General features: G+C 40.8%; 9 protein-coding genes and 1 long non-coding RNA gene across 12 annotated transcripts; 5 read left to right on the top strand and 5 right to left on the bottom strand.

Moving 5' to 3' along the window:
• The first annotated feature begins 15,129 nt into the window (after positions 1-15,129).
• LOC310927642 lies at positions 15,130-15,769 on the top strand. The gene is made up of 3 exons (XR_014592827.1): positions 15,130-15,226; positions 15,436-15,541; positions 15,635-15,769. It is a non-coding gene; the product is annotated as an uncharacterized lncRNA (long non-coding RNA).
• A 1,058-nt stretch (positions 15,770-16,827) lies between these two features.
• On the top strand, positions 16,828-17,202 carry LOC310927778 (histone H2B-like; the record flags this gene model as incomplete). Its single annotated transcript, XM_083890167.1, has 1 exon — positions 16,828-17,202. One exon carries the CDS (start codon positions 16,828-16,830, stop codon positions 17,200-17,202), a length of 375 nt encoding a protein of 124 aa, XP_083746293.1.
• A 3,612-nt stretch (positions 17,203-20,814) lies between these two features.
• On the top strand, positions 20,815-26,920 carry LOC310926902 (uncharacterized protein; the record flags this gene model as incomplete). Its single annotated transcript, XM_083889110.1, has 2 exons — positions 20,815-21,434; positions 26,608-26,920. The coding sequence occupies 2 exons, from the start codon at positions 20,815-20,817 to the stop codon at positions 26,918-26,920; spliced, it is 933 nt and encodes a 310-aa protein (XP_083745236.1).
• Positions 23,354-23,740, bottom strand: LOC310927529 (histone H2A; the record flags this gene model as incomplete). Its single annotated transcript, XM_083889835.1, has 1 exon — positions 23,354-23,740. The coding sequence occupies one exon, from the start codon at positions 23,738-23,740 to the stop codon at positions 23,354-23,356; it is 387 nt and encodes a 128-aa protein (XP_083745961.1).
• Positions 24,091-24,501, top strand: LOC310926831 (histone H3.2; the record flags this gene model as incomplete). The annotated part of the gene is made up of 1 exon (XM_083889027.1): positions 24,091-24,501. The coding sequence occupies one exon, from the start codon at positions 24,091-24,093 to the stop codon at positions 24,499-24,501; it is 411 nt and encodes a 136-aa protein (XP_083745153.1).
• Positions 26,921-33,756: 6,836 nt separating the features above from the next.
• On the bottom strand, positions 33,757-34,068 carry LOC310927696 (histone H4; the record flags this gene model as incomplete). Its single annotated transcript, XM_083890067.1, has 1 exon — positions 33,757-34,068. The coding sequence occupies one exon, from the start codon at positions 34,066-34,068 to the stop codon at positions 33,757-33,759; it is 312 nt and encodes a 103-aa protein (XP_083746193.1).
• Positions 34,069-35,345: 1,277 nt separating this feature from the next.
• LOC310926893 (histone H3.2) lies at positions 35,346-35,756 on the bottom strand (the record flags this gene model as incomplete). Its single annotated transcript, XM_083889100.1, has 1 exon — positions 35,346-35,756. The coding sequence occupies one exon, from the start codon at positions 35,754-35,756 to the stop codon at positions 35,346-35,348; it is 411 nt and encodes a 136-aa protein (XP_083745226.1).
• A 350-nt stretch (positions 35,757-36,106) lies between these two features.
• Positions 36,107-36,493, top strand: LOC310927790 (histone H2A; the record flags this gene model as incomplete). Its single annotated transcript, XM_083890183.1, has 1 exon — positions 36,107-36,493. One exon carries the CDS (start codon positions 36,107-36,109, stop codon positions 36,491-36,493), a length of 387 nt encoding a protein of 128 aa, XP_083746309.1.
• Positions 36,494-37,687: 1,194 nt separating this feature from the next.
• On the bottom strand, positions 37,688-49,115 carry LOC310926819 (major facilitator superfamily domain-containing protein 12-like; the record flags this gene model as incomplete). The annotated part of the gene is made up of 11 exons (XM_083889014.1): positions 37,688-38,182; positions 39,053-39,183; positions 41,315-41,409; positions 43,209-43,379; positions 43,474-43,566; positions 43,656-43,748; positions 44,519-44,734; positions 45,930-46,044; positions 46,136-46,346; positions 47,751-47,870; positions 48,968-49,115. The coding sequence occupies 11 exons, from the start codon at positions 49,113-49,115 to the stop codon at positions 38,136-38,138; spliced, it is 1,440 nt and encodes a 479-aa protein (XP_083745140.1). The 3' UTR covers positions 37,688-38,135.
• Positions 49,116-50,643: 1,528 nt separating this feature from the next.
• LOC310926800 (casein kinase I-like) lies at positions 50,644-64,313 on the bottom strand (the record flags this gene model as incomplete). 3 transcript variants are annotated; one of them, XM_083888991.1, is made up of 11 exons in its annotated part: positions 50,644-51,542; positions 52,614-52,720; positions 55,690-55,791; positions 57,258-57,338; positions 57,948-58,096; positions 58,280-58,364; positions 58,574-58,659; positions 62,692-62,926; positions 63,019-63,167; positions 63,854-63,923; positions 64,005-64,313. In XM_083888991.1, 11 exons carry the CDS (start codon positions 64,311-64,313, stop codon positions 51,488-51,490), a joined length of 1,428 nt encoding a protein of 475 aa, XP_083745117.1. In that variant the 3' UTR covers positions 50,644-51,487. The 3 variants fall into 3 exon arrangements, with proteins under 3 accessions (XP_083745117.1, XP_083745119.1, XP_083745118.1); XM_083888993.1 differs by having other exon boundaries at positions 57,948-58,093; positions 64,005-64,189; XM_083888992.1 differs by lacking the exon at positions 55,690-55,791.
• Between the last annotated feature and the right edge of the window lie 745 nt (positions 64,314-65,058).

Genomic DNA, 65,058 nt, shown 5'->3' with positions numbered 1-65,058 from the left:
ACGCCTCTCTTCCGCTTCCGGTATCACCGTTGTGATATTGATCATTAGGAAACGAAAAACAAAAAAAGGAATTTGCAAAAACCGAAATGGGGGCGTTTATTTGAATTTGGTTTTCTCGTTTTTCGTTTTTGAACCAAAAAACGGCGAAAAAAAACGTAGCGCGGTACATGGTCCACGACACCAGTAATATCACGATACAGCGATTCTGTGATCATCAATACATTGCAAGACGGTGATATAGCGGTACATCACGATATATGTGTGTTAAAGAGTTAAAAGTGCATCATTTCTCTATTTAGTGCCTTAATTTATTGATTAAAATATCGATGTTTGCTCTTGCATATCGATTATCACATTGCACCAGAAAGGACGACGATATATTACAATTGTCACAATTCTCCAAATCCTGGATTCAATGTCATTTTCGATCCCCCTCCTCTCTTTTAGCACAGATGGGTCTGCCGTGTTTAGACCCGTCTACTTTAGACGAGGGTCGTTGGTGTTACGTCGTCAAGTGTCTTCGTTCTTGTACGACGATGAAGTTTAAAAGAGAAGAACAAATAGAAGTCAAGGATGTGGGCAGAATAATATTATTTCTGATGATCCTCAGGCTGTTGTATCATCGTTCAGGCGCCAAAGTCAACGTGTCACTGTCACTGTCAGGTATCTGCACTGGAAGCTGAACGAGTTATTATTCAATGAAGTCTGCTCGTCTTTGGACTGTGGAGAAAACACACACGCAATGTTGCATCATTTGTATTATGGATACAAATGTAACTGCATCCATTATAAATGTTGTTGTTTTTAACTTTAGAAGGCGGCAAAATCACACAAGTGTGTGAAGTACATGTGAGGAAGAGGAGGACGACGAGAGAACAAATGATCTTATTGCTCCATGTGATACTTGGTGTAAAAAAGTTTTCGCTTATAGAGTAAATATGGTATAATATGAGCCCTTAAGTGTGTCAGTGAACTGCGGCGGTGTTAGAATACCAGATAGGATGTTGACGTCAACGGGCACAGGGAGTTGTTTGTCTGACGATGAGGCTCCAAAACATCCAGATGTTGGCGTTGGGGTTGGGTTCGGGGTTGGCGTTGGGGTTAGGGTTGGGGTTAGGGTTAGGAGTTTAGAAAGTAAAACTTCTGTAGCACAGGCCTACTGATCCGGTTTGTGGTAATGGTGATCCAGTCCAGGTCCAGCAGACAGGACCAGGCAGAACTCTGGGCAGGAAAGAAGGGGCTCACTGTGAAATTAAGGTAAATTAATAATCCAATTTTGTTATTTGCTGGAATTCTGGAGTTGAAGCCGGGTCGCCTGGCGGGAGGGAGGGAGTGTGCCTGTTTGTAAGTTGAAAAATTCAAATGAAAGAATCAGCTGACAGAGAACGAGCAGCACAATGTACAATATAGAAATTACAATATAGAAATTTCTATAAACCTGTTTGCAAGTTGAAAAATTAACTGAGTATGTGAATGCATATTATTGAAAACTTTTAACTTGCATAAATAAAGAGCACCAGCAGGGGTCACCATCACGATACAGTGATGAAGTTCAAAAACGAGCACTGGTGGTGCAGTGACTGTGTGGTAAGTGAAGGTCTACTGAAGGGTGTTTGTTAAGAAGACACCATATGACTCTTTACCTTTTCAATAGTCCGTATTTATTGCTACACATCAACACATCCTCTTCCCTTCATGGAGGTATGGGTACACAAGGTACCCAAGGTACACAAGGTTGCAAATAAACCATCCAATACCAATAACAGATGAAATGAACATCATTCAATACATCTGTATCAATAACCTGACTAGGCCTATGAGCAAACCAGGCTGGCTGTCTGTCTGTCTGTCTGTCTGTCTGTCTATCTATCTATCTATCTATCTTTTAGCTAGCAAGATATCATTATAGCTAACAAGCTATGTATATTTTAGCTAGAAAGCTATACTTTTAGCTATCTATCTATCCATCCATCCATCCGTCCATCCATCTCTGTGCCATGTCAGTCTTAACTGTGGGTGATGGTGACCCCTGCTGGTGCTATTTATTAAGGCAGGTTAAAAGTTTTCAACAATATGTGTCCAGCCATGGCAAAAGGGTTCACATGTCTACTTCGGGACATTTGGAGTTATTTAGAGATTCCGAAAGTGTGATATCTAAGCTTTCCAACAATGTCAAACCCATGTCCATCTGATCATTTTTGAGGAAGATGTGGTCATTTGAATGTAGGCACTCCTCAAACTGCTTTAGGGAGAAATTCAGCCTGAAAGATTTCGACCTTCTTGAGGAGCCAGGCCAATAGCTGCTCATTTGCATCACATTAACATGGTCACAACCCCCCACCCAGTCTAGCTGTCAGTGACATCTGATGTCTGTTAGCCCACAGGACAGTAACAGTGTAGCAGTTTGAAAAAAAAAAAGGAATGAATGTAGTTCATATCAAGGCAAGTTTATTTGTATAGCACATTTCAACAACAAGGTAATTCAAAGTGCTTTACATAAAGCATTAAAAAGCATAGAAAAGAGACATTTATAAAATCAGATATAACATCAAAATAAAAACAATCAGGTAAAATTTAAAGATTAAGATTAAAAAATAAAATAGATACAAATAAAATAAAAAGATAAAAAATAAAATCAAGAGTATACATAAGGAATAGAGGTTACAGTGCAGTATTGGAAATTACTGAAATGCAGCGGCAAACAGAAAAGTATTCACTCTTGATTTAAAAGAGGTGATAGTTTCAGCAGACCTACAGTTTTCTGGGAGTTTGTTCCAGATATATGGTGCATAGAACTATATACTATAAAGAACTAAAATATATCTAAGTGTGTGAAGGAATATTTTCCAGACCATGGACTATATTATCATCTTCAATACCAGTTCCTCCCCCACAATGTGGCTGTACCCACTCTGTCCATCACAGTTGATATGCGGACTAAATGATGACATCACAAACGCACCCTCTTCTGCTTACTCTTCTGTGCTGTAACCTTTGGTGCATGTGAAGTATTTTGCCTCATCAGAACAGAAAGGCCGGATTTTTTCAAAAAGATACGTCTGCCTGTCCATGGTCAGTCCAGGTGGGGCCAGGACGGGAAGACTGTCAACAGGGGGCAGAACTCCTGTGTTGCGCAGTAGCTGAAACTCGATGGGCTCTGCATCACTGTGAGTTTGAGCAAGCATCACACCTGGTCTGTTGGCATCAAAGCTGTGACAGAATAGAAGCACACAACAGGATATTTAAAACATGGCTCACTGTTCACATGGAACACTATCATGTCCATTTGTGATTTTTTTATTTATAAAATGCAGAATTGTGAATATAAATACCTAAAGTGCTGATAACTCTTGATCTGTGGGAGCTTCCGAAAGTAGGGACTCAGATGTGTCTGCCAGTCGATGGTCTTTACTATCACTCTGCCATCTGCCGTTCCAACAAGCTGCGGAATATTGAGGCGACTTTCAGGAGAGCTGTGTTCCACTACCTGTTGACAGCAAGAACCACAATGAAAATAATTATTTATCTTTTCCAAAAAAATCACATTTTACACATTACATATAGCAGTCTATATAAGCATTTGGCTATTGTATAGAAATCAATTTATACACATACCAAGAGCCTTAGCCGACCTCATGTATTGACGCCACACTGAGGCCTTGGACACATGGGTTGGCAGCAACTTCACATGCCAATCCTTATGCCCAGGATTCTGAAAAAAAATAAAAAAATACTTGTTTCAGATCATGGTTCATGTTAACAGGCACTTTATCACTGAATCAGTATAGATTGATCAGTAGTATTGCTTGAATTATGTGTGAATGCCACACCTTTATGTGCATGAATTGCACGTGTAATTAACACGTTCATCACACATTGTGTTAATCATGTGTGAGTCATGCATGCAAAGGTGTGGCATTCACACATCATTCAATGCAATGTTAGGTTTCGAACACAGGAGTTTCGTCTCAAAGCATTTGAATTATCAAACTGAACCTGCGGGTGTACAAAATCTCAAAGAGGGCCGTGACATGCTCCCCTTACAGCTTATAATACGCTCATCTGACCGAACAAAAGTTATGATGTGCGCATCATTCTCATTGTAATAATACAGTACCGAGCTAGCGAGCTAATAACAATGTAGCCAAACGGCGTTATGAAACGCACAGTGGATTATTAAAAGACAGCGTCCCTATGTGACTTTGAATGAACACTAATGTAACATCGATTAACAACGTTAATGAAAACTCACCCCATAATAACTCCAGTGCCTCCGATCAGATAAGAGGTCCAGGCGTGCTTCCTTTTCGTTGCAGTTTTACGTCTGTTCGCCTCCAAAAGTCCAATTAGATCGGAGATAGAGCGGTGCTGGCGTCATGTCACCATCTCAGACAACTACCGTGTGTGTCCTGCTCTCTTTCAGCCGCAGAATAATCCATCTGTTTGTTGTTTTTGTGACGATGAAGTCTGCTAACACGTTAGCATAAAGATCGCTAGCTTAAAATGCTAACAGTCCACACACAGCCGTCTCTGTGCTTTCGCTGTCCCTGTCCGTGAAGAAGCTGCTCAGCCACAGACTTATTGTCCTGTTCTATTTGTCTTCCTTTGTCAAACAAAGCTTTGATGATGACTGCTTTGATGATAATCACGCTTTAATTTCGCACTGCACACATACGCTGGACATTCGACACACTCTCTCTCCCTCGCCCTGTCTCTCTCCGTATAATTAGCCATGTGTATTCTCCGTGATCGTCAGCTGATTGGCTGAAAAAACAACAAAAGCTCTGGAATGTGAGATCGCCACACCCAAACTAGGAGCGATTCACAGCGATAAAACAACCTTAATTCAAACACAAAGTTTATGGTTTTAAGACCCACAATACTGTGATTTGAAGCATGTAGTTGCTTCTTCAAAACTTCAATTTGTGTAATTTTGAAAAAAACGAAAATCCCTAATTTTGGAAAAAAAAAACGTTTTCCTGTTTTTCTCGTTTTACGCTCGGCCGACTTGTTGCCTTTTTGTCCGTGGCGGGTCACATATGCATTCACATACTCAGTTAAAATAATTATAACCTACTTCTTCTTCTTCCAAACAACCAGCTGTTATAGCTTCACTAACCAAAAATAAATGTACTACATACCGGTGTATAACGAGAACGGTAGAAAATGTATGAAAATAAGTTAGCACGCTTTTATTTTGAAATTTTTACGCCTCACTTCCGCTTCCGGTATCACCGCGGGGATATTGATAATTAGGAAACGAAAAACAAAAAAAGGAATTTGCAAAAACCAAAATCGGGCTGTTTATTTGAATTTGGTTTTCTCATTTTTTGTTTTTGAACCAAAAAACGGCGGAAAAAAACGTAGTTTTCTCGGTTTTGGTTCAAAATGAAAAAATGTACATGGAACCGACATGCGGTTCATGGTCCACGACACCAGTAATATCACGATACAGCGATTCTGTGATCATCAATACATTGCAAGACGGTGATATAGCGGTACATCACGATATATGTGTGTTAAAGAGTTAAAAGTGCATCATTTCTCTATTTAGTGCCTTAATTTATTGATTAAAATATCGATGTTTGCTCTTGCATATCGATTATCACATTGCACCAGAAAGGACGACGATATATTACAAGTGTCACAATTCTCCAAATCATGGATTCAATGTCATTTTCGATCCCCCTCCTCTCTTTTAGCACAGATGGGTCTGCCGTGTTTAGACCCGTCTACTTTAGACGAGGGTCGTTGGTGTTACGTCGTCAAGTGTCTTCGTTCTTGTACGACGATGAAGTTTAAAAGAGAAGAACAAATAGAAGTCAAGGATGTGGGCAGAATAATATTATTTCTGATGATCCTCAGGCTGTTGTATCATCGTTCAGGCGCCAAAGTCAACGTGTCACTGTCACTGTCAGGTATCTGCACTGGAAGCTGAACGAGTTATTATTCAATGAAGTCTGCTCTTCTTTGGACTGTGGAGAAAACACACACGCAATGTTGCATCATTTGTATTATGGATACAAATGTAACTGCATCCATTATAATTGTTGTTGTTTTTAACTTTAGACGGCGGTGAAATCCCCAAAGTGTGTGAAGTACATGTGAGGAAGAGGAGGACGACGAGAGAACAAATGATCTTATTGCTCCATGTGATACTTGGTGTAAAAAAGTTTTCCCTTATAGAGTAAATATGGTATAATATGAGCCCTTAAGTGTGTCAGTGAACTGCGGCGGTGTTAGCATACCAGATAGGATGTTGACGTCAACGGGCACAGGGAGTTGTTTGTCTGACGATGAGGCTCCAAAACATCCAGATGTTGGGGTTAGGGTTAGGGTTAGAGTTGGGGTTGGGGTTGGGGTTGGCGTTGACGTTGGGGTTAGGGTTGGCGTTGGGGTTGGCGTTAGGGTTAGGAGTTTAGAAAGTAAAACTTCTGTAGCACAGGCCTACTGATCCGTGTTTGTGGTAATGGTGATCCAGTCCAGGACCAGGGTACGATCCCCAGGCAGAACTCTGGGCAGGTAAGAGGGGGCTCACTGTGAAATTAAGGTAAATTAATAATCCAATTATGTTATTTTCTGGAATTCTGGAGTTGAAGCCGGGTCGCCGGCAGGGGGGAGGGAGGGAGGGAGGGAGTGTGCCTGTTTGTAAGTTGAAAAATTTGAATTAAAGAATCAGCTGACAGAGAACGAGCAGCACAACGTACAATATAGAAATTACAATATAGAAATGTCACTTTGTGTGTACGTGTCGTAGTTAAAGGTGACATTAAACGTGTCCACATGAATTCATCATTCAGATTAGAAACAAAGTTCCTCCTCTCAGCCGTTTAAACTCCGCCCTTCCTCGAAGTTGAGCAGTTAAATTAGAGCAACTCTTGTGTCTCATCATCATCATCATCACTGTAGAGCAACAGTTCCAGAAGTGAGGATGTCTCTTCATCGTGTGGCCGTCTTGGTTCTTGTGGTTCTCCTGCTGCTTTATGGTAAGTTTAACACACACACACACACACGCACATACACACACACATACACACACACACACAGCTCATAAATTGCACAACAAAAAAAGGTAAACAAAGCTTCTGTTTTATGTTTTGCTTTTGTGATCACAGTTGCAGAGAACGAGGCTACGGCTTGTGGCCCGATGAAATCAGAATGCAAAGATGGATGTGGCCCAAATGACCTGTTCCTTAGTATGTTCTCATGCACTCTGGGTCGAAAGTAAGTAGAGTTGTCCAGTTGCAGCATAACAATATCCTATATATGTATTTGCTTGTGTAACGTGATGATAAATATATATATATATATTTATTTTATTTTTTTTACTAGATGTTGCGTATCACCTCCATGATGCGACGACAAGACTCACCTGGAATCAGACGTCGTGGAGGATTTGTCTCTGAACTCTGCTGACCTGAGAATGTGCAAATAAAGTCTTGTGGCTCTTTGCTGACATGGAATAAAAAATATATATTCCCTTAACTTCCTTGCTTATTTGTATTTATTATTATTATTGTTATTATTATTAATAATAATAAACATTATTCTGGATTATTTGTCAGAATAGATTCCATGTCTGTCACTGTTCAGACTGCAGTCCATGGCCATATATTCATATTCATGATGATATTTCCCAGAATTTCAAAGTAAAAGTGCTTGTTTTGATATGGAACGACGTGTACTTCACAATAACACGTTTATGATACAAAATGCCGGTGTGTTCATTGGCACTGACACATGGATGTATAATATGAACTGGATAGAGCTCCGCCCCCTCTGCCTTGAAGACAATTTTTGCATGGTGGCCACTGTGGGTACTGCAACAAAAAATCCCATGGAGCCCAATAAGCAATTTTCCCATTGACCACAATAGTAAAAGAGACGCCTGTAAAAGTGTCCACAGGACACTTCGAGACATGGACACGGGCTTTTATAAATCTTTATATTATGTATTTTTAATTCATGGAGTTTCATGTTTGAAAAACATTCCTAAAGGTCATAAAAAGCCCAGACAAATCTTATTTCTCAGAGTGACGTCACAGCTGTGTACGAGCACAGCAAAGCGCGGTCATGTGGCGTCTCGGGAACAGCGCTGCTGTCAGTGAACCGTACGACATGAAAACTTTATGAGAAATGTGAATAAATGAAGACAATGAGGGGGTTTCGTTTACATTTTTAAAATATTATGACAAAGCAGGTTTTAGTTGTTTATTCGGCGCTCATTAACATTTATTTTAAAACTTATTATCAATGTATTAACGAGCTGCTTTGTGGATTCATTGAGGAGAGGAGACTGACATGCTGCACTTTATCACTGTGTTCAGTCGCGGACATCGTGACACTGATGACGGTGTGGACTGTGGAGCTGTGACCGTGTGATGCACTGAGACCTGCGGTCACTTCACCACTGATTCCCGGGGAGGATGTTTGTCTTATCGTCACAATCGGTTCATAAAGTTACTGTTAAATGTGATGAACACGCAAATTATAGTTGAATATAAACGTGTTGAGTGAAATAATCGGGAGTTAAAAGCCTACTTTAACACGTTGTTATTGTTCCTAATAATAATTATACAATTATATAAGGGAAATCAGACAAAAACAACACGATTCCTGTAACACATATAAAGTAATAGTCACGGTCCTAACCCAAATAAATCATTTTTATTGATCGTTTTAATCTTTAACTCCGTCATTGTACTTTTCAGCTTCACTATATTCACTTCGATATCGTTGGTTTTGCATTTATTTACAAATCCATGGTTAAAAGCCGAAGTTAACGTGACGGCGGTATTGATGAAATCCGCTAGCACACGTCATTAGCATACTCCCATCATGCCTTTCGCTGTTCATGTACGCGCCGAGCAAGTCGATAACGCGGACGGCTCGTTCACATAGCCGAGAGGAATTATGGTAGGGACACTACTGCGCATGCTCTATGGGCCCCATAACCCGGAAATAAACTCGGAAGTCAAAAACTTTTTTGGCATATGCGCTGGGTGAGCAGCTTCATAGGAATGAACGGAAGCGAAGGGGCGGTGCTCTATCCAGTTCATATTATACATCCATGCACTGACCTCAACGACAGTCAGGCCCTGTCTGTGGACTCTGTTGACCCAGCCCCCTCTGACCCTGCCCCCTCTGACTCCGGCTCCTGATGACGTGTTACACAGGAAGTGGGTGCGTGTTCAGGACGAGTTACCTCGCGACACGTGTCCGTTTACGTTTTGATGTTTTGATCGTTTGTTTTTTCATTGAAACCAATGGACAAGGAACGGAAATACCACGTTTTTTTGGTTAAAAACGAAAAAAACGAAAAACGAGAAAACCAAATTCAAATAAAAGGCCTGATTTAGTTTTTTTGCGAATTCCTTTTTTTGTTTTTCGTTTCCTTATTATCAGTCTCACGGCGGTGATACTGGAAGCGGAAGTGAGGCGTAAAAATGTCAAAAATATAACGCTCTCGTTATACACCGGTATGTAGTACATTTATTTTTTAGTATGTGAATGCATATTGTAGAAAACTTTTAACCTGCCTTAATAAATAGCACCAGCAGGGGTCACCATCATGATACAGTGATGAAGTTCAAAAACGAGCACTGGTGGTGCAGTGACTGTGTGGTAAGTGAAGCCAAGTATTTGTTGCTACACATCAACACATCCTCTTCCCTTCATGGAGGTGTGGGTGGTTCTGAAATGATAAAAACATACAGATAAAACCCATGGTTTAAACAGGCACAAAAGGTTGCAAATAAACCATCCAATACCAGATGAAATGAACATCATTCAATACATCTGTATCAATAACCTGGCTAGGCCTATGAGCAAACCAGGCACACAGTTAAATACTCTCAAACTGCCACCTACTGGTAGAGAGGGTAAACATCACTAATACATCCATCTATCTGTCTGTCTGTCTATCTATTAAGCCGTGTCATTCTTGACTGTGGGTGATGGTGACCCCTGCTGGTGCTATTTATTAAGGCAGGTTAAAAGTTTTCAATAATATGCATTCACATCAGTGGCGTGCACAGACATTTTGGGGGGCAGGTGCTCAGTGAAAAATAAGGGCACTTTATGCGGCATGTAGAACTGACGGCTGCCTTATTATAGCAGTGTGAGATTTAAAAAATAAAGAAACATTACAGGCACATGTTGAACGTAATAACATATTTATTTATTGTGAGTGTGACCACTCTCTAGGGCAGGGGTCACCAACCTTTTTGAGACAGAGAGCTACCTGAAGGGTAAAAAATAATATGGAGGGCTACCATATAATATTTTTTTGTTTGTTTACCATTTAAATGATTCATATTATGCATTCAACTGCATACACATTCATTCCAGTGCTTACTCCTAACGATTACCAGTTTTTATAAACAATATCAAAGATATTTTACTGAGCGATCATACGGATACATGCAAGTGAGGTGAAGTGAAGTGAGCCCGCGGGCACCGTATTGGCTGACTGCGGGCTACCAGGTGCCCGCGGGCACCACGTTGGTGACCCCTGCTCTAGGGTATATAATTATAACCTACTTCTTCTTCTTCCAAACAACCAGCTGTTATAGCTTCACTAACCAAAAATAAATGTACTACATACCGGTGTATAACGAGAACGGTAGAAAATGTATGAAAATAAGTTAGCACGCTTTAATTTTGAAGTTTTTACGCCCCACTTCCGCTTCCGGTATCACCGCCGTGATATTGATAATTAGGAAACGAAAAACAAAAAAAGGAATTTGCAAAAAAACAAAGTCGGGCCCTTTATTTGAATTTGGTTTTCTTGTTTTTCGTTTTTTTCGTTTTGAACCAAACAAGTGTGGTATCATCAGGAGCTGGAGTCAGAGGGGCGGGGTCAGAGGGGCGGGGTCAACAGAGTCCACAGACAGGATATGAGTGACGTTGGCCTCATCCAGTGCCTGACTGTCGTTGAAGCCATTTTGGATCATAAATATGTTGTTGTGAAGTACACGTCGTTCCATATCAAAACAAGCACTTTTACTTTGAAATTCTGGGAAAAATCATCATGAATATATATGAATATGAACATGAATATATGGCGTATAACGAGAACGGTAGAAAATGTATGAAAATAAGTTAGCGCGCTTTTATTTTGAAGTTTTTACGCCTCTCTTCCGCTTCCGGTATCACCGATGTGATATTGATCATTAGGAAACGAAAAACAAAAAAAGGAATTTGCAAAAACCGAAATGGGGGCGTTTATTTGAATTTGGTTTTCTCGTTTTTCGTTTTTGAACCAAAAAACGGCGAAAAAAAACGTAGCGCGGTACATGGTCCACGACACCAGTAATATCACGATACAGCGATTCTGTGATCATCAATACATTGCAAGACGGTGATATAGCGGTACATCACGATATATGTGTGTTAAAGAGTTAAAAGTGCATCATTTCTCTATTTAGTGCCTTAATTTATTGATTAAAATATCGATGTTTGCTCTTGCATATCGATTATCACATTGCACCAGAAAGGACGACGATATATTACAAGTGTCACAATTCTCCAAATCCTGGATTCAATGTCATTTTCGATCCCCCTCCTCTCTTTTAGCACAGATGGATCTGCCGTGTTTAGACCCGTCTACTTTAGACGAGGGTCGTTGGTGTTACGTCGTCAAGTGTCTTCGTTCTTGTACGACGATGAAGTTTAAAAGAGAAGAACAAATAGAAGTCAAGGATGTGGGCAGAATAATATTATTTCTGATGATCCTCAGGCTGTTGTATCATCGTTCAGGCGCCAAAGTCAACGTGTCACTGTCACTGTCAGGTATCTGCACTGGAAGCTGAACGAGTTATTATTCAATGAAGTCTGCTCTTCTTTGGACTGTGGAGAAAACACACACGCAATGTTGCATCATTTGTATTATGGATACAAATGTAACTGCATCCATTATAAATGTTGTTGTTTTTAACTTTAGAAGGCGGCAAAATCACACAAGTGTGTGAAGTACATGTGAGGAAGAGGAGGACGACGAGAGAACAAATGATCTTATTGCTCCATGTGATACTTGGTGTAAAAAAGTTTTCGCTTATAGAGTAAATATGGTATAATATGAGCCCTTAAGTGTGTCAGTGAACTGCGGCGGTGTTAGAATACCAGATAGGATGTTGACGTCAACGGGCACAGGGAGTTGTTTGTCTGACGATGAGGCTCCAAAACATCCAGATGTTGGCGTTGGGGTTGGGTTCGGGGTTGGCGTTGGGGTTAGGGTTAGGAGTTTAGAAAGTAAAACTTCTGTAGCACAGGCCTACTGATCCGGTTTGTGGTAATGGTGATCCAGTCCAGGTCCAGCAGACAGGACCAGGCAGAACTCTGGGCAGGAAAGAAGGGGCTCACTGTGAAATTAAGGTAAATTAATAATCCAATTTTGTTATTTGCTGGAATTCTGGAGTTGAAGCCGGGTCGCCCGGCGGGAGGGAGGGAGTGTGCCTGTTTGTAAGTTGAAAAATTCAAATGAAAGAATCAGCTGACAGAGAACGAGCAGCACAACGTACAATATAGAAATTACAATATAGAAATTTCTATAAACCCGTTTGCAAGTTGAAAAATTAACTGAGTATGTGAATGCATATTATTGAAAACTTTTAACTTGCATAAATAAAGAGCACCAGCAGGGGTCACCATCACGATACAGTGATGAAGTTCAAAAACGAGCACTGGTGGTGCAGTGACTGTGTGGTAAGTGAAGGTCTACTGAAGGGTGTTTGTTAAGAAGACACCATATGACTCTTTACCTTTTCAATAGTCCGTATTTATTGCTACACATCAACACATCCTCTTCCCTTCATGGAGGTATGGGTACACAAGGTACCCAAGGTACACAAGGTTGCAAATAAACCATCCAATACCAATAACAGATGAAATGAACATCATTCAATACATCTGTATCAATAACCTGACTAGGCCTATGAGCAAACCAGGCTGGCTGTCTGTCTGTCTGTCTGTCTGTCTATCTATCTATCTATCTATCTATCTATCTATCTATCTATCTATCTATCTATCTATCTATCTATCTATCTATCTATCTTTTAGCTAGCAAGATATCATTATAGCTAACAAGCTATGTATATTTTAGCTAGAAAGCTATACTTTTAGCTATCTATCTATCTATCCATCCATCCATCCGTCCATCCATCTCTGTGCCATGTCAGTCTTAACTGTGGGTGATGGTGACCCCTGCTGGTGCTATTTATTAAGGCAGGTTAAAAGTTTTCAACAATAATGCATTCACATACTCAGTTAAAATAATTATAACCTACTTCTTCTTCTTCCAAACAACCAGCTGTTATAGCTTCACTAACCAAAAATAAATGTACTACATACCGGTGTATAACGAGAACGGTAGAAAATGTATGAAAATAAGTTAGCACGCTTTTATTTTGAAATTTTTACGCCTCACTTCCGCTTCCGGTATCACCGCGGGGATATTGATAATTAGGAAACGAAAAACAAAAAAAGGAATTTGCAAAAACCAAAATCGGGCTGTTTATTTGAATTTGGTTTTCTCGTTTTTTGTTTTTGAACCAAAAAACGGCGGAAAAAAACGTAGTTTTCTCGGTTTTGGTTCAAAATGAAAAAATGTACATGGAACCGACATGCGGTTCATGGTCCACGACACCAGTAATATCACGATACAGCGATTCTGTGATCATCAATACATTGCAAGACGGTGATATAGCGGTACATCACGATATATGTGTGTTAAAGAGTTAAAAGTGCATCATTTCTCTATTTAGTGCCTTAATTTATTGATTAAAATATCGATGTTTGCTCTTGCATATCGATTATCACATTGCACCAGAAAGGACGACGATATATTACAAGTGTCACAATTCTCCAAATCATGGATTCAATGTCATTTTCGATCCCCCTCCTCTCTTTTAGCACAGATGGGTCTGCCGTGTTTAGACCCGTCTACTTTAGACGAGGGTCGTTGGTGTTACGTCGTCAAGTGTCTTCGTTCTTGTACGACGATGAAGTTTAAAAGAGAAGAACAAATAGAAGTCAAGGATGTGGGCAGAATAATATTATTTCTGATGATCCTCAGGCTGTTGTATCATCGTTCAGGCGCCAAAGTCAACGTGTCACTGTCACTGTCAGGTATCTGCACTGGAAGCTGAACGAGTTATTATTCAATGAAGTCTGCTCGTCTTTGGACTGTGGAGAAAACACACACGCAATGTTGCATCATTTGTATTATGGATACAAATGTAACTGCATCCATTATAATTGTTGTTGTTTTTAACTTTAGACGGCGGTGAAATCCCCAAAGTGTGTGAAGTACATGTGAGGAAGAGGAGGACGACGAGAGAACAAATGATCTTATTGCTCCATGTGATACTTGGTGTAAAAAAGTTTTCCCTTATAGAGTAAATATGGTATAATATGAGCCCTTAAGTGTGTCAGTGAACTGCGGCGGTGTTAGCATACCAGATAGGATGTTGACGTCAACGGGCACAGGGAGTTGTTTGTCTGACGATGAGGCTCCAAAACATCCAGATGTTGGGGTTAGGGTTAGGGTTAGAGTTGGGGTTGGGGTTGGGGTTGGGGTTGGCGTTGGCGTTGACGTTGACGTTGGGGTTAGGGTTGGCGTTGGGGTTAGGGTTAGGGTTAGGAGTTTAGAAAGTAAAACTTCTGTAGCACAGGCCTACTGATCCGTGTTTGTGGTAATGGTGATCCAGTCCAGGACCAGGGTACGATCCCCAGGCAGAACTCTGGGCAGGTAAGAGGGGGCTCACTGTGAAATTAAGGTAAATTAATAATCCAATTATGTTATTTTCTGGAATTCTGGAGTTGAAGCCGGGTCGCCGGCAGGGGGGAGGGAGGGAGGGAGGGAGTGTGCCTGTTTGTAAGTTGAAAAATTTGTATTAAAGAATCAGCTGACAGAGAACGAGCAGCACAACGTACAATATAGAAATTACAATATAGAAATGTCACTTTGTGTGTACGTGTCGTAGTTAAAGGTGACATTAAACGTGTCCACATGAATTCATCATTCAGATTAGAAACAAAGTTCCTCCTCTCAGCCGTTTAAACTCCGCCTTTCCTCGAAGTTGAGCAGTTAAATTAGAGCAACTCTTGTGTCTCATCATCATCATCATCGTTCATCATCATCACTGAGGAGAAACAGTTCCAGAAGCGAGAATGTCTCTTCGTCGTGTCGCCGTCTTGGTTCTCGTGGTTCTCCTGCTGCTTTATGGTAAGTTTAACACACACACACACACACACACACACACACACACACACACACACACACACACACACACACACACACACACAGACACACACACACACACACACACACACACACACACACACAATATGTTTGACTTCAGTTTGCACAAATTGCACAACAAAAAAGGGAAAAACAAAGCATCCGTGTTTACGTTTTTGCTTCTGCGATCACAGTTGCAGAGAACGAGGCTCAGCGTTGCAACACAATGGGAACCTGCAGATGCGAATGCGGCAGATATTTTTATGCCGCGAAGTCTTCGGAGTGCGCTAACGGCCTGAAGTAAGTAGAGATGTCCAGTTGCAGCAGAACAATATTCTCTATATGCATTTGCTTAGTGTAACATGGTCATATGTTTGTTTATTTTGTAACTAGATGTTGCATACACCTGAGAGCTGGCTAATTCAGTCGTGATGCGACGACAAGACTCTGGACAGATTTGGCTCTGAACTCTGCTGACCTGAGAATGTTCAGATCAAGTCATGTGGCTCTTTGCTGATTTCAGTGCAGGTGGAATAATAATAAAAAAATATTCCCTTCACTTTTTATGCTTCTTTGTATTTTTTTTTTTCTCGTTACACTGGATTATTTGTCAGAATAACAGGCACACGATAGCGCCAGTAGGTGGCAGCAGGACATTAGGCATTAGAACCAAGAATAACCAGCTGCTACACACACATCTATATATAAATATATACTTTACTTTGTTGTTTATATTTCTGGTGACTTGTACTAGAGTTGGTAAATGGTCTGTATTTATTTATCTATTGCTTTTCTAGTCTTGATGGGTTTAAGTGTCTTTGCTCAAGGACACATATACACGAGCAGAGCCAGGAATTTAACCCACAAATTTCGCACTACCACTGAGTGGTATTATAGAGTGACTATTATTATTATTATTATTATTATCATTATTATTATAATTATTATTATTATTAATAATAATAATAATAATAATAATAATAATTAAAAATGGCATTTTCTTCCTTTGATAAAGACAAAATACTGAGGCAGGAAACAACTGAAGAATGTGTATGCATATTGTGTCATTTTAAAGTAGTTTTTCCCACTGTAAGACTTCTTTTTTTAATTGACCCCTTCCTCTTTAGCTTTTATATATAATTCTACTTTATTTTATTTTACTTTATTTTCAGTTGCATGGTCGTCACAAATTTTCATCATAAAAAAAGATGAAAAATGAAATATGTGTGATAAAATGTAGCTCGTCTGAACTGAAAGGGGGAAAAAACACTATATATTTAAAATTCTTCTAAACGCATTTTCTTCCTTTGATAAAGATAATTAATCATCATGAACATAATGAGGCAGAAAATCTGTCTGAAGAAATAACTGAAGGATTAAAGCGATTTGTATGTTTTTCTAAAATGTCTCCAGTCTGTTTCAAATACAACAGTCTCCTCCTCATTCAACCGCAGTGAGAGATTCAGCCAATCACAGGAGGGGGATCACACAGCGGTGTTTGCATGGAGCCTTTATAACAACAGTCTCCTCCTCCTGCTGCAGCTCATTCATTCGTTCATCACTGTGGTCAGTAGTGAACTCTCAGAATGCCTGAAGCCGCAAAGTCAGCGCCCAAGAAGGGCTCCAAGAAAGCCGTGACTAAGACCGCCGCTAAGGGCGGAAAGAAGAGGAGAAAGAGCAGGAAGGAGAGCTACGCCATCTACGTGTACAAGGTGTTGAAGCAGGTCCACCCCGACACTGGCATCTCGTCCAAGGCCATGGGCATCATGAACTCGTTCGTCAACGACATCTTTGAGCGCATCGCCGGTGAGGCGTCTCGTCTGGCTCACTACAACAAGCGCTCCACCATCACCTCCAGGGAGATCCAGACCGCCGTGCGCCTCCTGCTGCCCGGTGAGCTGGCCAAGCACGCCGTGTCCGAGGGAACCAAGGCCGTCACCAAGTACACCAGCTCCAAGTAAACACGGGACTCCACAACAACACAACGGTTCTTTTAAGAGCCACACACTTGATCTAAGAGAGTCAATATAATCCTTTATACTGTGTGAATAATTAAGTGTTTTATAAGGAATTGCATATTTATGAAGATTTAAGTGTTGGATGAATGGTAATCGCACACATGTCACACCAGAACCCAGAAATGATGCAACATTTGAGAAACGCTTCTCTTCCGCTGCAACTCTTTATTTTCAAAAGCAGAATCTAGTATTTAGCATCACAAAACGATACATAACGTCATCAATCACTTCGTCATAACTGAAGGAACACACATTAGATAACTACTGGTCATCCATGGGGGAAATTCAGATTGTCCAAGAGTATAGAAACTGAAGTAAGAAGTATGAAAACAGACAAATATAACATAAGAAGTGGAAACCCACTAAATAAATAAATAGATATTGCACCTTTAATTGCAACTTGCCTGGTGTTGGGCGACTGCTCATTGCATCATTATTAATAAACATCAACAAAGTCTTTCCTGTAGATCCACAGTGAAAAGTCACTTAGTTTTGCAGCGATTTAATTTATAATTTGTTTTTCACATTCAAATAAAGTTCAGCGAAAAGTAAAGATACTTTTCGCTGAACTTTATTTAATTGAGTTTGTAATAACTAAAGAGAGACAAAGGCACAATCAATAATATACTACTCATTATCACTATTACAACAAGCTATAAGAATAGGCATCATAATTAACCAGAGAATCATAACAATGTTAAAGGAACACACTGCAAAATAATAATTTGTGGAATAAATATAATAAATACATAATATGTAGTTAAAAAAGACTGAAGATGCAGATTATTTACAGTAAACTTTAAAAGTCAGAGTCCTCACTGACAAACTGAGGTTTGTTGTCATTTCAGTTAGAATTTTAATAAATGATTAAATGGTGATTATGATGAACATTACCACAAAAGAGACAAAACTAGATCAATGTTCGTGTAACGTTGTCACTTAAAGATAGTGCTAATTGTTTACAAAAGGGCTCTGTTTTTCTGAGTAATTTTGATCTGATTTACTAAACTATTTTCTCTGTTTAGAGAGTATTTCAAACAATAAACGTAATAACTCCTTTATCGAGAGCTCGATTTAATGGAAACAACATGGTTTAGTTTCATCAAGTTTTGCTTTAATCTGAGTTTAAGACACTGGGAGATAATCCTGTCTTTCATTACTTATTTTTATTAAACAACTCAACAGTGCAGCTAAAGCTGTTAGCAAGTACATTTAGTCAAATACATGCACTGCACTTAATTAGCCAGCACCCATGGTAACCGGCCTCATGAGATAAGATAATACTAGATAAACTACCCAAATTAATTAAGTCCACAAACAATTAATTAATTAATTAATTAATTAAACAAAATTAATGTGACTCTTGTCCATGTTATCAGCGTACAAGGCTCCTCTACGTTTCGCTGCTACAGTTAGCATGCTAGTACAGCGCTACTACAGTTAGCATGCTAGCGCACCATGTTGGCACACAAGCAAGAACTCACCGGGATATCGATTCAGAATTCTGAGTAGTTCAGCGAAGTTCCTCTCGAAATCACAGCTCCTCAGTCTTCATGATTTCATTGTTATCTCCTGTTTTTAGAATTTATCCTGTTCTGTCAAAGCTCAAGTCTGACTGATTTAACTGTTTAATGTAAAACACAGCAGCGCGTGAGAGGTAAACAAAGATCCTTTCTAAAGGGTCAGATGACCACTCCACACACCTCTTTTGGGCACCGAAAAGAGTCAAAGGTTATCGAGCTTGTGCAAAACACAGCATATAACTACGGAAGCGCATTGCACTCATTCGAAGAAGAAAGAAAACAAAACACATTTCTGAGTAATTTTTTGGTTTGTTTCTTTGAACATAATTTTTTTTCTGATTTTCTGAGTAATTGTTTTCCTGCTACTTATAATACCAGAATCTACTTATAGTTTCAAATTCTAAATTTGATTCTTAAACCCAAAGACAATCTTGACTAAACAATCTGTCCATGTTGTTTCCATTAAATCAAGCTCTCAATAAAGGAATTAATGCATTTATTGTTTTAAATGCTCTAAACCCTGAAAAAATTCAGTAAATCTGATAAAAAATGACTCCGAAAATATATATATATATATATATATATATATATATATATATATATATATATATACATATATATACATATATATACATATATACATATATATACATATATACATATATATACATATATATATACACACACACACACACACATATATATATATACATACATACATACACACACATATATATACACACATACATGCATGCATATACGCATACATACATACATGCATACATATACACATACATACATATACGCGTACATACATGCATACATATACACATACATACATATACGCGTACATACATGCATACATATACACATACATACATGCATACATACATGCATACATATACACATACATATACACATACATATACATACATATACATACATACACATACATACACAGTGAGAAGAGTGAAAAGGAAGACCAAAGTGGGTCTGAGGACACGGTGGGGAAGGTGAAGAAATCCCAGCGAAAAACAAAAGCAAAAAAGACGCAGCGTGGAAAAATTGAGGACTCTTCCGATGAGGAAGCGAGTGAGTCAGGAAAAAATGGGGATGAAAGTGACTGTGGTGACAGTCCAAAAGAAGGGATGCAAAAGAAAGGCAATAGAAAGAGTGGAGAGATGAAGAAAAGCAGCAGTTTAAGTCCTGCAAAGAAGAAAACCTCAAGTGGTGAAGAGGATGAAAGTGAGACGGATAAAAAGAATGACAAACTCGACTGTAACAAGTCCTCGGATGACAAAAAAAAAAAACAATGACAATACATGCATACATATACACATACACATACATACACATATACATACATATATACATGCATACATATATTTTTCTTAGTAAACAAATGTCTTGTATTGAAACAGTGACATAAATAAAGTGTGTGTTTGTAAATGTGTCCAATAATAAGCTCAGCATGAACGTAAGTGTGTGTGAGCTTCACCATCATCAGTGTGTGTTTGCTGCTGCACAATAAGTGCACTTTATTACACAGTGATCATCAGCAGCTGCTTGTTTGGACTCGGACTCTGTGAACAAACAAGTGCAGCAGCAGAGAAACATGTTTGTGTCAAGTTGTGCTGTTTTTCACCTGCTTTTAGGAGACAAACGAGTGAGAAAAGCCGCCGAGCAGCGCTGCTCACCGCGGTGAACAGCTGAGGTTTGTTCGCTCCACAGAGAAAACACAGAGAACATCAGAACTCTTCATGACTAAAATGCGAAGACAGACGAGTCCTCTATGGACTCCGTTCACTGTGAGCCTCCAGCTCCTCTCACACACTCATCTGGACTCTTTTGAGAGTGAAGAGAAAACACAAATGTCCCGGTGTTCACGCTGCACACAGGAGCCGCGGCTGCACTGAGTCTCCACGGTTCTCATGCTGCATTCAAGTACCGCCTCCTCTCTGAAACTCTCAATAATCCGCTCTCTTTCACTGCGATCGTTGTCAGTCTGAGCTCAACTTAGAAACCACCAAACATGGCAGAAGTAGCTCCAGCTCCAGCCGCCGCCGCCCCGGCTAAAGCACCCAAGAAGAAGGCGGCTTCCAAGCCGAAGAAGGTCGGCCCCAGCGTCAAGGAACTCATCGTTCAAGCCGTGGCCGCGTCCAACGAGCGGGGCGGCGTATCAGCGGCCGCTGTCAAGAAGGCTCTGGCTGCCGGAGGCTACGATGTGGACAAGAACAAGGTCCGCGTCAAGACCGCCATCAAGAGCCTGGTGTTGAAAGGAACTCTGGTCCAGACCAAGGGAACCGGAGCCTCTGGATCCTTCAAGATGAGCAAGAAGGTGGAAGCCAAGAAGCCAGCAACCAAGGCCGCTCCTAAAGCCAAGAAACCCGCAGCTATGAAACCAGCAGCGGCCAAAAAGACCAAGGCAGCGGCAGCTAAGAAGCAAGTAGCTGCTAAAAAGTCTCCTAAGAAGGCGAAGAAACCTGCAGCGGCAAAGAGCCCCAAGAAAGTAGCAAAGAGCCCCAAGAAGGCGACCAAGAGCCCCAAGAAGGTGGCGGCCAAGAAGGTGGTGAAGAAGGCTCCAGCAGCCAAGAAATCTCCCGCTAAGAAGGTCATTAAACCCAAAGTGAAGAAGACAGCAGCCAAGAAGAAGTGAGCTGTCCTCACTGTGAGACATGTCCATCCTGTTCAAAGGCTCTTTTAAGAGCCACACACTTGTCCTCAAAGAGCTCAACCATCTTCTCTTAGTACAGGGTATCAGCGGGGTCTTAAAAAGTCTCAAATCTAAGAATTTAAGGCCTTAAAATGTCTTAAATTCTCCTAAAATCTCATAAAAGACCTTAAAGGTGCCATATGTAAGAATGTGGCCAAAAACAGTTACTACATTCAAATTCAAAACATCGAGGTCTTTTAGGTTTAGTTTTCCGACGTAACTGGTAACCCGTGGTTGCTCTGCATCTGAGACTCTACTGACTGCAATGATTGGTAGACAGCGGTAGGTGGCGCCACATGACGCCAAAACATGATTTCAAGACATAAACATGATTTGCAGTCTGCAAAATATTTTTTTTAATGCAAATATATTGTCTGTACTGTTGTTGGTGAGTTCAGTTTGTTATATGAACATTATTCCTGAGTCTCTGTGACATTTTAGGAGGATTTTATCATTTATTACATAATGCACCTTTAAATACAATTTCAAAAGGTTTCTATTTTTGAGGATGCGCTAGCATAACTACAACACGGTGACAATTTATCGAGCACCACTAGCTAGTGTGCTGCATGCGCCGTGGTGTGTTACAGCTTAGCATAGCAGTGGAGAAAACTTAACAAAAGCAGATTTGCAAGTTCAGCGTATTGTGGGTACAGTTTTCCTTCATGTCTTTTGTACTTTTTTGCCAGTATGGGTTTGAAATGGGTCTTAAATTGTATTCATTATGGTCTTTAAAAAGTCTTAAAAAGTCTTAAATTTGACTTGTTGAAACCTGCAGAGAATCTGTTCTCTTATTATAATAATGTAGTATAACGTGTACAGTAACCTGTGTCAATATATTCATTCAATCTGCAGCACAAAGGGATTTATTACCTGTTAAGTTAGTTGTACAGTTAGTAGTTATTGCTTTACATTACATTGTGTGATGCCATCACTATATATATATATTTTTTTTTTTTTTACATAATTGTAATTTAAAAAAAAAACTTTGTTTCTCCCACATCTCGTGTGTCTGTGTTAAATTAAAGAGACAAACATATTTGCTCTTGACTTCAGTAGTGACCTTCATGTGTTCATAATCACATCAGACATTGAAGAATCACAGGATTCATGATTGAATCACGTGATCATGTGTTTACATTTGGAGAAACAGTATTTGATGTATGACGTCATCAAGAAACATAGAAAACAGTCGTAACATACAGTTAGTGATGGTTTATTGTGAATGTTTATATGTTGTTAAATAATAAATATAATTCTATATTGAGAAACATTTACTTGTAAAAAGCTAAATAGAAATATATTATATAGAAGTTGAAAAGTAGCAACTGCTGCTTGTTACTGTTATTATTGTGCGGTTTGTAATAATGTATAATAATTGTTGTCGTAGTTTTCTCTGAATGGACTCATTAATCATTTGTGTTGTCTTATTCTGCCCTAATAAAAACATTATTAGTACATCACGTGTTTCACCTTTATTAACCACATTTTAGTTGTTATTGATATTAGATTTTGCTTTGAAAGAATGAACAAATTTGACTTAACACAAATTAATTTGTACATTTTAGTGAGATAAACACAAGTTGGTCCTCGTTTTTCTATGAATTGTTGAAACTTAGTATTTAGTATGTGTTCTTTGTACAGTTTGTATTTCAGTACAGTAGAATCAAAGTCATTTATGAATATTGTTGCCATTTTTAAACTAGAATATTGATGTGTGCAAGTGTTAATGCTCATTCTACATTTACATTATTTCTAACGAGCAGGTTGATGAACACATGAGGATGATGAGCTTCTCAGAGTGAGTGTGTGGCTCTTAAAAGAGCCTTTTGTTTGTTTGTTGACGTGTTGTTGTTGTTTACTTGGACTTGGCGGCCTTCTCGGTCTTCTTGGGCAGAAGAACAGCCTGGATGTTGGGCAGCACGCCGCCCTGAGCGATGGTCACTCCTCCCAGGAGTTTGTTGAGCTCCTCGTCGTTGCGGACGGCCAGCTGCAGGTGGCGGGGGATGATGCGGGTCTTCTTGTTGTCGCGGGCGGCGTTTCCAGCCAGCTCCAGGATCTCAGCGGTCAGGTACTCCAGCACAGCCGCCAGGTAGACGGGGGCGCCGGCTCCCACACGCTGAGCGTAGTTGCCTTTGCGCAGCAGTCTGTGAACACGACCGACCGGAAACTGGAGTCCAGCACGAGAGGAGCGGGTCTTTGCCTTAGCGCGGGCTTTTCCGCCGGTTTTGCCTCTTCCGGACATCGTGACTTTGACTGGATTTTTGGGACAAATTCAGAGAAACTGTGACTAAATTGAAGTCTGTGTCTGTGTGTTACTCAAACAGCTCAAAGCCTCCTTTATATGTCCAAGAAAGAGCGGGAGACTCCTGCCAGACCAACCAGAGCAGAGCAGCAGAGGGAGGGGACTTTTGTCCAATAAGCAGCGGGGCTTCAGGCTTCTCTGGGCGGCGCTGCGCTCCATGAAGAGCCGCTCACCACCAATCAGGAGCCGGAGGACTGAAGCGGCGTCACCGTGGCACAGTTTAAGAGCAGAGAGTCGCTCGTGTCTGCTTCACTTTTTCTTCTGTTCATAGAAACAAGAAGCGTCAAAACATGGCAAGAACCAAACAAACCGCCCGTAAATCTACCGGGGGTAAAGCTCCCAGGAAGCAGCTGGCCACCAAGGCTGCGCGTAAAAGCGCGCCTGCCACCGGCGGCGTGAAGAAGCCTCACCGTTACAGGCCCGGTACCGTGGCTCTGAGAGAGATCCGTCGCTACCAGAAATCCACGGAGCTGCTGATCCGCAAGCTGCCCTTCCAGCGCCTGGTCAGAGAGATCGCTCAGGACTTCAAGACCGACCTGCGCTTCCAGAGCTCCGCTGTCATGGCTCTGCAGGAGTCCAGCGAGGCTTACCTGGTCGGCCTGTTCGAGGACACCAACCTGTGCGCCATCCACGCCAAGAGGGTCACCATCATGCCCAAGGACATCCAGCTGGCCCGACGCATCCGTGGAGAGAGAGCTTAAAGTCATCAACAACAACAACAACAAACTAAACAAAAGGTTCTCTTAAGAACCACCTCACTCTGAACTATAGACAACAAACCTCTGCTACTTTCACGTCAATCATTACTGTATTAAATAATGAACAAATATAATATTTTAAACCTCAGCATATATTTACCTTCCATTGTGAGCTAAATACACACGATTTGATTTAGTATAATGAAGATGATCAAAGCTCATGAATGACACAAACATTTCATATAATAATGGATTTAATTTGAACCAACAAACCTATGCTCATTTAACATATTTAACTAATTTGATTTGAGTTTGATTAGTAAAAATATATATATATATATATGTATTATGCCTTCCATTCTGAATGAACAAATACGTATTAATTAGTGTCATCAAAGCTGTCATCATCTTCATTAGAAGGTCATGTGACTGTATTTACTTAATGTTAACTATTAAACACAATTGTTAATTATCTCATAAAAACCCACACCCATGACTGCTTTTAGGAAAATCAACTGACCCCAAACAACACATTTCCGTTATTAAAAATAAATAAATAATAAAATAAAATAGCACCCTCCTGAACATGTGTGCGTAATGCAGCAAATTTAACCATTAATCTTCCACTAGTTCGATTTTTAAATTAATTATTAAATCTCATCATAGGGAAAGCTTTGTTGGTTGAGAGAAGTTTGATCTGTAGCCCGGTTTCATTTGTTATTATTTTGATTATTAAGTGAATAAAGTGGATCATGATGTGTTTGTTATATGGAGCAAAAACCCAGAAACTGTTCACATTTAAGAAGCTAAAACAAGCAGGAATCTTGTTTTAATCATGAACAAAGCTTCAATTCGATCTTAAAAATCTAAAAATAATAGATTAGTCGAGTAGTTTCAGCTATATCACAACACTGCCTAAGAACCTAAAATGGATCATCCTCAGGGGAAATGCGACACTGAATTAGATGGTTTAAAGATTCGATTTTATATTTACTATTATTACTGTTTAATTATTAGCTAGTTAAGTTGAATTATAAATGTCTTAAACTAAACTTCTTTAATAACAAGTTACGGTCAGTTAGTGACTGATGTTCAGCCACGAGGATACTGTGCTTAACTCACCTCGTTAGCTTATTTTAGCTTAGCTTCGCCTCTCACTTCCTGTTAAAAACACGTTCTTTCCGTTTAGGGCTGGATTTATACGAAATAAAGATAAACCGAGCACTACGGCATTTTTATTGTTATAATTGGTGTTGCTGTTGTTGTTATTATTATTATTAGTAGTAGTATTATGTTTTTAAAATGTAGTTATAGTTAAACTTTACAAAAGAAGAAACAATTATCATCATCAGCTTCCCAGTGGTGCTGTGTTCGTCGTTTAAACTGTCCGATGGGAAACACACTCGAACAAAGTTTGTTCCGCCTGTCAGGAAACACTCACGTACGTACACACGTACTAATCTGTACTGAGCTGTCTTGTTTAATTCCTGTCATTTTATTTAACAATAACAATAACAGGATAACGTGGGTGATGCAAACCCAAAACAGCGTATAACGTGCAAAACAATGTAAACAAAGTGCCAAAACAGTGCAAATAAATAGGATATGTCCACATTTTAAATAATTACTTTGTCCTGGGGGAGGAGCTGCTCAATATCTAAATATTTTATATTGTAAACGACATAACCCATTCATTCATTCTATATTTCTATCTAGAGTTTTTCTCCTCCGAGTTCTGTTAAATCCTGTTTATATCAACTGTATAAGTCCTTATGTTTTTTATCTATGAGTGAGTAAATCGATTTGTAATTATTAATATCCATACAAAAGTTTTGTTTTAGACTTCCTGTGTACTAGAACAATCAATGATAGGATTATGTTTCAATGACATACATCTGTTTTATAAACTTTATCCCATCACTAAATATTTCTTCTTTCTTACAAAGTAAACCAACAATTCGGAGTTAAATATTTACACAGTATAAAGGATTATATTGACTCTCTTAGATAAAGTGTGTGGCTCTTAAAAGAGCCGTTGTGTTGTTGTTGTTGTGGAGTCCCGTGTTTACTTGGAGCTGGTGTACTTGGTGACGGCCTTGGTTCCCTCGGACACGGCGTGCTTGGCCAGCTCACCGGGCAGCAGGAGGCGCACGGCGGTCTGGATCTCCCTGGAGGTGATGGTGGAGCGCTTGTTGTAGTGAGCCAGACGAGACGCCTCACCGGCGATGCGCTCAAAGATGTCGTTGACGAACGAGTTCATGATGCCCATGGCCTTGGACGAGATGCCAGTGTCGGGGTGGACCTGCTTCAACACCTTGTACACGTAGATGGCGTAGCTCTCCTTCCTGCTCTTTCTCCTCTTCTTTCCGCCCTTAGCGGCGGTCTTAGTCACGGCTTTCTTGGAGCCCTTCTTGGGCGCTGACTTTGCGGCTTCAGGCATTCTGAGAGTTCACTACTGACCACTGCGATGAACGAATGAATGAGCTGCAGCAGGAGGAGGAGACTGTTGTTATAAAGGCTCCATGCAAACACCGCTGTGTGATCCCCCTCCTGTGATTGGCTGAATCTCTCACTGCGGTTGAATGAGGAGGAGACTGTTGTATTTGAAACAGACTTGAGACATTTTAGAAAAACATACACGATACTAGAGCTGCATTGTTTTCTTAATCGATTAATCGATGTCCATAAAATGTTATAAAATGTAAAATGTAATAAAATGTTGAATGTTATTTCTTCAGACAGAAATAAGTGAAGGACATAAATATTGTTCCTGTGACTCACATTTAACATTTTTTATTTTCCTTTTGTATCAAGTTTAAACTTATACTGTTATATTGTATTGATTTGTATATATATATATATGTATATATATATACATATATATATATATGTATAAATATGGCGTAAATGGTCCAGTTGACTTACACTGTGTCATTGTTATCATCAGACTAAAACATGGACAATAAAATTGTGTTATCTTATAACTTTGATGTCAATGATGTCCTTTGTCTCTTCAGAACATAAACCATGTTCATATCATCACAGTCAAGCTTTGATTTGATTTGTCGTTTAGTTTAGTCGTCTGTTTAGTGGAGAAGAGCTGTCCAAGGTGCTGAAAGTAGTTTGGCTGATGCTTGTCGTCCATGGCCAGATTTTTTTGAGGTCCTCTCAGAGATGGAGAAGATGGGTGAGGTCTCTGGAGTGCAGGCTGAACTTTGGGCTGAATTCCAATTCCTCGCTTAATCCTTAATCTCAAAAATGTTCTCCCTCTAGTGCAAGTTCTGTCCTGATTCTCAGAAAAATTAAGTTGAGGGTCAAGTTTAAGGGCTGTATCGCCCTCAATATTGAGATTTTCCGAGACCACCTTTGGTAGCAAGGGCTACCCAGAATGCATTGCGTGTTTTCACATAACAAAGATGGCGTCGAAAGCAGCGAAACGAGTACGCTACAAATGAAGTATTTTCTTTGTTAATAGAGATATAAAAATGATCTTAGTTTAGGCCCATATTATGGATTACTGATGTCATTGTTGCCTAACCCTAACCTAACCCTAACCCCATTTATTTTTATTTTACAATCTTTTGTCAATAGTCGGCCGGTGTGGTTTACTTTTCAATAAGTCGTGGTGTGTGGTAACTGTCAGCTGAATATTTGTATGAGTATCATCTTATAACTAACTGACAACCTAATAACTTGACTGACAAACGGATCAGAATAAATAATCCTGACGTGAATGTGTTCTTCTTCTTCTTCTTTTTTGGAGTTGACAGACTGGACGCAGCTTTCGCCGTTATTCTGCCCCCTACAGTCTGAAGACGTATCTGCATTTAAGGGGTGTCCCATTTCTAAGTGACAAAATAACCCTCAACACTTGGTTTTGAGGCCAGTTAAGATTAAGGGTTGAGTTTGGAATTGGCCCAAAAGCTGGTAATTTATGTTCAGTTTGGAGGGTATTCCAAGCAGAAAAACTGGAAGCTTTTTTTTAACCATTTCAGTCCAGACAGGTGACGCAGACAAGAGCAAAATGTCACTGGAACGTAAGACATAATAGCTTCTGGTTCTCTGAAGAAAAGTGCTTAAATAGGTAGTAACCAAGCCGAAAAGACCCTTAAAGACCAGAGTCAGTCAGTGTGTGTGGCTTCTTACAGACAAAGAGGACATGGAAGCTTTGGTATAGAGTTCACAGTGATGGGTGAGGAGGCTTCAGCCTGGGATGAAACCTCAGAGCACAACACAGATGTTTTCTCCACAGTCCAAAGACGAGCAGATTCCCATGACTTCATTGAATAATAACTAATTCAGCTCTCAGTGCAGATACCTGGCAGTGACAGTGACACGTTGACTTTGGCGCCTGAACGATGATACAACAGCCTGAGGATCATCAGAAATAATGTTATTCTGCCCACATCCTTCACTTCTATTTGTTTTTCTCAGCTTCATCGTCGTACCATCATTAACGATCTGTGTGAAAACTTGTCTAACGCCTCACACCATATCCTATGCTGATGATATGTCGTCATTTACTGCTTTGCTTCGATTGCACAAGCGTTCACACTTTGACACAGTGCAGAATAATTGAAACAGGTTTTAAATGCTGAAAACCCCCCAAAAAATGTTTTTTTCAAACTCATCTGTTTCCATGGGGGGGAAAAATCCCCTCAATTAGAACTTCCCATGACAGAGCTCTTGAGCTGGTTACCAGTTAGAAGTACCTTTGTTATTGATGGGGAGCTATCTTTTAAAGTGCGTGTTAGAAATTTGGTTTCTAAATTAAGGCTGAAGCTCGGCTTCTTTTATACACTCAACAAAAAAACGCACAAAGAAAAACGTGTAGTTATTGTTATGCAACAAAACACAGTAACTATCTAAAAATAACAGTACAACTTTATCAATAAAGTTAATTTGCGATTCAATTTCAAAACAAAAGTCCTGGAGTAATGACAGGAAGAACACAATGGGGGGTTGATGATCCAAGTGTGTCCACCATTAAGGCCACATTATACTTCTCCGACTGCGTAATGCGTTATCCGACTGCGTCACCACGGAGACACCTCCAGCCTTTATACTTCTGCGTCGTGGACGGATACGCACTGCAATTTCCCGCCCGATCAGTAGGGGTCGCTGCACAAGGTTGTTGTGCTTCTGGCTACAGTGAGCAATGGCGTCCGAGAGAGAAAGACTGTTGTTGTTGAAACAGTGGCCGTTTCTCACTTTTCTGTGTCACAGAACGCAGTTTTAAGATAATTTGAGGCGAGAAATTGTCCATTTAGAGTCTAAACATGTGCTGTGTTTGTTAAGATATGAGGTATTTATAGTTTGGCAGCGATGTTGTCGGCGGTGATCAGCTCAGCCTCTGTGGACGCTCAGTGCTCACTGTGAGCCGGCACAGAGCAGCTTCGCTCGGCCTGTCCTGAGGACCAATCGCAGCTCTTGCCGTCTCCGTTGTCTGAGTGACGGACACTTAAAAAATATTTTATGCAGTCGGAGACGACGCAGAGGACTCTACGTAACCTACGCAGAGCACTTTACGCAGAGTATAAATTGGGCTTTAGCCTCACGCAGAGCGCTACACCGGCGACGCATGGACATCACCAGGTTGTCGATGGTGGAATGATGCACGTTCAGTTGTGTTACCACAGCTGTAACGCTCAACCCAGCACTCACCACGAGCCAATGACACGCTCCCTCATGATTTGTGACATCTGTGGCATATTGACAAAGTGACAAAAGTCCACATTTTGGTGTGCCCTTTTACTGACCAGACCATAAGGAGTGTCTGTGTACTGTGGTCACACATATTGACCACCACTCTGCCATGACTCTGCATGACTCTGGTGAGTTGAAATCTACTCAATCTGAGATTGAGAGGAGTGGCCGAGTGACACTGGACTACTGGGTTTGAGCAAAACAAATCATTCCATAACGGCGGAGCGTTTTTAAGATTTCCACTCTGGAGGGTGGGTTCATTTTTTTTTGTTGAGTTTTTTTAGCCCCAAAAACTGTCTGTTTCACCCGGGAGCGTTGTCGTGTAAAGCCAGCCTCAGAAACAAAGTCCCTCCTCTCAGCCGTTTAAACTCCACCCTTCCTCGAAGTTAAATTAGACAAACTCTTGTGTCGTCATCATCATCATCATCATCATCATCATCATCATCACTGTGGCGCAACGGTTCCAGAAGCGAGGATGTCTCTTCATCGTGTGACCGTCTTGGTTCTCCTGCTGCTTTATGGTAAGTTTAACACACACACACACATTTTTTATACTTCAGCTCATTAATTGATAAATTTCACAGTTGTGATCACAGTTGCAAAGAAGGTGGCTAAGATGGATAATTCCTGATTCAGTCGAGTAGAATGTAAATCTGTATGCCCACATGGAAAGTCCATTCGTATAATCCAGGTGCCATGGGTGAACAAGTAAGTAGAGAATGTGTCCAGTTGCAGTATCACAATATTCTATATATTTATTTGCTTGTGGAATGTGACTATTTGTGTTTTGTTTTTGTTTTTTTAAACTAGATGTTGCATAATAGTCTCAGGATAATTCAGCCGTGATGTGACGTCGTGGAGGATTTGTCTCTGAACTCTGCTGACCTGAGAATGTTCAAATAAAGTCTTGTGGCTCTTTGCTGATGTTAAATAAAAACATATATATATTCCCTTAACTTCTTTGATTATTTGTATTTTTTTAAAAAGTTACTCTGGATTACTTGTCAGAATATAATTAGATTTGTGTGTGAAACTATACGTCTGGTGATATTTGGTTGACCGTCTTTTACAGCGGTTTGAAAACCTTTAAACCAAAGACCTTTTAAAGCTCAAGTCAAGTTTGTCAACCTGCATTTTTAAACCTCACATTTATCTCACAAGAGAAAAACTCAAAGAGATGATATTCCTGTGAAGTCTTGATACCTTTAAAACCACAACAAACATTTGAAAAATGGAAAACAACCCGTTTGACTTTACACTCATTCCCAACAAAAATGTCATTTTAACACTTAAAGATGTCATATGTAAGAATGTGGCCAAAAACGGTTACTACATTCAAATTCAAAATACCGAGGTCTTTTAGGTTTGGTTTTCCGACTTAACTGGCAACCCGTGGTTGCTCTGCAGCTGAGACTCTACTGACTGCAATGATTGGTAGACGGCGGAAGGTGGCGCCACATGACGCCTTAACATGATTTCAAAACATAAACATGATTTGCAGTCTGCAAAATATATTTTTTAATGTAAATATTTTGTCTGTACTGTTGTTGTTGGTGAGTTCAGTTTGTTATATGAACATTATTCCTGAGTCTCTGTGACATATTAGGAGGATTTTATTTTTAATTCATTACATAATGCACCTTTAAAAAACCTACAAAGGTTTCTGTTACTTACAAATGACTTCAGTCCAGTTAAGTGCAGTCCAGTCCATGGAATCCGGTGGTGAGTGAAGCCTACAGATAAGATCAGAATGAGAACAGGAAATAATCCATAAAACCAGCAAATGTGAGGGTTTTACTGACTGATGAGAAGACAACTGTTGTTAGTGGTGAAACAGAAACACAGAAACTAAGACAAACAAAAATAAAAACACATAAGAAATGAGAAGAATTGTATATTACGTGAATAAAAAAAAGTTTGACGAGTGCTTCACTGTCTTATAATAACATGTGGCAGAGAAAATACAATAAAAAGCAGATATTTGTGAATGAAATTTAGTAAAATAATAATAATAATAATAAAAATAAGTATGTAATCAAAAAATGAAAGAGGTAACACAGCCTGAGGGGAAAACTGTACTTTTACTCCGTGATATATTGATGCAACAGCTGCTGTCGTATTAGAATTTCAACGTTAAAGAGCAAAAACGCTGAGAAATAAATAAATGTTTTTACCACTTCCACTTTTTTTCATGAAGATGTTTTTTGAATGCAGAGAAAAGAGACTTTATTCGATTACAAAACTCAGCTGAAAAGAACAGAAGTTGAGCTGGGCTGCATCCTGCATTAACACGTGTTGTCCAGCAGGGGGCGCAGAAGTCCTTCACAGAGGTGAGTGATGTGACTTCAGGAAAGAAATCCCTCTCTTTTGTTCCACACGTTAGTTTTTGTTTGCTTTAATGATGAAATCGTTTCCTTCCTGTTTGTTCGAATGCTAACTGATAAATTGTTAAGTTAAGCACAGACCCTAAGACACTTTAGACTCACGCCGTTCAATCTAAGAGTAAATGTTTTAAACTAAACTTCTTTCATAACAAGTTACGGTCAGCCACGAGGATACTGTGGTGAACTCACCTCGTTAGCTTATTTTTAGCTTAGCTTCGCCTCTCAGTGATGTTCGCACTTCCTGTGAAACGCGTTCCTTCAGTTTAGGGCTGGATTTGTACGAAATAAAGACAAACCAAACACTACGATGTATATTTTATATATTATTCCTTTTTAATGTAAAGTTTAACTTTACAAAAGAAAGAAAAACTATCATCATCAGCTTCCCAGTGGTGCTGTGTTCGTCGTTTAACCTGTCCGATGGGAAACACACTCTCAGACAAAGTCTGTTCCGCCTGTCAGGAAACACTCACGTACCTAAGTTTCACAGTTGTAAAATACACTGTTTGATCCTAATAGTACGTTTTTAACTCACATTACACAATGTACGTGTTTACATCATATTTATTCGCAAAACATTGTGTTTTCCGTCGGTCTGGTGATTTGAACGTGGCTGGACGGCGGATGATGTGGTGATACTAACTGCACCATCTATAAAGAATTATAATGACTCTCTTAGATTAAGTGTGAAAGGGCGAATATGTACTTTAAATTAACCTTAAATACGTTTATGTAAATCTCAGGCAGAGTGTTGGCTTTTTAAAGAGTCGTTGTATTCTTTGAGGACAAAGTGAGTTAACCAGCCGAACCACGAAGAACGTGATGTTCCTCCCGTGTTTTTATAACTTTTTATCTGTCGCTCGACAGCTAGCTTGTCTGGCGCTACATGATTGACGAGTGCGTTGATTAATTTGGTCCGTACCGCGAAAAATAGTTCCGCATCTATAAAATGTTATCAACCAGCGCATTTAGGACCTAAAAGAAGCATAATATTAAACAAAGACTAACGGACAACGTGGGGGAGTTATAAATGTGTTGACATTATAATTTGGGTAATATATAAACATATGTATGTACATGAGGACTGTAATCTCTCAGAGACAAAGTGGTTGGCTCTAAAAAGAGCCGTTGTTGTTTCTCAGCGTCGTGTTGCGTTCGGGTTCCAGGTTTAACCACCGAAGCCGTACAGAGTTCTTCCCTGTCTCTTCAGAGCATAAACCACGTCCATGGCGGTCACGGTCTTCCTCTTGGCGTGCTCGGTGTAGGTGACGGCGTCACGGATCACGTTCTCCAGGAAAACCTTGAGCACACCGCGAGTCTCCTCGTAGATCAGGCCGGAGATTCGCTTCACTCCGCCGCGGCGAGCCAGACGGCGGATGGCGGGCTTGGTGATTCCCTGGATGTTATCACGGAGAACTTTGCGGTGACGCTTAGCGCCGCCTTTACCGAGACCTTTACCGCCCTTTCCTCGTCCACTCATTTTTGCGTATTAGTGATAAAGTTCACTAAAATATGATGCTTTTAGATAAGCTGAGCTAAGCCAAGCTAATGATGCATTATACCGAGATTCACGGCTATTTAAAGGCTGATTGAGGACCTGTTTGAAGACAGAGGCGCCATATTCTTCCTCTGTGTGTTTTAATGGTGGATAAAGGAGTTTGTGGTGCATCAGCGCCCCCAACAGGAGAAGAGCGTCAGTGACAGCATGTCTGAGAAGTCTCACAAAGATAAATACATATATTTATATATACAAATCAATACAACTATTATTATTATTATTATCATTTTTAAATATACATAAAGTTTGTATCAGGCCACATACAGTATGAAAGACCCACATTTGCTGCAATCGAAAATTAATCAATCAATAATTGTTCATGTTTATTAAAACTCATTATGTATTTGCTTTTCACACACAAGTTGTGTTTGTGATTGATTCATTTTCAGATCAATGTATTTATTTTTGCATTTATAATTGCGTTACAGTACACAAATACTGCATATATCAAACTGGAGCTGAGATTTTTGAGTGCATAGAAAATGAAACAAAAAAACCAACACCTTTACCAACTTTTAGTTATTTATGTATTTATTTGTTAATTAAAAAACTAATTTTAGGATCAGACAACAGTGAAAAATCATTTGACTTAATAGATTTGGTAGGAAGTATTCTGTTATCACATATAAATGTAAAGTAATTCAGTGTCAATGTCTGAAACCCAAAATTGTGTTAATCAATAAAAGGGTATTTATCAATAATGTTTTCAATAAATATGAACGGTTTTTTTCCACTGTCACAGGTTTTTATTTCTGACACATTAAGGAGAAGTTATATAAACACTGATTACTGGGTTCCATCAGGTTTTTGCACAACTTTCACAACTATCTGTGATTTAAGAGGTTGTGTTGGTTTGGCAGCAAGTTATGTAAAACAATAACAAACAATAAATATTAATAAATGTTGGGTTTTATTTGCTTTTTTGTTTTTACTGTGTGTTGAAGCAGCAGGAGAACAAGTTATTACTGGAGGTTTAATTCATGAGCTTTGATCATCTTCATTATACTAAATCAAATCGTGTGTATTTAACTCACAATGGAAGGTAAATATGTGCTTAGGTTTTAAATGTTATATTTGTTCATTATTTAATACATTAATGATTAACGTTAAAGGAGCAGAGGTTTGTTGTCTAAAGTTCAGAGTGAGGTGGTTCTTAAAAGAACCTTTTGTTTAGTTTGTTGTTGTTGTTGTTGATGACTTTAAGCTCTCTCTCCACGGATGCGTCGGGCCAGCTGGATGTCCTTGGGCATGATGGTGACCCTCTTGGCGTGGATGGCGCACAGGTTGGTGTCCTCGAACAGGCCGACCAGGTAAGCCTCGCTGGACTCCTGCAGAGCCATGACAGCGGAGCTCTGGAAGCGCAGGTCGGTCTTGAAGTCCTGAGCGATCTCTCTGACCAGGCGCTGGAAGGGCAGCTTGCGGATCAGCAGCTCCGTGGATTTCTGGTAGCGACGGATCTCTCTCAGAGCCACGGTACCGGGCCTGTAACGGTGAGGCTTCTTCACGCCGCCGGTGGCAGGCGCGCTTTTACGCGCAGCCTTGGTGGCCAGCTGCTTCCTGGGAGCTTTACCCCCGGTAGATTTACGGGCGGTTTGTTTGGTTCTTGCCATGTTTTGACGCTTCTTGTTTCTTTGAACAGAAGAAAAAGTGAAGCAGACACGAGCGACTCTCTGATCTTAAACTGTGCCACGGTGACGCTGCTTCAGTCCTCCGGCTCCTGATTGGTGGTGAGCGGCTCTTCATGGAGCGCAGCGCCGCCCAGAGAAGCCTGAAGCCCCGCTGCTTATTGGACAAAAGTCCCCTCCCTCTGCTGCTCTGCTCTGGTTGGTCTGGCAGGAGTCTCCCGCTCTTTCTTGGACATATAAAGGAGGCTTTGAGCTGTTTGAGTCACACACAGACACAGACTTCAATTTAGTCACAGTTTCTCTGAATTTGTCCCAAAAATCCAGTCAAAGTCACGATGTCCGGAAGAGGCAAAACCGGCGGAAAAGCCCGCGCTAAGGCAAAGACCCGCTCCTCTCGTGCTGGACTCCAGTTTCCGGTCGGTCGTGTTCACAGACTGCTGCGCAAAGGCAACTACGCTCAGCGTGTGGGAGCCGGCGCCCCCGTCTACCTGGCGGCTGTGCTGGAGTACCTGACCGCTGAGATCCTGGAGCTGGCTGGAAACGCCGCCCGCGACAACAAGAAGACCCGCATCATCCCCCGCCACCTGCAGCTGGCCGTCCGCAACGACGAGGAGCTCAACAAACTCCTGGGAGGAGTGACCATCGCTCAGGGCGGCGTGCTGCCCAACATCCAGGCTGTTCTTCTGCCCAAGAAGACCGAGAAGGCCGCCAAGTCCAAGTAAACAACAACAACACGTCAACAAACAAACAAAAGGCTCTTTTAAGAGCCACACACTCACTCTGAGAAGCTCATCATCCTCACACAATGTGAAAAATTATTGATTCGCACGTTCAGAATAATATACAACGTTATATGAACGACAGTAAAAATTTGACACAGGAGCATATAATGAAATCCTTCACTCAGATTACACCAGTGACGCAAACCGACCACACGGTGGCAGCAGTGGACCAGCAGCACCGATTAATTAATTAGCATTACTGGGTTTAAGCGCCCAAATAAAGACAAGACACTAGAGGTTGATTTAACGCGAGTCCCTTTATGAAAGACACAGAATCAGAACATGATCGTGAAAAACAAAATCCCCGTCCATGAGATGGAAAAACAACGAATCGTCGATTCTTTTTGTCAAAGTTTCTCTGATTCTTCAGCTTGAAAATATGAATATTCCCCATAAAACAACAAATAAATCATCATCATGAAAACAAAGACATTTGAGATCGTCATCAATCGACAGATAGTCAAGTTTAGTTTAGTTGCAGCAGAAAAGTCAACACGGGCAGATTTTCCCACAATTCCCGGTACCTGTGGTTCCCTCATATCCACTAAAATGTTCAGTAAAATACACGTCATTAGTTACGACGTTGATCCCTTTAAAGTTTGGTCGCATCAAGCTTCGATTACATATATATATATATATATTTATATATAAAAATAGTTTGCATTCATCATCACATCCCTTATGATTTAAACAGAAACAACAATAATAAAACACCACGTTCTTCTCTCTGTGGTTCAGTGACTCAGCATCAGCAGCAGGAAAAACGCTGACTGTGCTGAGGAGTCACAGGAAGTTAAAGGTCTGTTTGGGTTTTTTTAAGTGCCACCAGTGTGGTGCAACAAGGCCCTCCTCCTCCTCCTCCTCCTCCTCCTCCTCCTCCTCGTCCAGGCTGTGAAGCTCACGGCCGTCTGTCATGTGACCTCTGAAGGTCTGTGCGTACGTAAACATAGCGGTTTGCACTTGTGCGTAGTTTCTTCTCTGGAAAAAGGTCCCTTTTTTCTCCTCGTTTCCTCCGCCGTCGCTCATCATCATCATCATCATCATCATCATCATCATCATCACATGTCTCTCATGTCATGTGACCCTGGAGCCTTTTTTTCCCACCATCATTTTTCCACGGCCGTCGTAGCCGTTTTAATCATAAACGTGGTCATTTTTTTTTGGGGGGGGGGGGGGGCGCGTTCCCAGGGGTGGTTATATAGCGTAGATAGGTAAACGTCCAACATGGCCGCCGCTGTCCTTTCTGTTCTGTCAGAACTTCTGTTCTACTGTTTTTAAACTGTTTTTAGTCATGAGTCGTATCAGGGGGGATTTTAGTGTTTGTAGTGACTCAGCAACATTTATCCAAGTTGCTGAGAGCAAAATCAGTCTACATGTAGTGTGTTAGTCTTATAATAAGGTGTTGGTCTCTGGGTTCTTTGTGGAAGACGAAAAGTGATCTTCACTTTACCGTCTAATCCTCTGAGCTGATATTCTCCTCGTTCTTCAGATTATCCGTGTCATCATTAAAAGTGTGTGTGTGGTTTTTTTAGGGGGAATGATGGGAAAACAAGGTCCAGAGGATGAGAAGGGGGTGGAGTTATTAGTTGATTATGGCAGCTGGCTGATCAGAGACATGTGACACACCACCTAGACACAGAGAGATTATACATATTTATGTGTGGGTTAGAAATGGCCTTATTTTTGCAGGAAAAGCACTTTTCTTCAACTTCAATGAATATAACATAAAATGAACCAGACAACAAATTTTGAGAAAGAAATTAAAATTTTGAGGGGAAAAAATATGATGAAAAAAATTTAAGTTTTGATGGAAAAAATACATTTTGAGAATTTCCTTATTTTTTAAGGAAAAAAATAATTATTATTTTTTCAATTAATAACACATTTTGACAAAGAACCAATAAAGAAATGGAGAGAAAAAAAAATGAAATTTTGAGGAATTTTGAGAATTTCCTTATTTTTTAAGGAAAAAAATAATAATTATTTTTTCAATTAATAACACATTTTGACAAAGAACCAATAAAAAAATGGAGAGAAAAAAAAATTAAATTTTGAGGAAAAAAAAAAAAATTTTGAGGAAAAAAATATGAAACTGTGGGAAAAAATAAAATTTGAGGGAAAAAAAAAATTGGGGGGAAAATTCTTTTTTTTTAATTTTGAGAAATGTCCTTTTTTTTTTTTTTTAAATCAATGAATATAACATTAAATGAATCATAAACACACTCTATACATTGTTAATGTGGTAAACGACTATTCTAGCTGCAAACGTCTGGTTTTTATTGGAACATGTACATAGGTGTATAGAGGCCCATTTCCAGTGTTCTAATGGTACTTTTGCTAATGGTGATTGGATGATTAGAAAACCCTTGTGCAATGATGTTAGCACAGCTGAAAACGTTATGTTAAAATAATAAAAATCATTATTTCTAGCACACACTGATATATTCGATATATATATATATATATATATATATATATATATATATATATATAACTCACGCGGTCTGATCCTGATGGGCCAGATGAAGATGGTGCAGAGAGCCACAGCTGCGACCACAGCCACGCCTCCCGTCACGATGACCATGACGTAATGATAGAACCACACGCAGTCTGGACAACACGCCACAGTTCTGATAGACGAGAGAGAGAACAGTTAAAAAACGAATGGCCTTTCCATGTGGGCATACAGATTTACATTCTACTCCACTGAATCGGGAATTATCCATCTTAGCCACCTTCTTTGCAACTGTGATCAAACCTGTGAAATGTATCAATTTATGAGCAGAAGTATAAAAAGTGTGTGTGTGTGTGCGTGTGTGTGTGGTCAGTAAAAAACATGTTTTGGCATCAGGTTTTGATGCAGCCGATGTTTTATATGATGGAGTTTATAAACCGCTCACTCTCCCACACCAAACCCCATAGAGAAAACCACTGATTTTAGCTTTTTTTAAACATCACTACGGTGGCCCAGAGGTGTCAGGACAAATACAAAAGCCACAACGGAATTGATTATTTTATTTTATTTTATTTTATTTTTTTAACGGTAACGGATTTTGACAATGCGGCGGTTAGGACGGTGATTATTAGTTTAATTATTAATTATGTACTAATTAGTATACTAATTATTTTTATTAGGAATAATAACACCGTGTTGAAGTAGTTTTATAACTACAGAGTGTTTCACTCAATATGTTCTCAAGCGGAAGTCTCGAGAGATTTCATGTTCAACACGACTCTCGCGCTATTTTCTCAGCAGCGAGTATGTGCGTAACTTTATTGACATCTAGGGACGCGAACACTTGATGGATATGATCCCCCGCCCCATCACACTCAGTCATGGTGCCAAACCACAAAATCACCGTCTCCACCAATTCAACAGCAAACATCCCGAGAACACAGCAGGGCATAACAACAACACTCAGAACATGCAGAGCAAACATCAAACTGCAACACATCACAACAATAACACTTCTGTCAACACATAAGAACCAACTCCCATGAGTCTCTGCGCCATCAGCGCTCACTGTCCACAACCGGTACTGCTCCCGTCACTACAATATCGGTCTGTGTACGTTTTGATCGTTTGTTTTTTCATTGAAACAAATAAACAAGAAACTGAAATACCACGCTTGTTTCGTTTTTCGTTTTTAACCAAAAGCGAGAAAAAAAATTTTTTCGCCGTTTTTTTAGTTTTTGGTTCAAAACGAAAAAACGAAAAACGAGGAAACCCAAAAAAAATGTACTTTTTCGCCCAACCGCTCGTCATCATTCTAACGTCTGATTGGACACTACATTAATTTTGATTTAAAAAAATATATATTAAAATCGCGACCCAAAATGATTTGGCGACCCCCCAGAAAGCATCTCGCGACCCCGATCAGACGTTAGAATGACGACGAGTGGTTGGGCGAAAAAGAACTTTTTTAAAAATATATTTTTCCAAAATGATTTGGCGACCCCCCAGAAATCATTTTGCGACCCTGATCAGATGTTAGAATGATTTTCTCTATGGACTTTGGTGCAGAGAGAAACGTCAGTTTCATGTTGAACTGTCCCCTCAATGTTAATATTATAAGGACTGAGCTGACCTCTGACCTCTCTGCTTCTGCTCCTCTAGATACTGAAGGAGTACGACTGAAGACAGAGGAGGAGGAGGTGAAGGAGTTCCCAGCAACAAAGCGTTAAAGAGGCCTGAAGCTCTAATCTGCAAACACATCAACACACTCGACAATGTACAAATGTCTGGAAATTCACACGGTCGATTAAAAAGCGACGCATGCGTTCATGTTCACAGCTCAGTTTTCATTGAAAATTTTACTAAATATGAATTTGAAAAGTGTTAGTATTAGTATTGATATACTTTTACCAACAGGAAACTGAAGTTTGTAAACCACTCACTCTCCCACACCAAAGTCCATAGAGAAAACCAGTGATTTTAGCTCACAGGGACACAGGAGCTGCTGGTCCTCTGCTGCCTCGTGTGGTCACTTTGTGTCACTGAGTTAAGTCAAAATTAAATATTTTTAAAGCCGAATTGACAAAATCAGTCATTGTAAGTTAGTGATGGAGGCAGCAGTGGATCAACAACTCCTGTGAACTCCTGTGTTCAGTGCAGACCTCACACTCTGCTCTACAGGACGTCACCTCCTGACCCCACACGTTCCACTCAGCCTGTGTGTGTGTGTGTGTGTGTGTGTGTGTGTGTGTGTGTGTGTGTGTGTGTGTGCGTGTGCGTGTGTGTGTGCGTGTGTGTGTACTAACTGGCAGGGATGCAGTGTCTGGATGATCATCACTGCCACTCCGTTTGCCACCTTGTCAGTGAAACTCATGGCTCCATAAACAAAGGCTCCACTTTGCTGCAGAGAGAGAGAGAGGAAAAAAAGGGTCCAGTCTGGAAACATTTGATTGACATCTGACGTCATGACTGTGAAACGCTGATGTATTAAATATAAATGTCACACTTATGACCAGTGACGCTGAGTCATGGTCTGTGTGTGCCAAGAAAATGGGAAGTTGCGTAGAGGACATGGTGAACTTTAAACAATGTAGAGTTTCTGTGGCTGTGAATATATGGGATCTCGTGACTGAAACCCAAGACTAACTAACTAACTTAATGAAGAGTCCACTTTCATGATCCATTCATCACTTTCTTGGTTTCTTTGCTCCATGAAACAAATAAATCTGTCCAACTGAATCATTTTAGACGTTTGAGAAACACCGGTCAACATTTTATGGACCAAACAAACGTACAAAGGGTGAATTCCAATTCCTATCTTAACCCTCGATCTCAAAAATGTTCTCCCTCTAGTGCAAGTTCTGTCCCGATTCTCAGAAAAATTAAGTTGAGGTCAAGTTTAAGGGATGAATGCATTGCATGTTTTCACATGAGAAAGATGGCGCCTGAAGCAGCGAAACGAGTACGCTACAAATGAAGTATTTTCTTTGTTAATAGAGATATAAAAATGATCTTAGTTTAGGCCCATATTATGGATTACTGACGTCATTGTTGCGTAACATTTATTTTTATTTTACCATCTTTTGTCAATAGTCGGCCGGTGTGGTTTACTTTTCAATAAGTCGTGGTGTGTGGTAACTGTCAGCTCAATATTTGTATGAGTCTCAACTTATAACTAACTGACAACCTAATAACTTGACTGACAAACGGATCAGAATAAATAATCCTGACGTAAATGTGTTCTTCTTCTTCTTCTTCTTTTTTGGAGTTGACAGACTGGACCCAGCTTTGGCGTTATTCTGCCCCCTACAGTCTGAAGACGTATGTGCATTTAAGGGGTGTCCCATTTCTAAGTGACAAAATAACCCTCAACACTTGGTTTTGAGGCCAGTTAAGATTAAGGGTTGAGCTTTAGGGTTAAGATAGGAATTGGAATTGGCCCAAAGTACGTGATAAATCGGGAAAATTTTAGGCAGATTAATCGATTGTTAGGTTTTTAAATGCAACTGGTGGACCGGCAAAGAGGGAGCGTGACGTCACGCAAGTTTAAGGTCACTTAGAAATGTCCTTGTTTTTTGAAGGAAAGGCACTTTTTTTTCAATGAATATTACAAATTTTGAGAAAGAAATTAACATTTTTAGAAAAACAATACAAATTTAGAGAAAAAATAAAACATTTAAGAAAGAAAGAAATTACAATTTTGGGGGGGGGGGTGAACAAAAATTTTGAAAAAGAAATAAGATATTGAAAAATTTTAACATTTTGAGAAAAAAAAAAATCTGAGATTTTCTTTAAGTTTTCTTTAAGGAAAAGCACTTTTTTCAATGAATATAACAAATTTTGAGAAACAAATTAACATTTTTTAGAAACACAAAAAACAATTTAGAGAATATTTTTTTTAATTTAGAGAAATTTACTTACTTTTGAAGGAAAGGGCAAAATTATCATTTTGAATTAAAAACCATTATAACACAAACGGTAGTGTACGTTGTTATTATTTGTTTTCCCCAATGTCTTGCGAGGCAGATTGTTTGGAATCTTTGGGAAAACACACACACACACACACACACACACACACACACACACACACACACACACACACACACACACACACACACACACACACACACACACACACACACACACACACACACACACACACACACACACACACACACACACACACACACACACACTTACAGTCTGATCGGCGATGAGCTCAGCGGTCATGGACAGCGATATGACCAGGACGGTGGCCGAGCCGGCGCCCAGCAGCACGGCCGCCCCATACACCCGCTGATCCATGTGCTCGTCCAGCAGAACCCAGTAAGAGAAGACCATGATCAGCACCAGGCCCAAGAAGTAGGTGAGCTGAGGAGAGCAGAGCAGAGGAGGCGTGAACACAGAGAACGAGATCTCCGTAAACAAAGAGAGTAAATAAAGAGTTAGAGAGACTTTAACTTACACACTTTCCTATGAGTTTGGTGACCGGCTTCATGATGAAAGAGAACAGGAAGCCGCTCAGATACATGACCAACGGGATCGTCGCTATGAAGTTCTGCGGGAGAAGAAGAGAAGAAAGGCGAACATGTCGAGGAACGAAGGAGCGTCGCACATGAGAAATAAATGAGTGTGTGTGTGTGTTACCTTGGGCAGACCGAGCGTGTTGATGAGATACATTGCGATGTAGGTCTGAGACAGATTCACCATTAACCTGGTGGACATGTAGAGCAAGGCCACCTGCAGCGACACAGTCACACATGACGACGTGAGTAACAACCGTGGAATCACACATTACCGTTCATAAGTTTGGGGTCAACTATACAGTTTTCAACAGTGTGTTTTCCATCAAAAGTCACACTTTTATTCATCAAAATAGTTGAGAATTTCATAGAAAATCTAGTCAGAAAATTGAAAAGATTAGAAATAATGATTAACATAATTGCACATTCACTTAATGTTATAATAATTCCTTCCAAAAATAAGGACATTCCTCAAAATGTTTTCATCAAAATTGATTTCTCAAATCTTAATTTTTTTTCCTCAAAATATAATTTTTCTTTCTCAAATTGTTAAATAATTTTTTTTATTTCTCAAAATGTGTTATATTCATTAAAATGCTGTTTTCCCTCAAATTTTTTTTTAAAAATTTCAAATGTATTTTTTTTTCGCAAAATTTCAAATGTATTTTTTTTTCGCAAAATTTCAAATGTATTTTTTTTCCGCAAAATTTAAAATGTAATTTTCTTTGTCAAAATTTAAAATGTAATTTTTTTTTCTCAATTTAAAATTTTATTTTTTTCTCTCAAAATTTTATTTTTTTCTTTCAAAATTTTATTTTTTTCTTTCAAAATTTTAATTTCTTTCTCAAAATGTTATATTCATTGAAAAAAAAGGGTGTTTCCTTAAAAAAAAGGAAATTTCTAAGTGACCCCAAACTTTTGAAGGGTAGTGTATGCGAGGGAAGAAATCTGACCTCAGGGTCTCAGGGATCACTTTTTTTCCCCCACCTGATAGAACGACGGCTGCTGCAGCCAACACTTCCACTGCAGGAGAGACGAGGACGTCTTAGGGCGAAGAAGAAGAGGCTTCCGCTCCCCTTCTTCTTCTTCTTCTTCTTCCTCTCCTCTCTCATCTCCTGCAGCCTCAGGCCGCGACTCTGTGGTTCCCAAGTGGAAGAAGATGGAGAAGAGTGCACCGACGCCCAGCACGATCAGCGCCAGGTTCTGTATTCCAGCATAAAAAGATTTAAGTGATCAGCAAAAACCAAACCAGACTGTGTAAAAATAACTCACTCGTACTTGGGGCTGTGCAGTATATTGACATTATATCTGTATCGTGACATGAGACGAGATATGGTCTCAGATTGTGGATATGATCATATCGTGAGAAGGCGTCTGTGATGACCTTTCCTGATGTTTTATTTAGAGAGTGTATTCACACTTTATTGTACGGCGGCCCTGAGGTGCAAAACACAAACGCAAAACCAAACACATGACACAAAACAGAAAACACAAACACAATTCCCAAAACACAAAACGCATAGGTAAATCAAATAACACAATCGCAAAACCAAAAAGCACCAACACAAAAACAAAAAACACATATGCAATTCATAAAACAGAAACGCAAATCAAAAAACACAAATGCAAAACAAAAACGCAAATACAATTCATAAAACACAAACGCAAATAAAAAGCACAACACAAAACCAAAAACACAAATGCAATTCAATTTAAAACGCAAATCAAAAAACACAAATGCAAAACATATAACACAAACTTAATACAAAAAGCACCAACGCAAAACAAAACACGCAAATCAAAAAACACAAATGCAAAACATATAACACAAACTTAATACAAAAAGCACAAACGCAATACAAAAAACGCAAAACCAAAAACACAAATGCAATTCATAAAACACAAACTCAAGTCAAAAAACACAAATGCAAAACAAAAAGCACCAACGCAAAACCAAAAACACAAATCAACGCAACGAGAAACCAAAAACTTTTTGTTTTGTGATTTGCGTTCTGCACCTCGGGGCCACCGTAGTATTGTCACTCTCACTCTATGAAAAGCGCAAACATCTCAAAAGGAAAACTTTTCATGAGTCCAGGGAAACAGCTTGTGTGCAGCTTTATGTCCACATACATATCTCCTCTGTCAGGACACAGTCTAAAGTCACATAGTTTAACAGTGAGATGAAGTGGTAAAGATAGACGTCAGCTGATGTACATTTTATTAGGTGAGGCCTTTGTTAAGTGACTCCACTGCGTTTCTGTGCGTGTTCTCATAGAACCCTCGTCTCAAAAACCCTCGTCTATCTTTAATAGCTCTGTTAAAGCGACGATCGAGGATTTGTATTGGACAAACGCAGCATAAATACACAGTCGTCGTGTCAGAAGATGCTCCTCACCCTGAAGATGGGGATGTCTTTTGGTCCCAGTTCATCGTCGCCACTGGCCTGCACATGGAACAGCAGGTAGGCCACGGCGTACACCGTGATGTTGGCGATCACCGTGAATGCGTATCTTTAAAACGCAGAAGAGGACAAATTCACCTGGATATATCGTCATGGATCATTATCACATCATTGAAAGTGGTAGAACGGTCCGTGCGCACCTGTATGCGGTGAGCTCTACTTTAGCGTGTTCACAGGTGACCAGCTCTGGAATGAGAGACAGGTGGGAGATCTGCGTGGCGGCCCAGCCGAACTGGAAGACGATGATGAACGGCATGAAGTAGATGAGGCTGACCCACTGAGGAGTGTAGGCGTCACAGCCCAGACACTGGTTAAAGATGAAGGCAAAGGACAGCAGCGTGCTCAGCGTGCCTGGATAACACAGGAGACAAGAGGACACACACAAAGATGTCATCATCAACGTCAACGCAGGTCTGCCACCTCCTTTAAAACTACCTTAAAGCTGTTCTAAACATAAGCAACTGCCAAATAATGGCAATAAGGGCCTACATTCACCAATGGACCGACTGCCAAATAATGAGCTGTTTATACATCCACTAAGACACTGCCCGCAAAATAATGAACCATCCCTTATATCGCCTGCCGAATAATGTACTGTTCTGTACATCCACCAAGAGACTGTGAAATAATGAGCAAGTGAATACATTCACCATCAGACTGGCTGCCAAATAATGAGATGTTCTATACTGCCGCCATGACACTGCCCGCAAAATAATGAGCTGTTCCTTATATCGACCAACAGACTACCTGCCAAATAATGTACTGTTCCGTACATCCACCACGAGACTGTGAAATAATGAGCTAGTGAATACATTCACCGGCAGACTGGCTGCCAAATAATGAGATGTTCAATAAATCCACCAAGAGACTGCCAAATAATGAGCTAGTGAATACATTCACTGGCAGACTGGCTGCCAAATAATAAGATGTTATATACATCCACCAAGACACTGGATGCCAAATAATGAGCTGTCCCTTATATCGTCCAACAGACCGCCTGCCAAATAATGTACTGTTCTGTACATCCACCAAGAGACTGCGAAATAATGAGCTAGTGAATACATTCACCAGCAGACTGGCTGCCAAATAATGAGATGTTCTATACATCCACCAACAGACTCTTTAGGGCTTCATAAACGAGGTAATGGCGCAGATACACAACAAAAAACAGCGTTAATTGGAACTTACGCAGTACCACTGACAGAGAAAGACTGTCACTAAACCAGCTCTGTGTTTGTTTACAGAATGTCGTCAAACTGTCTCCAGCATCGTGAAAAAAGAAATGTCTCTACACGTTTGTTAAACAAGTGGTTTGATAACGGGGGGCGTTGAGGACTTTGGTTCCCACTAAAGCGTCCGTACAACAGTCTCTTTAGGCCCGAGTCTTACTTCCACAGTTCATAGACGTGTCGCACTGAAACCCGTCCCCCCGTGGCATTTCTTCAGAGACACGAAAAACAACAAAAGTGGCAGCAGTGAAGAACAGAAGTGTTCCTAAAAAGGCTCAGTGTCTCTCTCAGTAACAGAGAACTGGTTTGGTTTTTTTTGCAGCATCAGACGCTGCACAAACCTCCGCCCTCTGCAAATGTAGTGCTGTGTTTGGTCGTCTTTAAGCCCAAGAGGAAACAATAACGTCTTTCTCATTTTCTTTTTTCAAGAAGGGGAAAGCACACAAGAATCCACTAAAGAGTTTCCTTATCCAAAAAAAAGTGGGCGGGGCCTTATTTTGCCAAGTGTGCAAGCGTCTTTTCTCACCCACGAGGTGCCACGTCTTCCTCTTGCCGTAGCTTCCACAGCCGGGGCTTCTGTCGGACTCGTATCCGACCAGAGGAGTCGAGATGGCGTCGGCCACCTGACCGACCAGCAGCAGGAAACCTGCACGCACACACACAAATATACACGTTTACATATTCAAATGGCCGGTGCTTGGAGGCCAAAAACAAGGCACACTGCGTTTGACTACGGTCATTTACCCTTAAAGCTCACATACGTACGCTTTATTATTGAGCTTTACGAGGAGCTCGGTCACAGGACTAACTTCTTATTGTCAGTATCAAAGGTAAATCTGCACTGAACTGGAGAGAAAAGCAGTTCCTGTGACTTTGACTTGAGTATGCTACAAAAAAAAAAAAAAAAAAGAACTTTATCTTGATTTTGTTGACAATTACATCATTATATTGACACAAAGAGAGAGATAAGGTGACTCTAATTATTATTGTTTACTTATGTCTATCTTAATACCGGTCACAATAATTGATCTCCTGGGAGGAAATTGCTTACAACTTTAAGTACTTCTGATTGTATTTATAGCTGCTTCGATTAATCAATTAGTAAACAAATTATCAACTAGTTTTATCAGTGTGTAAGTGACACCTGCAATGATCCAAAAACCGGAAATATCACTTATATCACAGGGCAGCGGGGCTGAAAGAATCACTCCCCGAATTGATTATTAATCGATTACTTAATTAATCATCAACTGGTTTAACCCAAAATTACAGAACCACGTTTCATAATATGAAAAGTAGACGAAAACTAAAATGATCCAAAAACCGGAAAAAACACAAATATTTTTTACCAAGGACAGGACAGGACAGCATATACTCGATTAATTGGTTATTAATCGATCACTAAATTAATCATCAACTAGTTTGATCAGTGCACGCGACAGTAGTCAAATTCGGGTTTCATAATATGAAAAGTAGGACAACTAAAATTATCCAAAAAAAACTGAAAAAATCACATAAATATGTTACCAAGGACAGCATATATTCGATTAATTGTTTATTAATCGATTACTACATGAATTCATCAACTAAGTGAGAGTGTTGACTCGTCAATTTGCGAGTTTGTTAAAGAATTTCGTCGTTTCGATTCCAAGGTCTGTGAAAACACACCGAAACTGACGCTGTGAACTCGATGAATCGACTAAACAAAACGAAAACAATTGATTACGGAGCCGTGACACTGACCCGCGTTGGTGTTCTGGAAGCCCAGCACTGTGTGGTAGAACACCAGCAGGTACGTGAACCACATGGACGCACACAGGTCGTTGAGGACGTGTCCCACCGCGTAGCTGAGCCTCCTGAAGGCGGACAGAGTCCTCGGCGAGTCCGCCATCGCAGCTCCGTGGACGAGCGAGCGAGACTTTAGCGTTTAAAAAATAACAAAGCAGCAAAAACTCGACTGACACAAACACACAGAAACACCGCTGTTGCTGCCGCTTTCACTTCCCTTTTCACCGCTTCACGTCCCTGTCGGTGCCCCGCAGAGTGTCTCCTCCTGCCGTCTCCCACTAAGACATGTCCGCTCACGACCGGCGTGTCCTCCGCTCGACATCAGCTGACAGAAGAGGAGACACTGGGTCAGAGTCGGGAGGAGCGTCGATAAAGGGACGAACACACGCCGACACAGAGGCACCGCAGAGCGGGCACACACGGTCCGAGCTTCCCGCCGCTTCCACGTCTCGTCTGCCTGTTTTTTGTTGTTGTTTTTGTCGAAAAAAGGAGTTTGAAAGAAAACAAGTTAAGACGAGAAGAAAAAAATGACGTTAAAAGACACATATTTAAAAAATAAAATAAACACATGTAAACAATAATAACGGAGATGACGCAGCAAGAGTCCGGGGAGCCAATCAGAATCCTCCTTCGCTCTTCTCGGCCAATCGCTGCAGTCTCGCGAGTTTCAGGCTTCTCACGTGACAGCCAAAGATCGTTTGTGTGCGACAGGAGCGCACACATCTCAGAACTAAACTCGTACTCGGGTTAAGGTTTCCAAAATGAAGTCGTTTCTTTTGATTTTTACTGACTTAATATCTTTCTACCACCGTTTCAAAAAGGCCAAGTATACGTTTTGAACAGCAGCGTTTTAGACACGTTAAAATCACAATTAAATTCATTAAATAATCGAATGAATGAATGATAATTGTGTTCCATCTAGTTTTCGGAATACTGTGTGTAATAAATGTAAGTCAAAATCAGCAGAGGGACATACCATTTTATATATTATTCACAATATAAAAACATGTTTATGGCGCAAAATGAATCTGTAAATGTCAAAAAGAAACACTTTAGGCGATGACAGTTGTTTTGTCCTGGTGTGACCACACAGTGATGAAATAATAATAATAATAATAATAATAGCATCAATGATTCCCTTAATAAAGATCAGTTTTTTATTTTGTTTGTTTTTTTTAATGGCATTATCTGACTTTCCATCCTCAAACCCAAAGAGGAAAAAAAAACAAAAAAAAACATCAGAAAATTAAAAATACAAGTTATTTTGTTTTTAAAAAAAATTACATTTTGAGGAACACACTAGAAGCTAGAAAACAAACTCAAAAAGACAGGAGAAAAACAAACAAACAAACAAATTCCAGACAGTCTTTTTTTTTTGTTACAAATTAAAACAAGGAGGGAAACAGCTTTTTTTTTGTTTGTTTTTTTGTTTTTTTTACATAAACATCTCTTTTTAAACTTTTGATTCTGGTGGTTGTGAGGTTTTCCTCTGAGGGGGTGAACGCGTCGTCGGTGACGAGTACACTGAGCCCAGTCTGCTACAGGAAATGGACCAAGCTGCTCACTGTGCACTTCCTGTCACCCCCCCCCCCCGCCCCCAGGGAATAAAAAATATTATTAACTATGTGCGAGAGCTGCAACAATTTTCTCTATGAAGTCTCTTGATGTTGAGCTCAAGCCCCGTGTGCAGTGTGTGTCTACGTGCTCGCATACGTGTGTGTGTGTGTGTGTGTGTGTGTGTGTGTGTGTGTGGTCTCTTACAGGCCTCGTCCTGTGCTTTCATCGTCTCCTCCACAAATCCACGTTTTTCTCCTCTGAACCAGTCAGTGAGGAAGGAAGCAAAGCGGAGAAGGTCGCCAGTCTGTGAGGAAACGTGGCCGAGTCCACACGGGGTCTGTCTGTGGTCACAGCAGTGTGTGTGTGTGTGTGTGATCAAGTTTCAGGTCAGTTTGTGACCCATAAATACATGAAGAGTCCTCATTTATTAAAGCTCCAGTCCAGGGGTGGAACAGCAAAGATCCAGCCAGTCAATCACACTGGATGTAGAAGCGCCGCCGCCGCCGCCGCCGCCGCCGCCGCCTCGTCCTCCTATTTGACCAGGAAACACTCGCTGCCCCCTCTCTTTTCACCCCCCCCCATCCTCATCCTCATTCTTTGTAGGAACAGCATCAACGCCGTTTGTGTTTTCAAATAAATATTCAGTTTACTTTGCACACATTTGTCTTTTATAGCGAGGGGTGACACGAGCAGAGAGAGGGGGGGGGGGGGGGGGGGGGACGAGGCGTTCTCTCTATGGCACCGATACTCACATCAGAGCTTCTGGCTTTGGCTTTGGCAGCGAGTCGCCATCGAGTGCGGTCGCACGGAGGAGGAGAAAGGAACACGAAGAGGACGACAAACACAAAAGAAGGAAATGGTAGGGGGAAAAACTGAGCGGGGGCTTCTCTCTCTCTCTCCCTCTCTCATCTGGTGCTTTCATTTGTGTCTCTGGAGAGCTTTCCTCTTCCTCCTCTTGAAGAAACAGCAGCACCTGCGACACACGGGAGGTTTTATTTCACCAATATTCAAACTTCTGCTTTTTTTTTTTTTTAGGGACGTATACTGAGCTCCAGTTCCTAGTTTGCGGTTATTGTTTTGAATAAAAACATTTTGATAGATTGACACGTGGACACTGTTCTTCGGTTACAGATGAACTTATAATATAAATTAAAGGTGCATTATGTAATAAATCTAACGCAACTGGCCGTAAAATCCTCCTAATATGTCACAGAGACTCAAGAATAGCCAAAATATTTGCATTAAAAAAAAAAATTTGCAGACTGCAAATCATGTTTATGTTTTGAAATCATGTTTTGGCGCCATGTGGCGCCACCTACCGCCGTCTACCAATCATTGCAGTCAGTAGAGTCTCAGTTGCCAGTTACGTCAGAAATCGAAACCTAAAATATCTCTGTATTTTGAATTTCAATGTAGAAACCGTTTTTGGCCAAATTCTTACATATGGCACCTTTAAGTTATGTCGTCAATGAAATACACCCCCCCCCCCGCCATAAAAATCAGCAGTGTTGACTTCCTGATTTCGCTGATGTCTGATTCAGCGTAAAACAGGAAGTCAGGTTTTATCTCAATGTCAGATTTGTGTTAGAAGACGACAACTAGGGCTGCAACGATTACTCGAGTGATTCGAGTAACTCCATTACAAAAAATCCCCAGAGGCAAAAACTCTGCCTCGAGGATTCGTTTGATTCCCGTCCATTGTTCCACACGGACCGTTTTAGCAGACGCACAAGGCAGCAAACGTCCAAAGCGTGGAACCACTTCACGCTTAAACAAGAAGCCAACAAGGTACAAACTACAACTGACCTCAATGGTTCAGCCGATAGCATCCAGTTGCAATGCTAACGCCAATGCTAACATTGATATTAGCCGATTTAAAGTAGCTTATCGAATATTTTTGTAATCGATTATTCTTAGATTATTCTGATTTAAAAAACAAAACAAATAAAATACATTTTTAAATACTCAATTACAAAAATATTATATATAGCTGCATGACGACATTCAGAAGACAAAGTTACCACATTGGTGTGTGTGTTCTTACTTGGTATCATCAGCCACTTCCACTTCGGCGTTGGCTGTGATTGGTGCGTTGGAGTGTCCTGCAGTGGGGTCATCTGTATTCAGCTCCCCATTGGTTGAGCTCATAACCTGGAGGTGAGAGGTGGGAAAAAGACAAAGGGCTAAGTACAAACCAGCTTTGTCCAGAGGAGGGCGTACGGGTTAAGCTCTGAATCAGAAATAATCTCCCGTCCACTGTCTAGGGTCTGGTGTGAACGTCTCCTCTTAAGCAACAAGAACAAAACTCTGTAGTCGTGTGGAAGGCAGACATAAAAAAATAGAGATGTTTTTATGAACTATACCTGTGCACGTGCATTAAAAACATACGCAGTACAAAGGTACGCTGGTTATTTGTAGCGATGCTCTTTTCCTTTAATAAACAGACCGCCCCAGTTCCACTGTACGCATTCTAACGTCGCTAAAGGAGCTAACGCAGCTAACGGTGATAAATGGTGCCTGGACTCCGGTGCCACGGCACGTAAACATGACGTCGCGCGCGTCTTTTTCCCAATCAGTCGTCATGGAAACGTTGATTTGCATCGATTTGCATCAAGTCCACAGTAAGGCAGCTAAATCTGAAATTTCAATCCCCTTTCATGTCACTTTGGACAGGTTCCCTAATCTGGGACGTGAGGACGTCAGACAGCACAAAAAAAAATCTGAAAACATCGCTCCTGTTTATAGATAACACGCTGCTAGAACCACAAATAATGTTTAATCGTTCCATAAAATGTCAGAAAATGTTAAAAAACGTCGATCAGTGTTTGTCAAACCTGGAAATGATGTTCTTGAACGTCTTTGTTTTGTCCACAAACCAAAATGATTCATGATTTCTTTGTTATGTGGAGCAAAGAAACCAAGAAAACGTTCACATTTAAGGTAAAACAATCAGAAATCTTGTTTTAATCGTGAAAAAAAGCGACTAATTTAGTCATCGCTTCAGCTCTACACGCTGACATTCTCCCGTTTCATTTTACAGACGTTCCTCGTTTGCTACAAATAAAAGGAAGAACAGTGTTTCCAAAGTGTTGCCGGTGTAACGTGGACACGAGCAAAGAGCTGCGACATCCAGAGCAGCTTTCACGCCTCCACACAAACAGGCCGACTGTTGCCATGCAGAACAGCAGAGACGACAGTCGGGTCGCTTGTGGCTTCTGAGTCGACTAAATAGGCAAATTAAAAATGACTCATGGCCAATAATCGTAGTGTGGGGCTCCACAAAAATGTGTTCAAAGTTCTAGGTTTTTGAAGAAAAGTAAGAGCATCAACACAAGAGTATCATCAATATTAGTGGAAGTCGTGACTCCACAATGTTCAGCGTCCTTTTACCAGGACTGTAACGATACTCAGAGCCACAAACCTGAAACACTCTTTCTAACTCCCAGTTATTTTTCTAGTCAGCCACATGATATGAGCCGTTAGTGCAACCAAACTTATTTTTATTAGAGGTGTCAAATTATCGTGTTAATTGTGATTAATTAATCACAGTCAACGCTTTAGCGTTGTGTTTTTTTAATCGCGTTAATCTCTTCTTTACCAGGGGCAGCGTCATCAAACCATGTCTAACTTTAACAAACACAGACATGCTGCATACCCACAGTAAGGTCCGAAACTCAGCTAAAAGCTCATATAAACCATTCTTATGTTCAGGAAACACAGTTAAAACACACATGGATCAAACCTGCAGTAGCTGAAAAAACCCGTTCCAGCGCACACGTTGAAAAGCGGCACCAGAGCGTCAGCGTGATTATGTAAACAACGGAATATTCACAGATTTTTATCACTCTACGAACAAGATTCACGGATCCAGCCCTAAAATAAGAGCAAAACAACAACTGACTTTCAAGAAATACAAGCAGAAATGTTGTCTTACCTTTGCTGTTTATCAAAACAAGTTATTTCCACTGGAACAAAACTGCTTCTCATGAAGAACTACACTTCCCAGCATGCTTTGGGGACAAATCCCACTCTGATTGATCATATACTTTGTATTTTTCAACAGTATTATTTTGTTAAAAGAAAAGAGAGAAATCTTTGGTTATTTATTTATTTATGTTCAAATCTGTTCACAGTGTTCCAGAATATTGTTATTAAATGTTACATTAAAGTGATAGTTCGGAATTTTGGACATAAGACCTATTTTCCAACTCAGCCGGTGTGATGGAGACGTCTGGAGACATTTTCAAGAAATTTCATTCAGTTCTTCTAGTTGCCGAGTTCACTGATGCTATGGCTAGCGCAAGTCAATGATACATGTTAGCATGGCATTAAAAACACTCATACTGACTCCACAGTGCACCAGAAGCAAATCGATTGTAACGGCAGACTATCGACGTACATCGATAGATACAATACAATGTTTGAAATAAAACCAACCTTGCAATTTGAAGGATTTATGTCTCAGCAGCAGCAGTGTGTCATACTTCGGGAGGCGGCGGACTGATTCTGCTGCCGGAAGTATAGTGCTGAGAAAGTAGTCCCTCAAAAATTCATGCGATGCGACATTAGTTTTGTTACAAATATTATTCTATCAATACAGATATGTACATTGATAGTCTGCCGTTACAATCGATTTGCCTCTGGTGCACTGTGGAGTCAGTATGAGTGTTGCTAATGCCAAGCTAACTTGTATCATTGACTTGCGCTAGCCATAGCACCAGCGAACTCTGCAACTAGAAGAACTGACTCGACTGTTTCAATGGATATAAACTATGCATGCACACTCACAGGTCTCCAACTCGTAGCTCACTCGTCGATTTTACGTGACAAACCAAAATTTGACCAACTGCAGTGGCGACAAACTCTTCCTCCGACAGAAAGAAAACCCACCCTCCTGTGTCGACATCACACAGATTCTAAGCCACCTTCACATGTCGTCCCATTGTTTTAAAGTTCAAACCACCGACTTCTAATGCTGCTCAATAAAAACCAGAAGCTGCAAACAGAGCAGAGGTCAGTTCTGCTGCTGCTGCAGAGACAGAGAAGGCCATGCAGGCAGACAGATAGACAGGTATGCAGACAGACATGAAGGTGGCACGGCTAAATCCTCCTCTCAGTACCTGGACAGACCCGCCCAGCCTATCAGCAGTGAGGTGGGAGCCCAGCAGCTCTTGATTGGCCATTGGAGTGGGCTGGGACTCACCGCCTTTCCCCTCTGGAGACTAGAGGAGACGGGGAGGGGGGGGAGAAGCCAACGGCGAGGGGGGTTTAGGAGGTGGAGGAAGGAGAACGGGAGAAATGGAAGAGGAGAGGTTGGGTGAAAGAAGGAAAGTAGGTGAACCGAAACAGGAAGAGGAGGAGCAGCAGCAGTGTGGCGAGGAGGAAAAAGAAAAAGAAGAAATACTGAGCACAGAGTCTGTATTCGGTGAAGGAAGGAGTTTGGGCACTGGAGCGAGCAGTTTCAGTGAAAGACCACACGGGGAAGGAGGTGGTTTAGTCCCTGAGTGCCCTTGACCTCATTAGCCAAGAAAAAAAACAAATGTTTGTCCACGCGTAGAATCGACCGTAGATCACGTATCACTGAATACACAAGTTGCACAACAGCTGTAGCCTGGACAGTGGAGTTAACGGAATGAACACAAGAGATCACGTGGGGCATAAGTTACGCAGTTACTCAGAAATCCTCAGGGGGGCGACAGAGGTCGCACACTGGAGCTTTATGCAAAGGATGCGATTCCATCGTCGGGCACGAATTGGCGCTAACGCTCAGCCACACACGCTAACTAGGGCTGCGACGAGACTGCGATGAATTGTTATCATTATTCGATTACTAAATTAATTGTTGACTATTTTGATCATCGATTAAATTTTTTTTTTTTAGTGGTGGGCAGCGGCGGTTAACGGCGCTAGCACAAAAGACGCACCCGACGTCATGTTTACGTGCTGCGCCACCGTTTGCCAATTAGATCATTAGCTCCTTTAGCGCCATTAGCACACTTACAGTGGAACTGGAGCGCTGGTGTTTATCAAAGGAAAAGAGCAGCGCTACAAATAACCAGCGTGTCTGTGTAACTGCATATGTGCGCCTCTGTTTTTAAAGCTTAGCGTTACTTCAGAGACTCATTTTAACAAACCGGAGTCACGTAAACATGACGTCACGCGCGTCATTTTCCGGAAACGTGTAGCCGCCGTTAACGTACCCAGCACTCATTTTTTTTGTCTGTTCATGGAGATATCACCTTCTTATCAACAATAACAACTATTGATTGAGTTGTAATGTGATCGATGACAAAGTCTCGCTCCATGAGCTGCACTGTGATGTATATGTGGTGTATTGTAACACACACACACACACAGTACAGCTTTTATCTATGATGTGCTCAGTGGAGCTTGGCTGTTCTGTTGGTAATGGCGTCCACTCCTCCTGCACTGGTACTACTGCCATCCTCCTATGAAGAGGATCAATAAATGTGTCCCGCCTGCAGGGGTCACTGACACTCAGTGTGTACAAGCTGTTCTGTATTTGAGGAGTGAAACAACACACGTCCACTGCGAGTTAACAGAGTGAATAAATAAATACATCCATCAGTTTAACGATGGAGGTATGAACCCTGGACTGCAGCACTGAAAGTGAGAGGCGACACCAACATGATTATGACGCACATTTGTCCAGAAAGAGTCTGCGTACCTGGTTTTTGGTCTGCGGCGCCTTCTCTCGGTTGCTCGTCTGAAGCGGAGTCTCGCTGGCCACTGGACCAATAGGAGTGGGCTAAATGTGGGAAGGCAAGATGTGGTCAACATGGGATCAGCGACGAGAAGCATCACGCGGGGTGACGTCATGTCTTCTCGTACGGACCTCATACGCTTTGACTGATGGTGGAGTGAGCGTAGGCACGTTAACGGCGTCGACGTACGACGTGTTTCCATGACGACTGACCGGAAAAAGAAGCGCGTGAACCTCATGTTTACGTGCAGCGACACTGGAGTCCAGGCACCGTTTACCAGTTAGCTCCTTTAGCGTCGTTGGCGCGCCTACAGTCGAACTGGAGCGGTCTGTTTATTAAAGGAAAAGAGCAGCGCTAACAAATAACCTGTGTACTGTGTGTGCCTCTGTTTTTAAAGTTTAGCGTTACTTTAGAGGCTCGTTTTAACAATCGGGAGTCGCGTAAACATGGCGTCACCCGCGTTTTTTCCGGTCAGTCGTCATGGAAACGCGTGGTGCGTTAACGTTAGCGTCATTAGCGTCGCTAGCGTGCCCAGCACTACAATTCTATACATATTAGATGGACATGATGACGCTAAACCCAGTAAACCCTTGAATTCCCTGATATTTCAAAGGTAAATAAACACTTTTATTGACCAAGTGATTTTTGCTTACCAGTGGTTTTCCAGTCCAGTCATACTGGTAGTCAAAGGTGTATCCGTTTCGGTCAAAGAGGTCCGTGAAGAGTTTCCTCAGGTAGTCGTAGTCCGGTTTCTCAAAGAAGTCCAGCCGACGCACGTACCGCAGGTAGGTGGCCATCTCTTCTGTTACATACACACAGGCGCACAAGCACAATGTGCACACAAACAAACAAACGCATACGTACATGCACATACAAACCACGGATGTAAGAGAAAGAGACGAGGAGAACGGATCAACAAATGCACACGCATACAACGCTGTGTTTTCATCACAGTACTGCACAGTTGGGAAGTCTGTACACAAACCTGGGAAGCTCTCACAGAGGACCTCTATCGGCGTGTCTCGCTTCGTGTCTCCTATCTTCTGATAGCGCTCTTTCAGAGTGTCCGCCTGATTAGAAGACAATGGGCAGATTAACGTGATAAACGCAAACATAACGCAAAGACACTTCCACACCAGAAAGCAAGCAAAAAGAGAAGGATAGCGGCCATTTTGCAACTCTTTTGATGAATAAAAGTGTGACTTTTAATGGAAAACACAACAAAAATTGTGGTTTAGTTGCACTTTAATACGACTGAATAAATAGACACTGGCCTCACCTTCAATCCCTGCCATGGTAGACTGCCTCGCAGGAAGTACATGAACATGTGGCCTAAAGCCTCCAGGTCATCCCGTCTGCTTTGCTCTGAAACAACACAAACATAAAAACACCGTCACCGTTTGGCCTCGATCAGCGACATTTACTGATGGGATTTTAATGGAACTGGTCGACAGTCAAACAATAGCGAGTAGCGGACAATGTCATGACCACCTTTAATTAAATCACTGTCACTGACAGACAGCGTTGGCAGGCACAGTGCACCACACTTTCCATTCGAGTCGGTCCAGACAAGCCGCGCCAAATATCTGTTACACAATGTCAACAAAGCCTGCAGTGACACAGCAGGGCATCAACAGCAGCGTCACCGTCTACATGGGGACGTTTCAGACGACACAGTTCTGACTGGAGGTCGTCATAACTTTGGTTTAGAGTTTGGAGTCCACTATACAGTCACTCTAGTGTGTGTGTGTGTGTGTGTGTGTGTGTGGAATAAAACGGAACTGAGGCCTAAAGATACAGTATATGTTTTTGTTTATTAGTTACAAGTGTCGATACAGTGATATATCATAATATTATAGCGCTTTCGAGACAACAAGTTTAACTGATACGATTACAAATAAACAAATTATTATTATTTAACTTAAATAGAGATTTTTATGTTGTGATGACGATTCATATCGTGACTTAAATATCATGATAATAACGTTGTGTGACTTAAATATCGCCAAAATATCGTATTGTAACTTACAGCATGTCATTTTCGAGCAGGGAGTCCAAAAAGAGGGTTAGGGAAGAAGTGGTTAAATATCGTGATAATATAGTATTGTTACTCAAATATCATGATAATATAATATATAATATATAATATATAACATATAATATAATATATATATATAATATATCAATATCTGTCTGGAGTTCTTTTATTTTGAAAGTGGTAGAGAGCGTGTAATGTCCATAATTTGACGGATAAAGAAAATGCAGTGAATATCATTTTCACTGTGAAACGAGCACAGCTCACATGAGAGGCTCGACAGCTGCTCTTATCTGATTACATCGGATAATTCTGAAATCTAACTCTATTTGAAAGAAAAGATGTTCTGCATTCACTTAGACCTTAATCGTTGTGCTGGAGGCTGTGTGCGTTAGATATGAACGCCTGCTCCCACACAAACCAGTTAAGTTCAACATTTAGTACAAAACTATTCAGTATTGTAAACAGGATTAGACATTTTTGGGATTTGTTTGAGTTTTACATTGTTTGTGGGGAAAAAAACAAAAACAAATGATCCAGCCTCAGAAGTGAGTCAATACACAGTCTGCACTGCAGAGTGGATCATTAAATGAGGAAAAACATGTCCAAAAACCCTCATGTGCTAAAAAGCTTAGCTTAATGGCGTTTTCAAAATGATGTGGGCCCTTGTGATATTGTGCTGCCTCACGGCTGATTTAAGTTGGCATAGGCAGCATCTGCCATTGTGTCCTTTGTGTTGAAAATGAATCAAAACAACAACAAAAAATAGACGCACGCAAAGCTCTGATTGCCTTGACCTTTTTGCAAATCAAGGAAACTGCTGCAATTATCACACCATCAATTATCACATCATCAAACCATTTAGGCGGCAGAGCCGACGACGCAGCGTAGACGTTTGCACGCAGGTGATAATTACTGGAGACTTTTCCAGTTCAAATCTCAGATGCGACTCACACTTCTTCATTCTGTGCATTCATATAATGCTCCACATTCTACACGTGCTCACAGACACCTTATGTTGCTCTGATTATTAGGCCTTGAGGATCTTTAAGTTTGGGTTAGAGTGGAACACACCAAGTGTGACTATTGGCGATTTTCCATGACACAGTTCTAGCACGACTCGGTTTGGTATCAGTCACGTCGCTAACCTCTACGTCGTAATACGTCCTCGACGAGCAAAGTAGTTATTTACGGTGTACTGAATCATTAGAATAGTTAAAGAGCTCAAGTTAAAGATTTGTTCAGTGCTTCCGTTGTGATAATGGTGTGATAATATCATTCCGTGACTTACATGTTGTGATGTCTTATTATGACTTAGAAATCGTTGATATCGTATCTTGAATATCATGATATTAACACATTGTGACTTAAATAGAGGCTATAATATCGTGATAATATTGCATTGTGACTTAAAGGTCACATAGAGTGGTCCTGTTGCACATATATGTGAGTTATGGAGGTCTACTTACATATATTAAGTTGTTTTTATGGTCAAAATCCTCCTAGTTGATGTAAACGAGCCGATTGAAATCTGTCCTTTTCGAAGCGCTTGTCAGTCGAGCTATTTTTAGCCATAAATCTCGCCCGAGAAGACAGAGTGTGTTGTGATTGGCCAGCCAGCGTAGAGCCTTCCCACCCGTGTTGTGATTGGCCAGGTATCTGGAAGTGACGTAATCTATCATATCAGCTCTCAGAAGCGCAGCTCCCTCTCTGGAGCGGTGGATGCATTGCTACTCATTATCAAAACATTGTTTTAACAGTGTTTAAAAATAGCTTCGTCACGACTCCCCGCCGCAGTCCCTTTATGACTTTAAACCGGAGTCAGACCCAGAGTCAGAAGACACTGTTGCTCGTGAAACACCTCCACAACGGACGTTATTCTTCTTCTGCGGTTCAATGTACGCAACCGGATGTGCCCGGACTACCGCCCGGAGCAGGACGAACGGTTGTTCAGGAGAACCGCTGCTTACGTAACGTTAACGGGATTTTCAGTGATCTCGTTGAGCCCCGAGATTACAATAAAACACAACTTTCTCAGCAATGGCTGAACTGTTTGTTTCGAACCGTCAGGCTTCATAAACAAGGTAATGACGCAGATACACACCAAAAAAAACAGCGATAATAGGAACTTCCGGTCTAGTTCCGCTTTAAATATCGTGATATCGGATCTTGAATATTGCGATAATATCACATTACAGCTTAAATAGAGGCTTTAATATTGTGATATCGCATCATGACTTAAATATTGCGATAATATTGTATTGTGACTTAAATATTGCGCCAATATCGTATTGTGGCTTAAATATTGTGATAATATTGTATTGTGACTTAAATATTGTGATAATATTGTATTGTGACTTAAATATTGTGATAATATCGTATTGTGGCTTAAATATTGTATTGTGACTTAAATAGAGACTTTAATGTTGTAATAATATCGTATCGTGACTTAAATATTGCGACATCGTATCGTGACTTAAATATCATGATAATATCGTATCTTGACTTAAATATCGTGATATCGTACCGTGATAATATATCATGAATTAAATATTGCGATATCGTATCATGAATTAAATATTGTGATAATATCGTATTGTGACTTAAATATCATGATATCGTATCGTGACTTAAATATCGTGATAATATCATATCATGAATTTAATATTGTGATGTCGCATCATGAATTAAATATTGTGATAATATCGTATTGTGACTTAAATACCTCAAAAATAACGTATTGTGACTTAAATATCGGGATAATATCATATCATGAATTAAATATCGTGATAATGTCGTATCATGAATTAAATATCGTGATAATATCGTATCATGAATTAAATATTGTGATAATATAGTATTGTGACTTAAATATTGTGATATCGTATCGTGACTTAAATATCGTGATAATGTCATATCATGAATTAAATATCGTGATAATGTCGTATCATGAATTAAACATCGTGATAATGTCGTATCATGAATTAAACATCGTGATAATATCGTATCATGAATTAAATATTGTAATAATATCGTATTGTGACTTAAATACTGCAAAATAATCGTACTGTGACTATTGTGAAGTGGTTGCGATTTGGCTCACGATCGGCAGCTTTAGGCAGAGCTGTCACCAAACACACCAGACTCTATATAATATTGAAGATTTTAGACTTTTCCTTTGCTAAATGTTGTCGATTAACGCACGTTTTCAGGATGTTTGAGTGTTTTTAACTGATCTACAGTTGGCCATTGTTCGCTTTCTTGCGTCGGACGTTGTGCTCATGGCTCTTCCAGTGACGACACTCGGGTACTATCCCTAATGGACAAGCATAACGTGAGTCGAGTCTAGCTGAGCTGCTCACCTTTCCCCAGATGTGTATTGATGCTCATGTATCTGGCGGTTCCAGTGAGGCTCTTGTGTTCTCTGTATGGGATGTGTTTTTTGGTCTCTGGGTCGATGTATTCTTTCGCCAGGCCAAAGTCGATGATGTGGATGGTGTGCTGTCGCTTGGAGCCGGGTCGGCCCACCAGGAAGTTCTCAGGCTTCACGTCCCGATAGATGAGGCTTCTGGTGTGGACAAACTCCATGCGAGTTATCTACGGGAAGAGTGCACGGATAACGTGAAAAACAATGCTTTGAACAGAGAATAGCCAGGAGAAGTGGCATCACTGTATGTGTGTGTCTTTACCAGTTGTATGGCTATCATTAGTACGGTCTTCAAAGAGAAAGTACGGTCACAGAGGTCAAACAGGTCCTCTAAGCTGGGCCCCAGCAGTTCTAGAACCATGGCATTGTATTTACCACAGGGTCCAAAGTAAAAGACCTGGGGGACACCCTCTGGATGGACAGACGGAGACAGAGATTCCATGAAATACGAATCAAACAGCAGCAACATTCTTGAATAAAGTAATCACCTTACATGTTGGCCTGTAGTAGTATTGCACTTTTTCTAGTATTTCAAGGGAAAGTGCAGCCATACTACTGCAATAACCACAAAAGCCTGTGGACCAGCTTTAGCCAAATTGTGTGGTCCACAATAGTAAATAAAACCACCCAAAACATTTTTTTTTAACAGCATATGATCTTGATGCTACTGCTGTGCAAAAGGTTAACGCGTTAACGCATGACTCGTTTCCATGACAACTGACCGGAAATAGACGCGCATGACGTCATTTACGTGCCTCGACACCGGAGCCCAGGCACCGTTTACCAGTTAGCTCAGTTAGCTCCTTTTAGCTCCGTTAGCGCGCATACAGTCAAACTGGAGCGGTCTGTTTATTAAACAAAAAGAGCGGCGCTACAAATAACCAGCGTACCTGTGTACTGCGTATGTGTGCCTCTGTTTTTAAAGTTTAGCGTTAGTTCAGAGACTCATTTAAGCAACCCAGAGTCAAGTAAACATGACGTCACACGCGGTTCTTTTTCCGCTCAGTCGTCATGGAAACACGTCGTACGCTAACGTTGACAGCACCACTCGATACACGTGTCCGTTCATCAATTAAAGACAAGAGACAGTTGCTCACCTGAACTTCCCAACTGTTTGTAGAAGCGATATTCGAGGTGGAGCTGTGGTGCCCGCGACTTGATTGGCTCCTGCAAAGGAGGATTTTGTTTCAAAGTCAAATCCAGACAAGAAGAGGTTGTATTTTGTACAGAGAGAGGATTTTTTTTTACCAGTTTGATAGCCACATATTCATTGGTGTACAGGTTCTTCCCGAGTCTCAGTTCTCCAAAGTTCCCGCAGCCGATCTTCTTTCCTACCCGGAAGTTTGGTCCGACCATGAGAACCCCAGAGTTGGAGCCAGTGCCCCGGGCACTGTGTCCCGATCGACTCCCCGTCTTCCCCGACATCCTCTTCGCCTCTTCCGTCTCTGCCTTGCCTCCTCCTCCTCCTCCTCCTCCTCCTCCGCCGCCACCGCCACCTCCTCCTCCTCCTGCACCACCGCCACCACCTCCCCCAACTCCCCGCTTGTCAAAGTCCATCAGTTTGTGGTAGCCCGGCCTCTCCACGGTTAAGCCGATTCCATGCAACCAAAGCAACCACCAAAACAACCGCCAAGAGGCTTCACAATCAAACTTTGGCCAAACTGTTACACTAGGAGTTTGGCTTAAATTGTGGCCGGCTGTGGCAATTTAAGCTAAAATTAAGTGATGTGACATGAACACAAAAGGACATAAAGCTTAAGTTAGAGCGTTTAATACTTCAATGTGATTAAGTGGGCCAAACAGAGTGAGGGATGGAGTAAACGTTGACGATCGTTGGTTGTGTGGATGGATGAGCGAAAGAAAGAATGGATGAAAAGATGATGGGGTAAAGGGGGGGGAGGGGGGGTACCACTACCAGCAAGATTATACCCCCTTGTAGGGGCCAGAGATGGCTATCAATGGGAGGGGGACAATGGTCTTAACTGACACATTCACATCTAGCCATATGCTAACATTCTATATGAAACTGAGAAGCTACTCTAGCTTCAGGGTCAGACGGACCAGGCCAACATGACAGTAGACTGGTCAACACGGCATCCATAAACCCAACTCCAGTGCAGACTTTGACAGCAGGAATGTGTTGGGTTAAACAAACAAATAAATAAATAAACAAAAAGCCCAAAATTCTCTCAAAACGTACGTCCAGCTCGGTCGTGACCAAATATTGTTGCCGTGTGATTTATTGCCATAGGTTTCAGAGCAAGAACTGGCCCACTTCACTCATCCACTGAAGAACAATCGG

Source organism: Microchirus variegatus (assembly GCF_963457635.1).
Source record: "Microchirus variegatus genome assembly, chromosome: 5".
Taxonomy (NCBI): Eukaryota; Metazoa; Chordata; class Actinopteri; order Pleuronectiformes; family Soleidae; genus Microchirus; species Microchirus variegatus.
Note: the sequence above shows the minus strand (reverse complement) of the source record. Positions and strands in the feature narration are given on the sequence as shown.